General features: G+C 40.1%; 1 protein-coding gene across 1 annotated transcript; it reads left to right on the top strand.

Moving 5' to 3' along the window:
- The first annotated feature begins 4,210 nt into the window (after nt 1–4,210).
- Nucleotides 4,211–39,847, top strand: STK31 (serine/threonine kinase 31). The gene is made up of 23 exons (XM_051609539.1): nt 4,211–4,242; nt 4,334–4,386; nt 5,390–5,488; nt 7,197–7,271; nt 8,004–8,162; nt 9,800–10,155; nt 12,022–12,190; nt 14,097–14,212; nt 15,007–15,166; nt 19,071–19,193; nt 21,987–22,166; nt 23,940–24,056; nt 25,074–25,193; nt 25,698–25,829; nt 26,837–26,938; nt 27,862–27,942; nt 28,304–28,429; nt 29,133–29,258; nt 29,526–29,612; nt 30,423–30,572; nt 32,738–32,863; nt 33,876–33,944; nt 38,508–39,847. Exons 1-23 carry the CDS (start codon nt 4,215–4,217, stop codon nt 38,721–38,723), a joined length of 2,970 nt encoding a protein of 989 aa, XP_051465499.1. The 5' UTR covers nt 4,211–4,214; the 3' UTR covers nt 38,724–39,847.
- Nucleotides 39,848–71,751: the final 31,904 nt, after the last annotated feature.

The raw sequence follows: 71,751 nt of genomic DNA on the forward strand, positions 1-71,751 counted from the left end.
GTTATTTTTCCAACAGATAGTCTTTCCTCGTGTCTAACACAACACAGTCTGAATCCTTCAAGAAGGGAGATGTTCTGCCTTTGTCTTCTATGTCCATATTCATAGCCGTGGCAGCATATGTTGTGTTAGAGATAGGTGACAGGAAGATTTAAAATTTGGTAACTTTGTGTGGTGGTTTAAATCTGGGAAGCAGCACAAAAAGAACTTGGTACAGAATAACTGGCAGAGGCTGCAAGTAGGAGACAAAAGCAGAGCCTGAACTTTTTCTTCTTTGAAAACAGAGCAGTATAAGTCAGTTTGTCCTTAAAAATACTTGAAGATGTCTCTTGGACTAAAGCCTTTCCAGGTGGCATGTGCATACTGAGATTTTATAGCAAGAGTTGGGAGAAGCTTGAAATGCTCTGATTATCTCTGGGGAGAATGCCTGTATGTGCCTGATGCCTTTCTGTGCCTGATCAGCAGAGGAAAAGAGGTGACTTTGAATGCATTTGATGCAGGGCAACTTGCTTTTTTGTTCAGGTATCAGCTGTGGGAGGGAAGGAGAGTTCTTGGGAGTGCATGCAGGTCATACAGTGACTGATGGAGGCACCTGGAATCTGAGAAGCAAATGGAATGCTCAGTTGCCTAAATTCAAAGTTAAAAAAGGCCATTTACCTTAACTCTAAGCCATACTGCCATTACTACAGATGCCAGTCAAAGAGGTTAATCTATTACTTTAATTTAAATGCACAGTATATCAAAGTGTCTAATGAATGTTTTTAAAGCAGCTTTACCTTTAAATTCTGCACTGTAACATACTGCTTTAACTTAAACAAAAATATTAATTTGAGCTCCCTCTTCTGGTCCTACCATTCCTACTGATACTCAGTCTTGTAGGTAAGAGGGGATTTCACAGTAGAGTTACAAGAAACAAACAAATGTAAATAACATTGGTAAACAAATGGTATATAAAAACATTGAAGACATTTTTATTTAGTTTTCAGATCAATTATTACAAGTTTAATAGTGGATGTTTATTCTACTTTCGTATTCGTCCCTGTGGCTATATCCATTAGGGAATGCAGTTCCATAAATGTATGTGTATTTCAGAGATGAAGATTTCCACAGCAAAATTTTGCCATAGACAGAGGTTTTAGTAGTTACAAAAGCCTTGCATTTTTTGTTTCGTTTTATATGATAAAATAACATTTTACTTTTAGGAAATAATGTATTGTGCCTTTGTTGACATTTTGAGTTTAGAACACCTGTCAGTTTAAAATATTTGCCAAATTCAGTCTTACTAACCTGTACTTTCATCATCATGAACTGGTTTTATCAAAGTACGTTAAAAAAATAAATTTCTGTGCTTAAACATATTTAAAATTTCCACTTAAATTATACCAAAAGTTACTACATTTATTTCAGGATATTTAATTGGAAAATAGGTAGGATCTTAAAAATATCATTTGTGTTACATATTACGTAGGTGTTTTGACAACTTTTCATCCATGCTGATGACATCCACGTAAAAGAAATTAGCTTTCCTTACTAGAAGGTGTACTTTTGACTTCTTGGTACTCTTGTAGTACTTTTTTGCAGAATTTTTTTCATATCTTTACATGAAAAAACAGGTACAATGTATGTCATAATGTTGCTGGCTGTGAAAACTGGACACCGATGTCATGTCTTAAGTGAAATTTGCACTTAACTGGAATTACTTAAATTTTTATTAGAAAAAAAATAATCATTTTATAGGATCAAAATTGCAACCTCCAATTCTACTGAAAAATCCTTTTTCTTCTATTAAGAAAATCTTTGTAAAGGTAAAAGCTGAGAACAAATGCTTGTGTATTTGCCATTGACAGTGGCTATTAAATAGAACTCAGTTTAACATGTACTGGGTGAGGGTTTCTTTTCCTGAGAGCATGAACTTTGAACATAATCTCACAGGACAGATAAGTTATGGGTTCATCTGTATGTTTTATTTGTGGGTGTGTATCTTTCAGTCAGATAGATACATTTACGATTTCTGACTAATCTTGCATGAGAGAAACGGTTTGTTGTCAGCCACTGCATCCTCTCATCTGGTAAAACCTCATTGTGAAGGTCTTACACAATGCTTAAGTATGTCTCATTTTTTAAATAGCTGGCTTTGAACTCAGTATTTTGCCATTACTATAACACTCCTAGAGTCTAGAATAGCATTTTCCCCTCATTTTAATTATCCTATGAAAAGGCTTAGATGTACCTTGGTTATTTATGATTGCAGAGAGACTGGTCAGTGATCTTAAGTAGAGGTAAAGGGGCTCCTTCCTCTTCTGTGCTTCTCTGATACTCCATAGAAAACATCTCAGGTTTAGGAGGAAGTGGAATGTGATGTGTGAATTCACAGCCAGTAACTGCATTTGTGCGGAATTACTTTGCCAAGCTGTTAGAGCCTTATAGCATGTCGTGCATATTAAATGGTTTGCTGGTCTTGTGTCAGTATGGCCCCGGAGTCTCTTAGCAGTACTTTTGTTCTAGCCATGTGGCCTAAGAGACAGCTTTGCAGGTAGTGATAGTATTTTTTCTTAGCACAAATATAATTGCAAGCAACAATACATTTTTGCAGGCTAAAAGACCTTGAACAGGTGTCCATATTTGGGATTTTTTCCCCCCTACTTTTGTCTAGAAGCCTGCTCTGAGAGCTTGTCTTCTGGCAGAGTAAATAGCTATTTGCTTTACACTGGTTTTATCTCTAACTTTACATTCACTGTACCTTTGCTGTCAGCCCTGTCTGGGCACTTAAGCCCCTGCACTCCTGTTGCCTCCCTAAGTTAAGTCCCAGGCTCAACCATAACATGTCACCTGTGCAACACTGCTACCCCTGCCTTTCTAATGGTTTCATCCGTTTTCATTCTCAAATAAGACAGGAAAATTGCAAATCACTGTACGAGACACCAGAAGATGAGCACTGACACATGACACACAAGGAAACATGAGCAGGTTTTAAGGGTATGTTGAGGCTGCCTATCAACACAGGAGCCTCCCTGCTGCTGCCTCCTTTGTGATTCAAAACCCTGTCACATCATCATATGGAATGGTCTGGGTTGGAAGGCACCTTAAAGATCATCTAGTTCCGACCCCCCTGCCATGAGCAGGAACAACTCCCACTAGACCAGGTTGCTCAAAGCTCCATCCCACCCGGCCTTTAATACTTCCAGGGATGGGGCATCCACATCTTCCCTGGGCAACCTGTTCCAGCGTCTCACCACCTTCACAGTGCAGGGTTTCTTCCTAATGTCTATCCTAAAACTACCCTCTTCCAGTTTAAAACCATTATCCCTTGTCTTACGCACTTATAAAATGTCCCTCCCTAGCTTTCTTGTAGGCTCCCTCCAGCTCCTTGGAATGCTGCTGTAGCGTGTCCCCGCTGCAAGATCAGGATGCACTGACTGCCCCCCTTCTGTGCAGGTGCCGGCCGCACCTGCGCCCACACTTCCAGCCTGGCAGGAAAATCCTGGTGCCCACAAGCCTTCCAGAGCACGCGTTGCCCCTGCACCGGCTGTGGCTGCTGCGGGAGGTGAGGCGGGGCAGGGCCCTGTCACTGGGCAAGCACAGGGAGGGCGCAGAGCCCGGCACTGCCACCCCACATCCCCCGTGCAGTGAGGGGAGGGCAGGGCAGGCAGGGCAGGGGCAGGGGCAGGCAGGGCAGGGCAGGGGCAGGGGCAGGGGCAGGGGCAGGGGCAGGGGCAGGGGCAGGGCAGGGGCAGGGGCAGGGGCAGGGCAGGGCAGGGCAGGGCAGGGCAGGGCAGGGCAGGGCAGGCGGCGGCGCTGGGCGCGCAGCGGCGGGAGCACGTGCAGCCGGTGCGGAGCCCGCCGGCCCAGCCCGGCCCGGCCCGTCCGGCTCAGGTAGGGCCGGGGCTGCCCCGTCGGCGGGAGGTGGGTGCGCGGCCCTCGCTCCCGGGGCTTGGCACGGGTTCCCAGGGGCTGTGCGCTGAGGAGGGGCTCAGCGCTGCGGGCGGGAAGACGCTGCCGTGCCAGGCTTGTGGCGTTTCTCGCTCGGGAAGGGAGGGGAGGAGGGCTGGGGAGGAGCGCGGGTGAGGCCGCGGGAGCGGGATCCCGCTGAGCTGCGAACCCCTGAAGTGTCGCGGCAGGAGAAGTTGCCCGGGCCTGCGAGGCGGGCGCATGTCCCTCCGGAAGAATACCCTGATTGCTCGTCTAACGATAAGTGTCTTGTTTCAGAATCTGTTGTCATGGACGGAGACATGGTCTATGGTAAAGGTAATAACGTGCGCTAGTTTTTGAAACAATTGCCTAATCTTGCACTTGAGAGTACTTACCTTTTTTTTTTTTTTTTTTCTCCTCCCTCAAGTTGAAGATGTTGTGGGTTGCCACGTTGAAGATGCTGTAACATTTTGGGCACAGGTGAATTCACAGAACTGTTTGATTTTAACTGAGCTGTTTAATTTTATCTCCTCCCCCTCCCTGCAAGTTTCTGTAGAAGTGAGAGTAAAGGATAGTGGTGGAATCATCATAGAACGGTTGGGGTTGGAAGGAACCCTAAAGATCATCTAGTTCCCTCCAACCTGGCCTTGAACACTTTCAGGTATTTGGCATCCACAGCTTCTTTGGGCAGCCTGTTTGAGAGTTTCACCACTCTCACAGTGAAGAGGGTGTTGTACAAGGGGAGTGAGGAAAAGTAAAAACCCAAAACAATGCGTAGTTTTTATTAATGGGGCAGGGTTGCAGCAGCGGGAGGGAAAAGTCCAGAAGGATTACAAAGCTAGCAGTTTCTGTTTGGTCTGCTGGTGAGTTAGTGTGTGCTTATTAGTCAACACCTCTGTAGCTTTGAGCCAGTTGAAGGAGGTCATGCTGCTTATCATGTCCCTAATAGAAATTTGAGGAGGGGGACCAAACTTTACTCATTCTCTTTATGGAAAAGATTATTCTAATAAAGGGGTTTTTAGATAAAGTAATTCTCCTTCAGGTTCTTAATCTGGCATTCTGTGACTCAGACACTGTTTTATTTAAAGTTAGGAGTGTTATTCTAAGGTTAACAAAATGTTAACCTTTCTTAGAAAGAAAGAAAGAAAAAAGAACACCAAACATGCTAAAATTTGGGAGGCAGGATTGATAAGCAAGGTCTGCATACTGCTCGGAGAAGCTGGTTACTATTACATGTGTTCATTGCAAACCATTTCTGTGGGGTACATTACCTGCCTCTGGACTGTTTCAGTTATTTTTGGAAGTAGATGGGAGCAGGCTTACAAATGCAACTAAAATAATGAAGATTGAAACCTTAAGGTGGAGTATTACTTGTCTCAACAGCAGTACAACTGTTATGATTTAATTTTGGGCTGCTAGAAGCCATCAAGCATCTACCAAAAGTGACGGTTAATAATCCATACCCTCTCTCCACCCTTCGTAGAATGTCAGTAGATGTGATGACCTCTTGAAATTAACGCATGAACTGTCAGAAGCTTGTCCTCGGGCTAATGCAGTTTTTGGCACGCTTGATTTTCATAAGGTAAGTAGGTTGTGTATATGTGGAGTTTGTTTTTCACCAGGATCTAAAAGCCTTAATTCTATGCAGTCATACTCTTAGGTGTTTTCTTGAGCTTTGGTTATGCTGTGGGCTGTATTCTGTGAAGATCTCTAAGAACTACTGGCTATCCTAAAGAAAATGCTTAGTTTGTGTGAGCAAGTTTGAATCTTTCTGCACTTAAATTATGCAGCTATGGGAGTTTTTTTAATGCTAGGGGTACGCTACAAGAAAGAAACATATAGAACACTGAATTCCCTTTTGTTGTGTGGGTTAACAAGAGAGCAGTGTGTTTTCAGATTAAGCGATTCTTTACTCCATCTCAGGAGGTGCAGAAGATCTTAAAAAAACTACAATGTTAAATGTGCCAGACAAGTACTCTATAAGACGGTAACAAGTATGTATTTAACAGCACTTCTGTGACAAGCATGCAGAGTGATCAGACTTTTGTTTTTGTGTGTGGACTGCTGATAGCTTATTGCAAACTAAGGTTTAAAGAAAACCTTAATAATAATAAAAATAATAATGCATAATAATAATAAATGGTATTGAAACTGGAATATTATGGATTTGATAGATGGACCACTCATTGGGTAAGGAACTGGCTTTATGGTTGCACTCAGAGTGGTGATCAATGGCTCGATGTCCAGATGGAGACCTTTGATGAGTGGTGTTCCCCAAGGGCTGGTGCTTGGATCAGTGCTGTTGAACATCTTTGTTGGTGACAGGGACAGTGGCACTGAGTGTACCCTCAGAAAGTCTGCTGATGACACCAAAGTGTATGGTGAGGTCAACACTCTGGAGGGGAGGGATGCCATCCAGAGGGGCCCTGACAGGCTTGACAAGTGGGCTCATGCAAATAACGTGAAGTTCAACAAGGCCAAGTGCAAGGTCCTGTGCCTGGGTAAGGGCAATCCCAAGCACAAATACAGGGCCTGTGGAGAATGGATCAAAAACAGTCCAGAGGAGAAGGACTTAGGGGTGGTGGTGGACAAGAAGCTCAACGTGAGCTGGTAATGTGTACTTGCAGCCCAGAAAGCCAACCTTTCTGTTGTCCTGAGCTGCATCAAAAGAAGTGTAGTCAGCAGGTCAAGGGAGATGATTTCCCCTGTGTGGAAATGTTCAATGCCAGGTTGGATGGGGTTCTGAGCAACCTGATCTAGTGAGACATGTCCTTGCCTATCGCAGGGGGTTGGAAATAGATGATCTTTGAGGTCCCTTCCAACTCAAACCATTCTGTGATGAAAACGATTTGTCTGAACTGTTTGTGTGTGCAAGTAAATGACCTTCTACATTCTTATTGAAAAGGAAGAAAACACAACAGCAAAACCAGTGTGTTTGTGGTGTGACTTGCCTGTTCCTTTGTCAGGCTTACTAAGCTCTCTGTGTCAATATAATCTGTAACAACACATTAGCAGAAGAGCCACAGGAGTCTAGTGTGTAAAATTTTGGTGTTCTGTTTATAAAATTTTCTCTTGAGCTACTGTTTTGGAGCAGAAGATTGTTTTTGAAGCATTAGCATGTATTGAATTGTGAGATAGGATATCAAATACGTGACTGTTTTCATGCTGCAGTTGGGATAATTGTATGAGAATATGAAAATAAGATTTATAATGTATTACAAATACTGTTTTGAGGTATGCTTGTATTTTCAGAATGCTATTCTTGATTTTTTTTTTTTCCTATTTTTCAGATTTATGGTGGCTGTTTTTCTGAAGATAAGTGTTGGTACAGATGTGTGGTGCAGCAAGTGATCAGCAATGAAAAGGCAGGAACTGTTTTTATTTTTTACGTCTTTAATTGTATATCAGTTCTACATGCAGGATGATAGAAATAGATGCAGCTCCCTTTTGAAACTTGCTGTGTGTATGCTTTTAAGCACTGTGAATGTGTATGTGGGACATAAATTCATATTAGTTGTAATTTTGAAAAATACTGATGAAAAGACTGGCGAAACATAACCTACGTGCAAGGTGCTGGTTATATCTCTTGATAAAGAAATTCTGGCGTGGTAGTTAATGTTGTTAAGGAATGTAATTTAATTTCAAAACTTCCAAGTGGTGAAAATGGTAGCCTTTGTGTGGCATCTTAGCAATGATGTGAATGACCTGAAAGAGTTGCTAATCGGCATTAGGTGATGACACAGAGGCTAATGGTAATTTCTGGACAGGCTGGCTGGCATTGAAACATTAGATTGCATACCTGTGAAGAAAGTCTTCTATATTGCTTCCTCATTGTATCCCTTAGAGAAAAAATAAATCCATCAAAGATCTGTTTTGTTACTTAAAAGTTTTGTCACTAGGCTTTTAAACCAGTACCAACGTAAGAGATTTCTCTAACTTGGTTCTTTCCTCTGAAGGATGTCTAGACTTAGTACAGAAGATTCTGATCTCTGCAACGTGCATGTGTGTTAAAATGCTTATATTCTGGTAGCTGTCGTCACATGTTTCTGTAGGAGGCTTGTGTAACCTCTGCTCATTTATATTTATTATTGTTGCAGTGTCAGGTGTTGTACATTGACTTCGGAAATTCTGAGGTTCTGAATAGATCAGACATAGTTGAAATTCCACCAAACTTGCAATGTCCAAGTGTTGCCAAGAGGTACAGGCTTTGGGGACTGCAGCTAGCAACTGATGAGAACTTATATATGTTTGACCAGGTGAGTAACAGATTTTTAAGCATTTAGATGATGTGATCTGTAACAGATGCTGCCAAATATCAGAACAGTGTCACCGGGTGGAGTCTTGTAAGAGCTGGATGTTTAACTGTGAAGGTGGGGCATGCTGGGAAGGACTGTCTGATCTGTCGCCCTGAGCATATTCTAGAAACTAAAATGGTTTTCTAAAAAATGGTTCAGGTTGTGCCAGGAGGTGAGTCTTAGAGTATGCTTTTCCCTTCTTCAGAGCCCCAGGTCTATTTCTCACTGACCCAGGTTCTTTCTGGTGCTGAGGAAACCAAGCACCTCTGTTTCTTTCCCTTCGGAGGGAAAAATGCCTCCCTTGATCACAGAACTTGTTGTTAATTAACTTCGGTCAGTGAGCTTTTGAGTGCTGCGTGCCTGGGTACTGTACAGACTTGGTCAGGAGAGAGACTAGCAGGTGAATATGAATGGCAGCAGGAACCCTGTTGTCCTTTGCCAGCATTGAACGTGAAAGGCTCAGGAGGTGATGCCAACAGGGATAGTGAAAGCTTTGAGTCCTCTTGATTGGTGCCAGTGAGTGTTGGTCAGGTTTTACTAGTGGCAGTCTCCCTTTCTGGGACACTGTTTACAGTCTTAATGGCATGCTTCTTCAAGGCCACAAGCCAGTGCTTGGGAGCAGCAGCTGCTGGACAAGGAGGAGGCAGGAAGAGGCTCTCTTGCTTGCCTTGTACTATCCCTCGATTATTCAGAGGAGATCCTGAGACCCCTTCTGTGTAGTCTTGTCCTTGATGGTGTTGCTTAATGTGATTACTTTAGACAGGTGATAATCTCTGTTCTCAATTTCCTGGGGTTTTGTTTTGTGTGTGTGGTTTTTGTTTGGTTTTATTTCCAGCAGTTCTTGTTGCTTGAGGTAAAGCTTTATTTGCTTGCTCTGTGTAGCTTTCCTGCTCTCAGCCCTTCCATTCTTAATTTTCAGCAAAACCAGCTTGTTTTCTGAAGTGGTGGGACAAAAAGAAAAAAAACCTCCCTGCTAATAAAAGATAACTTTATCCCAGATGACTTATAAAGGTCTTGAGTACAAGTCCTGGTCTTTCAGAGTTGTTTTTCTTTAGTATTACCGATAAAACTGATAGCTGCCAATTCTGCCATTTCCAGATTTCTAAATGAGTAGTTTCAGGAAGTAGCTTTCCATAAGGTAGATACATATAATAATTCATTTGTTGCTATGTTCTGTTTCAACTTCTGAACCTCTTATTGAAAAGCTGTTAATATAATAATAGGAATATTTATTTCATACTATTTTGTATTGTACTGTTAAATAGTTGGTCTAATATCCTTTGAAAGACTTGGATAAGCTGGTTGCAAGCTTCTCTTCATAGTTAATTGGACTCTGGACTTCTGTCACTTACAAATGATACTGAGTTCTTCAAAGCTGAACAGGGAGGGAGAACTATTGGTGATGAAAACCAGGTGCAGTTGTAGTCATACAGACACAGCATTGTTTCACAATAAATGTTAAACATAAGCTTTACTTGTGCAGCTCTTTGGGTTTTGTTCTTAAACATGTCCTTTTATTTCTTCTAAGAAATACAGCTGATTTCAGCTAAAAGTATTCATTGTCCAGTACACAACTTAAGTGTATTTTTATTTTACAGGGGAAGAAGTTCTTGAGCAGCCTAGTTTTTGAAAAAGAAATAAAAATACGTCACAAAGCCAAGCATGAAGATGGTGCCATTATTGTCCAGGCAGAATACGAACAAACAGATATTGGAGAAGAGGTGGCCAAGGCAGGGTTTGCTGCAAAATGCACATCTCCAGGAAACACTATCGATGCAGAAGACAGAAAAGCAGATGTAATGCAAAACCAACATCAGAGTTTAAAAGTTTCAGTTCCACTGTGGGTAAACAGGTCTGATCGTGTGCTGTACAGCATTTCAAAAGGGTGCATTGACCACGTAGCTGCCAGTCCAAGGAGTCAGAATTTTACTGGAAACCGTATGTTTGCCCCAAAGTAAGACAGTGGGACACCCTATAAAACTTAGTATGTGTGCTATGATTAGCTTAGTTGCTAGGATGTGGGTATACGAGAAGATGGAGGGGGAAGTGCCTATGTAAAATGCAGTTTCTGTCTTCCCAGCATCAAGCAAGGCTGGTACTTACTGGAAGAGAGGATTATGTGAGCCTGTGCGTGTGCGTGTTTGTGCCTGCTGTGGTGATGGCAATTAGAACCTTAAACTGTAGAAGACTGCATTAATGTTGTTGCTTATTGGATAGCTTGTTCTTTTGTCATTTGATTTCCTGAGACAGACTGTTCTTATGTATCCTAATGCAAAATTTTGAAGAAGATGGAAGGGGTAGCAGATAATATGGAGAGAAGATACAGGAAAGCTGAGTGGAAAGTGAAGGTTGCAGGCCATTGGACATGTAGCTGATTTTTCATTGATAGGCAATACAATTATACTCTTTAGCACCTGTGTAGTTTCCATAGACTTGTCCTTAAGCCTCTTTGTAACTATCCTTTATTTATCTACATCTATTGACACACATGTGAAATGTGAAAGTACACTTTACCTAGCAGGACAAACATTTTGTGCTGTATTTGTGTAGGAATGTAACAGTGTGCTTGTAAGAAATAAAGCTAGCCATCACAGTTTGAAGTAAGCATTAGGGGATAATGTCTCTGCAACTTGTAATTACATTGACAAGAGGTGTTGGTAAGTTGGCAGTTACAGTTGTCAGAAATCTTTTTAAAGAGACTTGTCTTACAGTTGCTAGGATTGCCATGGCAACAGGCTACTGAGAAAAATGTTTGTGGGTGTGAAAGATGGCATTCAGAAATTTGAGATGGTGTACGAAGTAATATTCTCCAAAAACCTTGTTTAGAATTTGCTAATGTTCCATAATTTGAGCTTCTTGAACATTTTAATAAATCTCCTTAGGACATGCCCTTCCATATACCTGCATGGTATCCAGATCTGTTTTACAATGAGAACATTTAGGCAAGTCTGTGCTGTTAAATACTAATACGAAATGAGATGCTCTTCGGAAAGCCCTACATTTAAGTGACGTGCCTCATCCAGAATTATTTTGAGCTACTCTCATCTGCCCTATTTTTTGGGTTATAGATATGCACTACATAATTTAAAAATAAATTACCTTTTTTGTTTGTTTTTTGTGGTACTCAGTATTGAGGTATGTTCATGTACAAAGGTATCCTGACTGGTCTGAGCAGCCATCAGCCATCAGATTCTCTGTTCCATTTCTGTATGTTCTGGTGGTTTTTAACTTTTTGCCTGTTGCTGGCATTTTTTTGGGTGGTATACCTGTGGAGGAGATTGGGAAAAAAAGAAGGTAGGATGTAACCAGAGCCATGGGGGTGAGGATGAAGTTGATGTGAGGTTTTAGTGAGCAGTCTGTCACAGCAGTCTGAGACAGATGGTTTCACATCACTCTTTGTTATAAACACAACTTTTAGGGTATAGATCCAAAACACTAACGTTAATATGCTTTGGTTTATTTAGTAGAATATTTGAGTTACAGTGGACCTTGACTTTTTGGTGTCTTCATTGTGGGATCCTAAGATGTTTTTTGAATGGGAAAGACTTGAGTTAGTGACTGAAGACTAAAAAAAAAAAGGTTGTCTTCAAGTTATTTAATTTTTTCCTCACTGTTGTGTAACAGGCTTTGTTAAGACTCAGGTGAAGAGGGGTAGAAATTCTGAAGTGTGATTATGTAAGTTCTTCTATAGTCTTTTTGGTGTGGTGTTCTGTAGTCATAACCAAAATTATAAAAGAGTATGAAAGAGTGCACATTGATGTTTTTTTGGGGGTGGGCTTGTTTGTTTGTTTGTTTTAAATTCTTTTTAATTAATTTTAAGGGAAAAATTGCTAGCTTCTAACTCAGTGCCAGACACCAGCTTGGCACAAGTAAGATCAGGTCAGAAGCTGTCCGAAGGGAAAGGAGTTCGCAGAAGGGAGAATTTAAATGCCTTGCAGAGCCTGAAAGAACTAGAACTGCAGGTTCAGCAGCTGAAACATGAACTTCAGGTACGTGGAAATGCGAAGAGGAGGCTTCTCTCCTTGTGAGTGTTTCTGATAATGTTGCCGTCTTATGTACTTATGTGCTTTCATCGTACTGCAGTTCAGCTGTGCGCTGTTGTTTGGAGTGCAGAGGTTTAAAGTGGTTGAGTGAAGACTTGTCTTGACCTGGAGCAGAGAGGTGCAGTTGGTGTGTGTCAGCAGGCATTCTGCAGTCCAGGTTGGACCTTAGCTCCCCTTGGTGTACGTGCTGGCCTTCCACCACACTTGGTGCAACTCCTGTTTTGGCTCTTGGTGTTCAGCTGGAACGTGAAGTTTGCACTTTAGGGTGATAAATGTACTTTGTATATATGGATGTAGTCCTTTTTTCACTTGCTTGGAAGGAAAAACAACTTTGTGTTGAGCTGAAAATTTCTAAGCATCACAGAATCATAGCACTTGTGGAATTTTAGAATGGGATAAAAATTATTATTTCCTTAATTGCTTCTTAATGGAAAAGATGCCTATGAGTCTTTCCAGCGGAAGTTCCTAACACTATCTGAGAAGCACAGTACTTAGTTATTGATAGGCTTAAAAATGCTGTGAATGTTTTTAAGTGTGATAAACAGCAGTTGTAAGAAGAGATTGTGTGAAAGGATGTTATGTTTGCATGAATTCAGAGGAACGGTGTGTAAGCTCTTATCTCTACAGATACTCAAGTAAAATCTGCCATTATGTAAATTCCTTTGACACCCCAAAGCCTGAACTTGCACACAGCTGTTTCCTTTTTCTTTCTTGTGGAATAAAACTATTCATAACCAGCTTTCCTGCTCAGTTACCTCTACCTCTAAATCCTGTGTTTCTACACAGTCACCTGTCATTGCATAGATTCTCCATCAACTGAAGATAATGATGTTTGTGCACTTCTATTCAGTCTAAATTTGCAAGCGACAGAATAAATGTCTGTAGCTAAGAACAAATACTTGAATGCAGTAAATTCACAGAAGCATTTCTGATGATTTAACTTTTCTATAAACGTTAATTATTTTTTTTTGTGTTGAATGTAAGTAAACTGCTTTCAAAGAAAAGGTTCTGGATATTCTTTTAGAAAGTGATAACAGGGAACAAATATTTTCTGTGGTAGGTAATGATTTGTTCTAGAAGGGTGATGTGTGGTGGTGGCTTTGAGGGATACTTCAAAAAACACTGTATTTGCTCATCTGCAAATATAAAACAATTTAAATCCTTGTGGTTTTGTTTTTTTTTTTTTTTTATATACAGCAAGTCTGGAAGGCTAAAAACTTCTAAAGACTGTGTTTCATTACCCATTGGAGTTTATAAAAGCATCTCTGTGGTATGAGAGCAAGAGCTTTTAAATTTAGGTTGTCCGTGGAGGAATGTAGCCTGCTGTGGTGCTTGGGCTTTTGTTGGATCAAGAGTATTCCTTGTAGATATGTCAGGATGATTGGACATACAGCGAGAGTTCTGTTTTTGCTCCATCATTTTGAGATGTGGTAGTGATGGAAGTAAGTTTAATGAGTTAATTTCCCTGAACTAATGGGTAGGAATTCTTCAGCAAGGAAATAAAAAATTCCGTGTTGCCTAATTGCTTGCTAGCGAATGGGGAATAGTTGTACACATACACTTGAACACATCACTACTGAAATGAGAGGAAGGAAGTGAACCACTGACCTTTAAGAAGGTACTAAAGATAATAAAATGATTCTCATTGGTTTGTATGTCTTTCTAGATATTTTGTTAGTTTTTTGAGGGCCACCTCTGTGTCTGTGTGTGTGTGTGCCTGCCTGCATGTGTTTCTCTTTAGTGTTCAAAATTATGGTCTGCATGTTAGTAAACCTGGCTGACTGTTGTGACAGTTGATTTATCTTTACCTCTCTTTGTTGAAACACTACTCCAAAAATTATTATTTATTCAGAGAGAGAAGGAAGCATCCAGGAAAACTGCTGAAAGTTTTGAGGAAACCCTACGTACTTTCATTGGAATGAAAATGAAAAGTCTGGCTGCTAAAGTGAAGGCATTGAAAGAAGTTAGGTATGTATTTTTTTTTTAATAGTAGTATTTATCATTGCTCTGTTTATCTCTTGAAGGCATGCATGCTTTTTTGTTCTCCAAAAGTTTTTTTTGGGTTAATTTTTGATGAAAAATGCGGTGTCATTCCCAAAAGCAAGGCTGAAACATGTTTTTGGAAGCTCCCATTGGAATTTGCATTTCCTGCTTCTCAATGGTAATCAGGTGACTGGTTCACTTCTCCTTTACCATAGCTATTGCAAGAAGAGCTTTCAATTACATCTTCAAGGAAGATGCTAATTAGTAAGTGCAGGTAGCTGTTAAAAGTAACTGGGTGGGCAGAGTTCCTTGGTTATCTATTGCTGAGAGATGTATTTCTGAGTAGCTTAATTTACTCTTCTAGTTTTAAAAGAAGGGACAGAATTGTAGCGGGAAGACTTGAAATAGAAATGACCACCAGCTACTTTAAGAAGGAGTATATATGTATTGGTGTATGTGTTTGTGGAAGAAGAGTTAAAAAAATAAATCAAGGGACGTTATATAGAACAAAAGGGGAATTAAAAGCAGGAGAGGATTTCCAGGTACAGCCTTGTCAATACTGAGGTACAGTGAATATGTTCTTGGTCCTTCCTTCCTCAAAAAAAGATTTAACAGCTGAATGAGACAATTTGCTGCTGCTACCTTTTGAAAGAAACAAATTTATTAACATGGCAGGTGATACCTCAAAAAGGGGGTCTGAATAGCATTGATTTTTAAGTTGCTGGGATTCTCTAAAAAGAAAAATCCTGGTAAAATGTTGTTTCCTCCTTGCAACTTAGGCACGCAAGTAAGAGCAGTCATTTTGAGGCACAGCTCTTAGAAGCTATAGAAGTGGTTACTAAAGAATGTCTCACTGTTCCGTGTTCCTTGGGAAGACTGCAGAAGGTTTGGACAGAGTATGACTTGGCTCAAGAGAGGATTAAGTTATGCAAAAATGTGGTAGGTTGGAATTACTTTTTTTCTCTTGGGAGCTGTTAATTTAACATCTATTGACAGAGTATTTCAGTCTTACAAGTGTAGCTGGAAAGCATGGAAACACCTGTCCTTTGCTAGATGATGTCAGAGGCTTTGCTACTGTTGCCACAACTGATGCATTTATGGGGGGCTATTTTTTCTGTTAAACCTAGACTTTCTGACACTGTTGATTTTGTAAAGAAATATAAGGAAATCAGAACATGATTACTGAAAGATTTCTGTTCTGTAATAATTAGAAACCGCTTCAGCTGTGCAGCTGCAGTGTCTAAAACCTTTTGTTAAAGCAGCTTGCCACTGCTTAGGATTTGCTTCCCTCGTATGGGGAGGCATGGGGAGAGCGGCAGGCAAACGCCGCTGTGTAAGATGGACTTGTATAGGGGAAAGCTGCCATCTAGTGCAACCTTTCTGAAAAAGCCTGCCTGGATATGCAGGCATGGCTGTCTTGGGAGCTGTGTGCTGCGTCTCGGGTGTGTGGAGAGGCTGCTGTTGGGAACTGGAAGGTTCCCGGGTCAGTGGCAGGCATCGTGGTAGTGCAAGGAGGGGCTGATAGTTGTGCATCTGGGAGAATGACAGCAAATGTGTTGTGACTATTTCCAAATATAACCCCAAACATTTTAAACGTTAGACTGTATTACACTGAATTCAGTGGCTCATGAAATGGACTAGAAAATAATGAGCCATGAGGAGAACCCAAGTAAGTTCTGGTTTTGTTGCTTGTGCAGGGAAGAGTATTGAAACATCCATAGCATGGCAAACATTTGCTGTAGGTAAAAAGAAATAATTTTGTTTTCTAAAAACTAAGATGTTTAAACTTGACAACATGAAGATAAGTGTTAATAAGCAGATGTTATTTTAGTGTTGCATCTTGTATAAGGGGGTGATGTATAGAAGAATAGCTAGACTGTGAGGTATCCAGGAACCAAGGATGCTTAGGGATTCTCTGGTACAAACTTTGCTTGGGGAATTCCTGATCCCACATGAATAGTATCAGTTGCAATTTTCTGGAGAATATATGTTATGATTAAGATCCAGCAGGTCTATAAGCCTTGTTGAACAACTGCAGATAAGTAAAGCGAAGTCATCATAGAACTGTGTTTTGACCCCCTCATCCAGTTTTACTTTGACTCAGCTGGACTGGGGATAAAGGGGAAAGAAAGCTTTTAATGCAGACAGGAGTTAGGACAGATGCAGATACAGTGGTGTGACTGAGGATTCCCAAAGTGTTTATTCAGTAGAGGGAGATGATTACTCTGCTGTCTTTGAGATGGGTCTGGGTGCATTTTGCGTTTTTTTTTTTTTGAGTTGCCAACCCCAGTAAGAAGCATCCTTCCCCAAGATATGTCGTGTGAAGAGGTTTCATTCTCAAAGAGCACATGAGGTGTTTCTGATGGACTTAATTTTTTTGGAAAATGTTAATCTGGACATTGTCACCTGTTTCAGTTGTGAATGGCTAATAGTGAAGTTGTGTCTGCATGATGTGTTGTAGTGTGTTATGCTGCTAGAATATTATAAATGAACTTGCAGCACTCAGCTCCACATGTTTGTGTAGTCCTCTGTTTTGTGTTAACAAGGTGTGGCCTCCCACATGACATGAAAACTCATTTTGTTCAGAAGTTAGCAATGCTTCTGGTGTTCCCTCTGCCCATTCTGACATTGTTTGTGGTTGCCTAAGTTAAGGTGTAAATGAACAATGGCAGCGAATCTTGTGACTTGCAAGAGCAGCAGTTGTATAAAAAAATTCCTACTATCTGAAGAGAGCAAGTTGTCAGTGGTAGTGTCACAGGTAATTTAAATGGGGAAAAATGAGGAAGACAAGAATTCTGCTAGATGTCATGTATTCCCTAGAGTGCCTGGGTGCTGCACAGGGTGCACAAGGGGGAATGTGTTTGGAAGTGTAGAGCTCCCTGAGGAATTAGTTTAGTTTTCAAGATGAATTTGTAGCAGCTGGAAACAGGGCAACACGAGGCTCTTGTAGAATTTTTCTTAGGTATTTTGAAGACTTTGGTAGGTGAAGGGTACAGACCAAGAGTTTTGGTGTCATCATACTAGAGTTACAGTACCAGGGATGTCCTGTTTTATTGTGCAGTGTAGTGACTTTGACAGGGTTCTGAGCTGTCTCATATAAACTATAGTATTATCTAGAAAGGTTGGACCAGATGATCCTTGAGGTCCCTTCCAACCTGGCATTCTATGATTCTTTTTGTTTTCCCTGAGAATCATTTTGATATTAAAATACCATTTTCAGGTGCTGTAACATGCCACAGAATCTTGGCTACTGTGTTTTCAAATACAAGAAATGTCCAGGATACACACAGTGAAAGGATGTGCTTGTTATTCTGCCTGTCACCTCTATTTAAATTACACTGACTGTAGATAGGCTAAGAAAAAATTTTGATAGTGCAGCTGATGTTGATGTCACTGACTTTGTTTCCTGCTCAGTTAAAATGTAAATCCAGCATACAAGAACCCCAGTGACCCCAGACAGGTGGGTGAAATAGCTGGTATTAAACACCCCTGGAGTGCTGATGCCCTCTCATTTGTTTGTAAGCTCTTGAGAGTAAACACCTTGTCTTGCTCTGAGGAAAACCTAATGCCTCTTAAACAAGTATCACAGGCCTGAGTGAAGCCAATACAGTTTGAATGCAAAGTGAATGGCATCATTTCAGTTTTTGTTGTCTATGCTTTCTTACCTGGCTTATGATGGTATAACTGTGTCTCTCCTGGATACTGTCCCAAAAATGAAGATGGGCAAGTGGAGCGTTTGTTCTTAATAGGGTATTTATGTCTTAGAAAAATAAGAAGATACTTGGTGAACTGAGGTAGTCCTGGAGCATGGTGTGTATGAAAGTAAAAACAATGTTTCTTCTGGAATAGAAATACTTAAAAATATATTCACAACTAATCATGGAATTTTATGTAAATTCTGTATCCATATAGGAAGGTAATGGTGTGATCACTTAACCAACTCTCCTATGAAATGTTACTGAGACGATAGTGGCTTTACAGATGGAAAAACAGGCATTGTTAGAAGCTCCACTAATAGCAGTGTAGGCAGATACTCAATAGGATGTAATAACAATTCTGACTTTTCAGACATTGTAAATAGCGTTTTATGGATGTGTAACTTAATTTAGAAACTTACTGGAAACTTTATCGTATGTATTCAGCATTTTCTGTGGGAAGGATGAAAAAGTAACAATGCCAACATTTCTAAAAGGGATTCATTTGCTTGTTTAACAAAAAAAGTGGGTGAGAGTGGAATAAATAGAGCTGTTTAATGAGGATGCTGATGCCAGAGCTAGTTTTAGCTATTCTATATACTGCAAAGTAGTGACTGGAACTAAAGGAAGCCAAAAACTGGGGCCAAAAGTAGAAATAAACTCTAAAAATGGATTAGAACTTATCCATAGAGGGGGGGATTAATTTTCTTCTCTTGCTTATGAGGCCATTAAATCACACTTAACGAAAGAAAGCATTGATGAGATGATTGCACTATGCAGATACTGTTTTTAATGGACTTTTGTAAGTGTTGCTACCGTTACCAGAAATAAGATGGTAAACTAGCTTAGCAGTTCGTATGACGGAGTCTGGTGGGTGGTTGTTTGGGGTTGTTCTACACACAGTCATGTAGAAACCTCTTCAGTTGTCTGATATCGTAGGCATTTTTTTTTTACACTGTGAAGGTGACTTGGTTAGGTCATAGGAGTATGAGATTAAAAACAAAGTTTGCCTTTTCACTCATTCCTATTCAGTCATGTATTGTATTACTCATACTTTTTAGGGATTAATGTATTTTTTGGTATCACTTTCCACATTGTGTATGTGGCATTTGTGTGAGAGTTGCTGACTTGCTTTTCCTTCTGCATAGAATGAAAGAGATGAACTGATTACCAAGAGAGATGAGGTGCAGCAGAACTTGTATTCAGTTGTGGAAAAATTAATTATAGAAGTGGATCAGCTGCCCCTTTCTGAACGTTCAAGGACATTACAGGTAAGGAGCTTGCTTTTATCAGTAGTGATTCCAAAACACTGAGAACCTGTGGAGTATGTTTCATACATGTTAAACATTTTATAGTTAGAAACCTCTACAGCAGCAGATGAAGCTTTAAGTAACACTTCTGAGTTAAGTTGTACATCTGACACCTGTAGTTCTCAGTGTTACTTGTGATCCTGGTCTCGTAGATGTTTTGTTTCTAGAGGGAAATTATTAATCTAGCTCCTGGATTTGAGCAACAGCTTTTCTGGTTCTGTGTTTGGTTGACTAACAGGACTTCACAAAGCACAAGAATATTTAGTAGAAGACAGGTGTTAACCAGAAAGCCTACAAGTAAAAAGCCTACCTTGCAAATTGTGACACGGGATTTTGTGGTTGGATTATACACTTTCCTAGCCCTTTCTGTTAAGAAGACTTTGTAGTTTGAACTAGTGTAGCAAAGTATAAAGTGTTCAATTTTTTTTTTTAAGATGTGAATTAAACAGTAGAGAAGCACATAATTATACCAAGAGTCTCTGTCCTTCCCAGTCAAACCAACAATAGAAGTGGGGAAGTAGACAGGAACTTATGCTCTGTAGGGGCAGTAAGAACTTCTGAAGAGGACTTCACCAATAGAAGTATTACCAAGTTGCTGTCTCTGGCCTTTGCTAATAGAATTATTATTTTTTTTCTTTGCATCAGAAATATTATTTGTTTTTATTTTAACTGTGCAAGTGTGTGTGGAGAGGAGAAAAAACGTTGTCAGTAGTTTGGCAGCTTGTCTATACAAATTCCAGGTGTGTATTTGTCCACACACATACGACATTAGGTTATTCTGAAAAACCACAAAGATTATAGGCTGAACCTTTGTATAGGGTTAGAACATTTAGTAAGTTGAAGCATTGATATTTTCATGGAATTACTTGCTGAGTTTCTAAAGGAATTATTTTACAATGCCATTCAAAAAAATATTTTGATATGCTTATCTTTTGGTTCTAGTCTGATATGCAGGTTGACGTCTAATTAAAAAAGATGCTGGATGGGTAGCATTTCATGGCTTTCTATCAGTGGAGGTCCCATGTGGAACCTGATCTTTCAGACAGAGGGAAATTTTGGTTTGTCAGTGTGGGGATTTTCTCTCTTGTGGTTGTTTTTTCTTGGTGTGTGTTTAAAGATTATGCTGTGCTAATCCACTAGATGGTAGGCATTAAGCATCTTCTAGGTAATCATGCATGCTGCAGTGAAATTTTAATAGTTTTTTAAAAAATACTCAAAGGGGTACTGAAATGCAGCTAGGTTTGCCAAGTGAATTTTGGGCTTGAACATAATTGTTTTGGTGGTACTCTCTTGTATTCAAAGCTAGAAGATAAAAATAATTTTTCCAAGTAGGGAAGCAGAACTAAGTTTTTACTGAATATCAGTAAGAACCATGGTTGTAATTTTATAGAGCTGGAGAGGTCATGCTGTGCTTTCCTGGAGAAATCAGTATTTTTCCGATGCGTCTCAGAAGAACAGGAGCGTAGAAGTCAGTGCCCCTCTCATTGAGCTTGTGTATGGCAAACCTCTTCTGCATCACACATCTCTTCTGACTTAAGTTTCATACCTTCTAGTGAGAGCTATTCTTGGCCTGAACCACAAATTCAAACAGCTTCAGCCTCAGCCACAGCTGGGTCCAACTAGCTAGTACTGAAATAAACAGTTGGTGAGCTCCATGTTTTCCAAGCAGTAATACTGTATTGGTTAAAAGGAAGGCTAGGAATGGGGGCATATACGTAAATTACTCTAAAGCAAGCTAGGGCATTAAAAGACCAGTTGTTATATGTCAGCTGTTCTGTGTTGGCTGTCTACAAGCACGTTTCCTTTGCCCCACGTGTAGTACCTTGTTCTGTGCTCCCTTTGAGTTACCAGGATAAGAGATAGGAACAGGGTCAGATGCATGTAGGCCACTGAGCCATTTTCATCTGGTAATATGTTATCCTTCTGGAGCCTGTTTCTGTATCCATATGCTGGTGAAGTTGCTATAGTTCTAGGGAATTTTGTATAGTATGAAAAATAAATGATGAGAAATAGGATGTAACTTACCTGATTTTTTTACTTGAGGACAGTCTGGAATGTATGCAGATATTCCTCTGGAGTAAGTAGTGTTGCTATTTTTGGAAATAGGATGTGATACATTCTTAAGCTTTTTGTGGTGTCTTTTCTTTCCATGTTTCAAAGGGAAAAATCAGACTGTGATTTCTGTGTGAGATTCTTCTCTGCAGTGTATTTTCTGGTAGATATACTGCCCCTAGATCTGAGAGAAAAGTTGAATCATCATAGAATGGTTTGGATTGGAAGGGACCTTAAAGATCATCTAGTTCAAACCCCTTGTTTTGGGCAGGGACATCTCCCACTAGACCAGGTTTCTCCAAGCCCCATCCAACCTGGCCTTGAACACTTCCAGGGAGGGGGTATCCACCTTTTCCCTGGGCAACCTGTTGCAGTGTCTCACCATACTCACAGTGAAGAATTTCTTTCTAATGTCTAACCTAAATCTGTCCTCTTCCAGTTTAAAGCCATTACCTTCTGTCCTATCACTACATGCCCTTATAAAAAGTCTCTCCCCAGCTTTCCTGTAGGCCCCCTTCAGATACTGAATATCCTTCACAGGATACAGAAAGAGGCTTTTATAGTAGAAATAATTTATGCCAGCAGGCAGTGCTAACTACTTCTGTTTTAAGTGTTTTGATTATTATAGAAAGTATGCTGTCACAACATTTTTCTAGTTTGCAAACCTGTTTTTGTTTTTTTTTATTCACTTATAATGCACAGGAATTGTCTGCTTCTCTGCAAATGGTGTATGGTCAAGGTTCTGAAGCAGATGACTCTGAGGAGGTGTTTCAACAGCTCTTTCAATGGAAGAGTCTTAAAATGGAGAAATTAATTTGTGTCAGAATTAATACAGACAAAGCTCTGCAAATTCTTGCTGACTGGTTCAGTGACACCTCAAAGGTAAGGCGAACAGTCAGTCTTTCTTGTTGGTGGAAAAGATGAAGTATGACACTTTCTGTTTAGCTTGGGAAGAGTAGGCATGAGTAGGGACAGCTACCCATGGCAAGGAGATAGTGCATGTGAGCAGTGGCCCTCGGTGACAGTGATACAGAGGGAAGGGTAATGTGTTGGGGAAAAGTGTTAATTTATCTCTATTCTTAGTGTACCTTTGTGTTTAGCGTACAGAGCTTATGCTTTCTTACGAAAGGACTTCTTTTGTATAAAGATCAGTGCTTTTATGCAATGTAACTTTTGTGTGGATGTGCTCTATCTGTCAATTGCATGACCAAAATGCTGTAAATAATCCTTTCAAGTGGCCTTTGGTTAGAAAGACTTCAGATTTTAAAAGGTTCTATTTCATAAAGTCTACTGAAAGAGTTGACAAAAGATCCGTGCAAAGAACGGAGGGGGCAAACAAACCTGCAGGTGGGTGTCTGTGATTGCTGAATGCAATTCAGAGTGCTGTTCTGCGTGTATGAAAGTGACTGAAGTTTGTTAGTGTAGTGGTGTTTCTAATTGGAACTTTTGTGTAAACAGTTCAGAGACATAGGAAATGTACACACTTTTGGCATGGGTTGGTAAAGCACTGCAACGTAGCCCAAGGAAGAAATCTTCTTTTATCCATCTTAATAATTTCAGCTTTTGATAGGCAATTATTCTGTTGCAATTTAACCTCTAGCTCCTTTTTTGAAAAAAGTATGGGCAATCATGTAAAGGAAATGCTTCTTTGAAGCGTTTCCCCTCATCTTATTTTCAAAATACCTCTCTTCCTCTGTTTCTGAATCCAAATGAAACTCATTCAGCATTGATCAAAATCTACAAGAGGAAATGAGTCAATGATAGACAATGAAATTTTCAGAGACTGGATGGCTTCTGTCCAGTATGCAGCTCCAGGCTTTGGGAAGAAACATACTGTTTGAACTTGCACTGTTAGAGTTTTTAGTTTGAGTTCCTTTAAGGTTAAAGCAATAAAATATTTCCCAATCTCTGGTGGAGTACACATGCTTGACAGGTAAATTAACGGGGTTTGCAGGTTTCTATTACGACTGTGTATCTTGCATGTTAAATACAGGACCATATTTTCATTTTAGTTTTGATTGCCAGTGTAATATCTCTTTTTCTGCAGATGCTACTAACAAAATTTTGCTGGCAATATTCAATATAATTATAAGCTGATCTTACTGATTTTTCTCTGACACATGCTGTATCTCATATCTTGAAGCTATGTTATTTCTGAGTTCTGTGAAAACACTTAAGGTTTCCTGGTGAAACCTTTAACCTTATTTCACCCTTGATAAATTGTGCAGTAGATCTCAGGATGTGTCTTTATCTCAGGTAGTACTGTATAGGAAGAAGTCCACTTGATAGTGAAACTGCCAAATTGAGCCTCTTGTTTATCACTGTGTTAATTTTTGAGATGAAACTCAATAGGAGATGGATTGGGATTTCTCTACTGTTTGATGTTGGGTAAAAATAAAAATAAGATTTGGAAAATAAACCCCGATTAAGGCAAGAATCAACTTTCTTCTTGCCTGTTGAATCTTAACTCTGTTAGTGTTCTAGTAATTGTCTTATCACTCAAGTTGGAGGCGTGTAAAGGTGAGATCTAACTCAAATCCTGATTACGTTTCCTATAGTGCTAACTCTTTGTGTTTCTTGCCTGTTTTTGCTATTTGCTTGCTGACTTCTTACTTTCAGTTTCAAGGCTGATTTTTATTTTTTTCCTCTTTGAAGTGTTTTGACCTGATGTCAGAAGCATCTTCAGATTTAGAGGAAGTGGTTGGCAATGCAGATGAAGTTCTCAAAAAGGCTGAGTTGGCTATTTCTGAGGAGCTAGATACTGACTTAAAAGTAAGTTCTAACTATGCCTACTGTGTCACGACTTTTATATATTATATACATCTTTTATTTCAGTTTAAAGCTTTTATTAATGTGTCAGATGAGTTTATTTGCTACAAGGCAACATCTTTTTTGTGGAAGTGTGATAGAAAGTCACTCAGGTTGCTCCCCAGAGACGAGACAATGTGTTTTCCAAGCAGTAGGTCAGAGGACAGCTTTGGATTACAGGAATTTAGCTGTGTGTATGACTGACTGGCTTAACTAAGAAATACTAGGAAAACTGCTTCTTCCTGCTCTATGTGCAGAGAAGCTTTCTTTGAGTGGTACTGAGTTTTGGTGCTTTTGTTGAAAACCCAGGTGATGGAAAGTAAGTTTCTGTTGAAAATAATGGTATTACCTCTCTGAGTGAATGTGTATGGATAAATTTACTTTTTTCTGTCTTAAGAGGTGAGTAGTTTTTCATCACGTTCATTCTGCATGGGACAGGTGTTCTTGCCTTACTGGTAATCTTTTCCTATGCTTGTGATAGCCTTTTTCCCAGTTACCTTTTCTGATAAGGATGTCCTCAGTTCTGTTTTCTAACTCTTTGAGGTACTTTCATTGTCTCTGCAGTAAGAGACCCTACTGTGCCAGAGAATGGTCATGTCATCAAAAGCTGAAGCTGTTCTCTAATTAATTATACTAAAAACAACCAGTAGTTTAGTCTGCTTCTCACTGTTCTTTGTGATTGAACCAGTGACTCTCTTTTAGAGCAGTGCTTCATAGCTATTTAACCATGCTGTCCTTAAAAAATTATTTCATAGCTTGTGTAATATGAAATTGCCAATTCTATTGAAATTATTGGATGAATGCTTAGATGAGCCAACTTGCCTTTTAGAATCTCTTTAAGATCAGAGAGAAAAATCTGATAAGTTATATTTTCCATTAACAGTGGAATTTCTCGGTAAAGGTTTTGCATCTTAAACATTGGTGTGTATAAATGAATAACAATTCTCAGTCTTTAATCTCCCTCTGTCTGATTGAATACAGGAGCATGATGAAGCAGAGAGGGGAATAATTATGAATGCTTACAACAAAGTTCTCCATAAAATTTCTCAGGAGCAAAGTATGATCACTGTAATACAGAACAGATACTTGGCCAGCATTGAGGTGCGTTCTTGCTTTATTTGTTTCTTTTGTGCTGATCTATACTAGTAATGCTTTCTACATAATTTATTTTTGAAAAATGTCCTCTTCTTTTAATAAGGAAATTTTAGGAGTATCTTATTGATGAGAAGTTGTTTGGGTTAAAGTTTTAGAACTGCAGCTGTACGTTACCCCAGCCAGTGCTTCATTTCAGTGAAATACGAAGATACTTTTTTAAAAAAAGTAAAGCAGTGGAAGCTAGAATCTCTGGATTCATTACGAATCTGTAGTATGTAACTTCAGGGGACTGAGCTTTAATTAGAATGTTAGTTTTCCAGAAGGTTGTTGAGGTAATTAAAATGAAACACAATAAAACCCTTTCTCTATGGGGAAGGACCCTGAAAAGCTGAATTCAGATAGGTTTCAGGCAATTTCTCTAATGCATTGGATTGAACATATTAAAATAGAATGCTTGAACACTTCCTGATTTTTTGTTTATTTGTTTTTTAAACTCTATTTTCCTCCTAGTTCAAAAAACAGGCTGAGGAATGGCTGAATAGAAGACCTGATATTAACAACTTATTATCAATTAAGAAAACGGTGAAAAGCTTAAAGGCCCAGTTAAGGTGGAAGTTGGTTGAAAAGAACAACTTTGAGGAAGTATGAAAATGTTACAGTGTTGGTGGTTTTGTCTGTTGTTTATTAATTGGTTTAGAGATATGAATTTTGTCTGTTCCAAGTAAGTTGTAACTATTTGAAACAGTTAGTGGTTTCTCACCTCAGTTTTGCCTTTAGCTGTGGAAGTTTTACAAGGCCCTGAGACCTAGCCTAAAAAGTTTAAAAAAGAGTCAGTACATAGCCACTCATATTCCAGTTCCCAGCTGTGGCACTGTGTTTTTAACTAAGTCCCTCTGATGCTGATTGCTGTTCATAGCACAGTTTTATCCAGCTTTTTTAACTTAGCTATTTGTGTGGTTATCTTAGGTTTTTACTTTGTTAATAATGCATGTACCTCCCCATTGGTGACAGAAGTCAATGTCTGTTCTGGTTTTTAGGGATCCCCATTACCCCTCAGAGAAGTACAAAGAATGTAAACCTTAGCCCAGCTTCAGTGCTGTTTGTTTTATAGCACAGTAATTGTTCTGATCATGTTTAAGGAAAAAAAACCTGCACATGTCCCTCTTTACGAATTGTAAAGGGGCAGTAAGCTTCCAAGTGAGATTTAAAAAATGAGACACAGTGATGAAATCCATTAGCAAGGATTCTTGAATAATGAGGTGACATGGGGAAAATGCCTGCTTATTGGAGAAAAAAGTGAATGAGCCTGACGTTGCTGGTAGATAAATAATGTTGCTGTTATGATTATTTGTGATAAGCTAATGAAAAAAACAAATTGCTCTTTGATTTAGGAAGCAAGTAGGTAAAGGACTAGAATACTTAGTCTATTACATAAATAAAGGGAACACCTCTTTCAGTTATTAGTTCTTAAGACCTAATCCCTTCTCTTGGGATTCCAGGAAGGAGACTGAGTAAAATATGCATTTGAGAATATGTTCAACTCCAGGACTGTGTTATGTAAGCTGGTTTTTTAATCCTCATACAGTAGGTTATCATTGGTATAACAGCAGAATAAGAATTATACACTAACTTTGTTACTCCTAATACAGTCTGATGATTACAGTGAGTATGAAATGACAGGAATAAAAGAGGAAATTGCTGACTTGAGAAATAGGATTCTTCAGGAAATATCCAAGGAACAAGAAGAATATGTAAGTATTAAACTACTTAAGCAACTAAAACAGACCTGTATGAGGCACATCTGCATTTTATTTCCTTTAATATGTGCTCTGGGTAAAATAAAAAAAGTTATTTTTATAGTGCTGGGTGTTAAGATGGCCCTTTTTTGATGAAAGCTATGGCAGAAAGCATGGAGGTTGATCAGTTTTGCGTGTTTGAACCCAATTTCTTCAGACCTTCCCCCCCTTCCTGTCTGCATAATGATCTGAGCTGAGAATCAAAATGTGAGCTGTAGTTCTCAATCCAGTAGAGTGACAGGTGAAAGTGTAAGCTCAGTTGCTGAAGAAAGACCATATTTCTTGCAAGGGGAGGAACCGTTTCCTTATGAGGACGTTAAAACAGTCCTGTAGGTCCTCTACATGGAGGGGAGAATTGGAAACCATTGCCTTTTGAGCAGGTAGAAGAGCACCAAGATTGGTGGTGGTGATACACCTCCCTCTGCAGACCTGGTGTCTGTATGTGACAGTTACCTCGCAGCATTACAGCTGTGCAGGGCCTGAAGATGCATGTGACTTGATTTCTGTCTTCTGCTAACTGTCTTCTGCAAACTAAAAAGACTCCTTAAGAAAATATGAAATGTTTTCTGTGATAGTGCACGAGCTGTTTGGAGCCTTAACACTACCCACCCACAGAACTTTCAAAAATCTGCCCGTATTGAACTGGTGTATTCATGTTGTGTCTGGTTGTGTGTACTGGGTTTTCTTTTTTTCTTTAAAAAACACCAACACGACAAACCACAAAACAAATGGCAGCATTACTTTGAATGATGTTGCTGAAGGAGGTACAGTCATGGTCACCATACATTTGAACATCCTTGGGTGTACATTGCAAGTGTTGGTGTGTATCTATGTCAAACTAGTGACTTGAAGCTGTGGGTCTTGTTTCCTTCATTTAGGAGAAGCTTACTTACTTGGTTCAGAAATGGTTCCCTGAATTACCACTTCTTTATCCAGAAGCAGGAATTTTGAACTATATGGTAAGCAGAGATTGCATTTGAATGCACTGTCAGTTATTATTTTGGGCATTATCAAGGCGCTGCGCCAACAATCCTCTGCAGTCTCTATTCATTTAGGGGACAGTATACCCTGAGTGTTTTTTGCTGGGGTCTTCCTCCTTTGCTCTGTCTTCTGGGAGATATTCAAGGAGTGCATTTCATTAGTTGTCCTGTCATGGCCAGCCTTTTAGTAGCAGATGCTGTAAATTTTTAACATGTCCCAACAGGCTTTGTGCTTTGCTAAGTTAATTGAGGAAGAAGAGAGGTAGTCAAAGACTCTTGAGTCTTACCAGCTGTTAAATGCCATGTGCTTACCCTGGATATTTGTGTGCATGTGCTTCAGAACTCTGGTGGACTTCTGACGTGCAGCCTGGACCGAGACCTTCTGGATGCTGAGCCCATGAAGGAACTGAGCACGAAGCGACCTTTGGTGTGTTCAGAAATTCAGGGCCAGAAGGTTCTTTTAAAGGTAATGTTGGCACTGGCTTTCGGTTAGGGCTGCAGGTGAGGCCTTGGCTTATTAACCTGCAGATTCTGAATGAACTCTGCTGTTCCTTTCATATCCCTGTGTTTAACAGAGCTTTTCTGAGGGCAGATTATTTTTCTTAGGATCTGTAGAATATGAAACATTACTTTCTCTTTGGATTGCTTCCATGTTGCTTACTGAGTTTTTTCACTTTTTCTGAGGACTGCTGTAGTGAAGAGTGCTTCCCTTCTGTTTATTCTTTCTGGTGTCTGGTGGACCTTTATTCCTCTTCATTATTCCTGTCTCTTCTTACAGTTGCCGATTTGCCTGATGATTTCACTGAGAAATTTCAGGAACTGCTGGTTTTCCCTTATTCTGCTTCTCTACCCATCTGCTAGCAGTTAAGAAACCAGGGGCTGTGGTATTATGAGAGGCATGGTTGTAAATGCTCTTCTTGCTTTTGACTTGGCTTATTTAACTATCACATTAGAGACACACTTGCTCTTTGTTGGTACAGACTTTCTAAGAGTTAATAAGAAAATACAGGAATCGTCTGTGACAGTTGGAATTGAGTTTTATGTTAAGTAGAAGAGGAAGGTGTTTGATGGCATCTAACAATATGCATTTCTTTATTATTATAATTTTTTAAAATTAATAATGTTACAGGCATTAGCAGTAATAATTGAGTATCTGCTTTGTTTTTCAGGGATACTCTGTAGATGTAAACTCAGAGGCTCAAGTGATAGAACGAGTTGCCAAGTATCACAGAGTTTGGCACCAGCAGAAGGAGAAATCTGGATTATTACAACTGTTGTTCCTTCTTTTCTGCAAGGCAAGATTTAAATTGATGATCTTGATTCCTGGTTTCAGCTGAAAGACTTGCAGTTGGCCCAACCCTGAAGCTTTAAATGCTTTAATTTGGGGTATTGAATCAGAAAAATCCTTCCTTTCTGAGTTTAGATAAACTGTCTACTTAGTAGACAATAAGTAATTAATTGATTTATCACACATCTAGCACATGATAAACGTCCCAATATTAATTATATTTGAAACAATCTATTTTTCCTTTTTTAATTTGTCATTGTTGCTGCTGTTGAAGTCTGATCCTTTGGTGTATTTAATGGTCCCGTACTACCCAGGAGCAAGTCTGGAAGCTTTACAGGCTGATACACCTTTAACTTCAGAAGTAAGTGTAACTGCTTAGGCTATCAGCATTTTATTTTGTATGTTTTGAAATAAAATTGTTTTGCTGTATCTTATGAGGCTGATGGTGTTTCATGGCCTTTGGTGGCTGATAGTGACTGTAATAAGTTGCCAGGTTAGCTTGACTGACATTCTTAGCATCTGGTCAGGCAGTAGTTACTAGTTTTTGAAAAGAGATTTTGCGTGCATATACTTCTTTTTATTTTATTGAAATTGATGCCTTAGCTGTATTACTAGTACATTTTAAAAGTCCTGGAGTTGAACATGTTGGATGTTCAGAGGCAGGCATTTCTGTATTGAAGTTTTAGAGGATTCCCATGTGTGTAATTTTTTTTCCTCTCTTCTCTCTCACTTCATTCCCCTCCTTTTCCTTGCCTGGCTTCCCACACAGCATATAGGCAGTTTGGACATCATCCCTTCTCAAAGAAGCAGTAGCTAGAAGCCAGCACAATCTCTAGTTCTGTTTGGTGACTTGAAGCTTGCATTTCTGGACTTCAACCTACTTGTCACACAGATTTTTTTTGTGATTTCTCTTCCCTCCTCCTCCAATATTTTTTTCATGTAGGTGATTTATTAATCAGTCACTGCATTTTTTTAATCCCCTGCCTGGTTGTGCAAGTCATAATAGTCTTAATGGGAAATATTCCATACTTCATAAAATGGAATTGGCATGAACTTTGAATGTGAACAAATCTTTAAAAAAAGTCTTAGTTCTGGATAGAAACTTACTTGATACTGTGCTTTGTTTTTTCCATATCTATCTTTGTAATAAATATGCAAATTAAATCATTAGGAGGCATTAAAAGTGATGAAAGGAGTGGCCCAAGGTTTACAAACATTGCATGGAGCTAACATAGTACATGGATCTCTGCATGGAAGGAATGTTTTTGCTGTGAATCGAAGCCATGGATTTGTGGGAGACTTTGAATTCACAAAATCAGAGGTAAAAAAAAAAAAAAATCTTTTAAGCAACTTTTAATCAGATTTATGTATCAAAAAAGACAATTGTATGCAATGTAAAAGATAAACATTGTGCTTATCAGCAAGATTCCTTTTTCATATTCTGAATAATTGAGCAGTTTGAGTCTTGTTGAAATGTGAATAATCTTACCTTGGACAGGAAAAGAAAGAATTACTGAATGTGGGCTCTGGTTACCAAACAAAATAGTGGAACAAAGAAGAGAAGATGCAGTAGTGGTTTTCTGTCTGTCTTGTATATTTAATGGTCATCAGCACCATCAGAGGTGAGAGTAAGAACTCATGTTTGAAGAAGGGCTGAGCAAGCTCTTACAAAGTCTTTGGCTTTCTGTTTTGGTAGGTGACAGTGTTCTAATGTGTGTTTTAATCTGTTGCAGTATTTGGAACATTAACGGGATTTTTGTATGTTGCCTACATATACCTGTAATTATATGTACTTCTCATGTAGTCCTCTGTTTCTGTAGTAAAGGTTTTAATAGTTGTTTTTGGGGAAAACCTAATATTCTTTAAGAACACAAGCTGTTTTTTTACTATTTGTTGTGTTTATGTAGTAAAGTCTCCAATGATGTTATCTCTTCTGTAGTGACCTTTTGGCTTTCTAAACTCAAATTGTTTGAGCTCAAACATTTTTGTGGTAGAGGTTTGCTTAATGCTTATTTAAATTTTTAAATAGTGTTATATATTGCTAGAGTATATAATTATATTAATATAGAAAACATGAAGTTTCATTGAGAACCCTTATTTCTGTTTTGGAAATGCATTATCTGTCAGTCTCATGAAGAATGTCAAATGTTTGGACAACAAGATATGCTTCCCTTGAAATAAATTTGATTTTTCAACATGCTAAAGAGAGATGCTTTAAAAAGTTTTGACAGCAGAATTTTCTTAATGGTCATACTCAGTACAGATGGTGTACTTGTGAAAATTGCAAGAGCTGATGTAGAGTATCTCTCTCTTTACTCCTCCCTGCGTGTGTGGGCTGTGCTGAAATAAGCAGCTCGTGTTATATGCAGGAAGGTTCATCCGTGGTTCACGGCCTGGGTCCATTTTGTACCTTCTCTGTAGGGGAGTCAGTGCAGCTCAGTGCTTGTACTTTCTGCATGATCACAAATGCATGAGTGAAGCTGGTAACTGATGTGTTACCAAAGACTCTTAGCAATCTGGAGACTAGTCTTCTTCACAGAATCATAGATTTTGGTTGGAAGGGACCTTAAAGACCATCTAGTTCCAACCCCTCTACCAGTGGCAGGGAGACCTGGCACTAGACCAGATTGCTCAAAGCCCCATCCCACCTGGCCTTGAACATTTCCAGGGATGAGGCATCCACAGCTTCCCTGGGCAGCCTGTTCCAGTGTCTCACCACCCTCACAGTAAATAATTTCTTCCTAATATCTGTTCTAAATCAACTCTCAGCTTAAAACAGTTAGCCTTCATCCTATCACTATATGCCCTTGCAAGAAGTCCCCCTCTGACTTCCTTGTAGGCCCCCTTCAGGTGCTGGAATGCTTCTATAAGGTCTGAAAGGTTACTTCCTGGAGTCTTCTCCAGGTTGAACAACAGTAGCTCTCTCAGCCTGATTCCAGTCTGGCTATAGCTTGCACCAGCCACTGTCACAGAGAGTGTTAGAAACTCCGTCTATAATTTATTTTGTTAGTAGACAGCCCTAAAATATGCTGGAAAAAAGGAGGGAGGAGGCAGCTAGTTTCAGGTAAAAACCATAAAGGCAGAGAAGAAGAAACAGGAAAGCTGTCAGAACTGAGCTTGAGAACTAAAGTTCTTCAAAATAGTGCCAAAGTTCTTTTAATATGTGATTTTTTTTTTTCCTAATTTGAGAAGTTTTGTAATATATATTCTTTACCAACTTACGAGTTTTGATAGTTCTAGTACTGAGTAAAATCTGCCATCCCTGTTCTTTTATTACAGTTACAGGTTACAGATGTGTGATATTATCTTTTTTCCTTTACATACCTCTTTTTTTTGATCAGTAAAGGAGTATTTTACATTTTGATCTAGGTCAGCACAGAACTGTATGGTAAAATTTTCTGACATTAGAAGGGAGAGGGAGGTACATCTGCTTCAGTGTGCTGTTGGTCTTGATTGAAATCACAGGAACCATTTTCTTCCCCGTAGGAACAACGTGCTGTGGCAAACACAATGGTTGTCGGTACCCTGAGCTTAGTTGCTCCTGAACTAAAAATGGGACAGCCAGCTTCTCCAGCCTCCGATATGTATGCTTATGGCTGCCTTCTCTTCTGGGTATGTTGTGGCTTCTGAGAGAGTTTCTAGTAACATTGTGGAACTGTAACAGGCGTATAATGAGCAGTAAATGTCATCTCCAACTTCTGCTTTAATCATTTTGGTGAACTAAGTGTTGATATTTTCAGTTGACTGCTAAGTGTGGAATGAATAGGAGTTACAATTATGGGCAAAAGACAGTGCTTTTTTCTTTAAAATATATAGTGTAATTTGTAGAGTAACATGAATAAAAATTATAGTTTTATTCCTTGTGCTGGGTATTGTTAGTTTTTACTGCACTTCCTATTCATTCCTTGTGAAAGTTTTTTTTCTTTTTTTGTGACCTTGCCCCTGAAGAATCACCCAAATCAAAAGAGAGGGAAGATGAAGGCAAGGCGGGGACATGTATTGCTGGCAGCGTTGCTTAGATAAGTGTTTTGGTTTTTAGTGCATGTTATGCCTGGGAGGAGAAAGCAGTCTACTTTCCTGTGTTAAGTTGTATGTTTCACAGCACTGACTAAACACATGCTTCCTTTTGCTGTCTATGTAATTGTTCAGAATAGAGGCATTTTCAGCTTAACCTGCAGGCAGGGTTTTGAAAAAATGCTGTAGTTGGACATGGTTGTAGGCAATAGTAAACACTGGGAAAGAATTACTTTATGAGCTCAGGCTTTACATTTGTCTGTTAGAGTGCACTTACCCCTCAGCATTTCTCAAAGAGGATTATATAACTACACATACAGCTTGTGCATGGGCTTTGAGTCATATATTTTAAGGACCATTTCTTTTGACCTCTAAAAGCTTGTTCTGGTACAGATTTTTTTCCCCCCCCTTGTTTCTGTGTAAGGGCACCTTGAGTCCCTTGTATGTTTTACCCTACTGTGAAATTATGAGGAAGCCTTTCCCCTTCCATTTTCCCATAACAATTAATTTTCACTTGAAATCTGGACTTTCCTTGACTGATACGTAATTTTGTTAAAGTAAAGGGAAAAAACCCAACAGAGTTATGCATTATGTATCTTTTCATTTACAGCTCTGTGTTCAAAACCAGGAGTTTGTCATAAAAGAAGATGGAACACCTGAGGTGGATATGGTTGTTATGGTACGTTAATTGTCAGAGCAAGATTAGACTTCTCTTATTTATTGGGGGTTAATAGATATTTCTTTTTAAGTCAAGCATTTCATTTTAAGTGCTGGGTTGAGAAAATAGTCTTAATTTACTCTCTGGATAGTTATAAATACCACACACACACACATAGAATGCTGTTTGAGAAGGCAGAAAACCCCATAGTTTTCTCAATATTGAACTCTGACTTCACAAGGAACAATTTCTTCATGGATAACTATAAATTGAATGGCACCAAGTTACAAACTTGGAGAATAAGTCATTGAGATTCAGCCTCAAAAATGAGGAATCTGTCTTTTCTGAAGTCAGTGAAGTTGACTTTGTTCATCAGCCTTTCTACATTGTGAATGCAAATTGCTTGAGCTTTAATAAAACAGCCAAATTCCATTTTAATCACTTAACAAGTGTAACAAATGCATAGATGTAAGTGTACCCTGGAAGACACAAATTTGTGTTGCTGCTTTCATTCTGGTCTCAACTGTTGTTCTCTGTCTACTGTATGCCAGCGACTTGTCACCTTTAATTCTGTTTTCAGTCCATTTTTTGAAGCTGGTCCTTGCCTAGTATCTCAGTGTTTGAGAATAAGAAGTAGACCTGGGTGCCTTCATGTTTCTCAACTTAGGCCCCCAACTTTGAAGTCAATCCTTTGCTAACTTACACATCTTTTGAATATTAATCAAATGCTGGTATTGTTCTGGCATCTCTCTGTGTGTCTTAGTTGCCTGAACACTTCTCTTTCCTTGGTTTTATTTTCTTGTATAACTCTTTCCTGTAACCTTTCAGCATTCTGGCCAGACCTTCTTACTAGCCTTCTTTTAACCTCTTCTACCTTTGCTACAGGCAATTCCTTTTCGTCTGTATACGTTGGAATAACAAAATTCATACCACCATATGTTGTGTAGAGAAATGCACTGGGAGATTTATGGACATTTTTCACATCGTTTGCTTTTCCAGATTAGTTTCTGCTTTGTTCTTTTTGCTGTACTTCTGGCTGTCTAGTTATTGACTGCTTTGTTCTCGTCCTGTGTCCGTCCCATCTCCTTTGAGTGCATTTCCCTTGGCTTTTTTTAACCTGTATGGACTACTTCTCATATTGTGCTTCTTCTGTTGATCTTACCTTAAGACTCAACTTACCCTCACACATACGCTCTGGGATGAGGAGGACAAAGCTCCTGGGTCGAGACAAAGGACAAGGAATGTTCTTCACCAATTAAGGTCCCAGGCAAAACAGACTCAATTTGGAGAAAAAAATAATAATCAAACACACACAGGACACAGACAACACAAAGAGCAGGGTTTGCATATGTTACCCATCCCTCCCTTCTTCCCGGGCCCAAATTACTTTGTTCCTGATTTCTCTGCCTCCTTCCCCCAGGGGCGCAGGGGGATGGGTTGGGGTTTAGAGTCAGATCACATCCTCCTCAGGAAGGATTCCTTACAGTCCTTCCCTGCTTCCCCACGGGGTCCCTCCCATGGGAGAGATTACTCCTCGAACCTCTCCTTCATGAGTCCTTCCCACGAGGTCCGGAACTGCTCCAGCCTGGGCTTCCCACAGAGTCACGGGCTCTTTCAGGAACAAACTCCCCTGGCACCAGGGTCTTCCAAAGCTGCATAATCAGAGTCCACTGGCAGCAAATCCACTGGCCACAACATCCAAGTCCAGTGGCCAAGTTCACCCCTCCTGGCGCCTTCAGGGAATGTTCCACCACATTCCTCTATGAATGCAGGGGGACAGTTGCCATCTCACTAATAGTTGCAGGAAAACTTCTGCTTGGGCACCTTCTTTCCCTTCTTACTTAGCAACCACCAGCACCACTCTCCTTCCCCAGCTCAGCTCTTCTTAAGTGCTGGCTCAACTCAGGTCTCAGTTCTTTCGCATGTTAATCACTGAGGCGCATCTATTGTCCCTCTAACGTCTCCTTGGCTGGGTTTGGAGTAGGGGGAGCTTCTCAGCTTCTTTTGGGAGCCACCCATGGCGCCCTTCCCCTGCTATCAAGAAACCCACCAAACCAGAACACACTACAATGGAAAATAAAAGCATAGAACATACAGGATTTGAGCAGGGAAGTTATCTTGTAAATACTGTTTCTTATTGCTCATTATAGCTGTCTGTTTTCTTATTAAAAGATAATCTCATGAAACACGGCAGTCTCGGAAATAGCACTTGGATGATTCACCATTAAGACTAACTAGGCGTTTTAAATGTATTCCACAAAACTTGTCCAGAACCGTTTGCCCAGTGTGTCATTCAGGATTATGCATAATAATCCTTAGACACTGAAAACCGTAATTTTTTCCCTTAAACTTAATTGTTCAAGGAAGTAGAAAAGATTTATTGGGATATAAAAAATAGGATTTGGTTTACTTCTGTTTTCCATAAAATTCCTGCTATGATAATGTTTTACAAATAAGGTCTGAAATACACAAATCCAGTTTCAGGGTGTTACTTTGGTATTCTTCTATAGCAGGTGTTCGTTGAAGTGCAAACAGCTGCCTTTATCTCAAGGACAATTAATGTATTTATCCATTATTGTTCTTAGCAGGGATTAATTTTACAGCTTTTAATAAAAATAAGTTTCTTTAACTTTTTTTTTTTTTCCTGATGAAAAGAGGCAGTGTTTTATTTTGACCTTGTCAGGTGATACAAACCTAATCAGTAAATAATTGTTGGCAGTTTTAAAGGATTCATCCTGGTTGTGTGTGCATGCACGTGGACCCACCGTCAAAGTCTGCTGCAAAGCAATCTGTTCTGCCTGCAATGCACAGGAACACACATGGAACTTTTACTAAGAAATGTATTACTAATAAATATCTTTCAGCTGTTTCTTGGGGAATCTTTTAGACCTCTGGCTGTTAATCCTTGCCCCAGTTCTTGGGGAAAATCTATTTTGCTTTTAAGTGCTTTATCTATAATCAGCTTATTCAGAATTAATCTCCATGCCCATCTGCAGGCCCTTGACAGGCTCATAATTTCCCTTCCTTCTCAGTCTCATGCCAGGAGGAATTACACACTTGCAACTAGTAAAATTTTGGTTGTTTTCAACAAATGTAGAATTGCCACAGGAAGAGAATGTCAAGCATTAAGCTGGGGATATTTATGTTAGGTAACTGTTGAGGAAAACAAAGTTTAGAGATAAGATCTTTTAGCCACTTTACTTAGCCACCCCAGGCTTCAGTGTTCAGTGTGTTTCAGCATGCAGTTTTAGGTATTAAAAAAAAAAAAAGGCAGTAAATAAGAGCAAACACGATGAAATGTAGCAAACATGATTAAGTGTTGTCCTACAGCAGTATTCCGTGTGGAATGAATTTTTGGCTTCCTTGATGGAAGAAGATGGTAAGAAGGGGCTATTTGTTGTTGACAGACGTTTGATAGTACCATGAAATGCAGATATACAAGTGCAAAGCTTTTCAAGGTCTTCAAATGATCAGACTTGAGTCACTTCTCACTTAATTTTGCAGGGGAAATGTGTAGTTACGGTTCACTGCTGTCTTTCATTGCACATATTTGGATCTTATTAACTAGAGATTATACTTTGAGCGTTTAAAATGTTTTCTGAACAGTCCTTTATGCCTGTACGATCTGTTTCCAGATCTCATATTTTCTCCCAGATTTCAGATTATTTGACGAGTGTCTAATTCTCCAGAATCGCTCTGTTAATTATTACGGAAGAATTGGGAATTATCTGCTTGTTTTTGTCTACTTGTGTACATTTCTTTGCATCACAATGATTCTCTGGATGAAGTGGGGATAGATGAGAGGTGTACAGGTGTCTTGTGCTTTGCTGTATTTTTGACCCTGGTCAGAGGTCTTACTGGCTTGGAGACTGAACAAGCCTTATTTTGGAAAGATTCTGTTCCGATTGAGTTTTGGTCATCCAGATGTCTTAGATCAGCATGTGAGATTGTCTTTCTTGCAGTTCCCTTGTCCAAATCCAGTGTGTGCTCTTTCTCCCTCAACAGCTGGTGTTTATGCATATGTGTAGCAGCTGTGTTTTTATGTTTTGTGTGTGGAGTCTGTCTCTGTTAATGTGCTAAGCAGTTAGGCATATAATCCCTTCTGATAACTCTGAAGAGCTTAAGTGTAAGTGATGGGTTAATAGCAAAATATCTGCTGTTGACAGAGCCATTGCTTTGTTTTTCTCTTTTTCCTCTGTGGTCTTGTAGAGAGAAAAAGCAATGTGACAAAAGTTAAGAAGTTGTTGAAGGTGAATGCCACCCATTCTTTTCCTTCTCAGTACAATGACCAGCTTCAGTATTTCTATAATTTATAGTAATTCAGTAAATTGATATTTTAAAATAGAATAACTCACGCTCTTCTGTGAAATCTGCTGGTACCAGATTGCCACACCTGGTGCTGTACACTTGGTTTTAATTTGTTGTCAATGAGCACTGTGAAGTTTACCACTGGGCGTACTATAGTGCAACCTTTTGTGAGGACTTTGGGCCCTAAACACAAGATGTGTTCACCAAATACCCGCTTGTTACTTGTAATTGAGCTGGTTTTGCTTATTGATTAAATCCTTCTCTCTCTGTTTGTAGGATGATAAAGTTAAATCTCTTCTCCTGAATTTGTTCTGCTGTAACAGACTGACAGCTGAGCAGGTGCTGAGGGATGATTGTTTCCAGGCAGTTGATGCAATTCCAGTTTCACCACAATCAGCTGGAGAACACGAGCCATGTGAGGAACATGATTCTGAAAAGACAGATGAAAAAAAAAAGCGAATAACTGAGGAGAACGGAACAAAGCCTACTTAAGAGATGAAGGACTTTTCTATCTGGTGTTTGAGAGAGACTTCTGGTTTTGTTTGATTTTTTTTGAAATAATTGTCTTGTTCCAAAATCTCAAAATATAAAATGTTTGGTAGGTGCAGTCCTGTTTTGTGATTACCCAGTCTTCACTGCTCTTCTAAGTATATTTTATTCTAAATACATGCTAATTGGTGTAAGTGTGGAGTTACAGATTGTGTTCTTAGTTTGTCAGCCTTTTTCTTAGTCTGTTATGTAAGCTTTAAATTTACAGAGAATAATCTTGTTAGATGCCAGAGATCTTGTTTTTGTAACCAGTTTTCCATCCCTTTTCTTGCTGTGTTTCCAGATAAGATCTTAGTCTTAAAGATGCTCTGGGGTATTACCTTTTTGTTGGAGGTTTTTTGTTATTGAATCAACAAGTTATTCCTTCAGTAACTACCTTCAAGATTTAAGGGGGGAAAAAAAAAGTACTGCTTTGACAACTTGTAAAGGAAATGGAGAGCAGCCTGCCTTTTACCTGTCTTTCTGCATTGGAAAAATGCAGTTGGCTTTCCAGAGAGCAGGCATCCTTCTGGTTGCTCCTTGGCAGTGCTGCTGCCAGCCAAAATAATATACACACATTTGCAAAAACTACTTAGTAGCTCTGTATAAGTGTGTATATATCATTTGTTCTTAAATGTTGTTTGCAATAGCTATAAAGATGTGATTTTTCATGGGTGGGTTTGTTTGCCTGCAACACTTGGCTGTTAGCACTACCAGTGAAAGAGTTTTGTCAGCTCTTTAGTTTTCCAGGAAATTGTTGATTATCTTTATGAAGATTTTCCTACCTTCTCATAAAGAAACAGGTTAAAATGTGCAGTTGCTGTAGAAATGTATTCAGCCTCTGGGTGTTGCTCTTGGACAGCACTGATGGCAGACTAGTGTTTTGTAGAGGAGTTACTGAAGCTGCATGTTGTTGGATGAAGAATGTAAAAATGTAGTATGTAATGGGCAAGAAACAGCACCAGAGGAATTGGGGAGCCCTCAGGTACAGTAACACAGTCCATAGTGAACAGAAGATACGAGCTTGGCAGATCCACCTCTGATATTAGACTTGGTTTTCTATCCTTAAATCAATTATTTTTTTAAAATGGAATAGCATGTAAGATACTTTATCCTTTTTAAAATTAAATTATAATTATTTTTTTAGTTTCTCTAATGTCAATATAACCAATTATGGCAAAACCTATGTTGAAATATTTTTTAGGCAGATTTTTGGTTAGTGTAATAAATATTTTCATTACAGAAATGAGAAGAACAATATATTGGTTTATGTCAATGAAAATAAACAGATTAGCAATTTCCTGGGATGCTTTCCAAATACTGATCGCAGTCTTTTGCTATTAATAAAGGCTAAGTTTAATTTTATTTAATGTTAAACAATCAATAGAGGTGAGAAGACTAACCTGATGCTTTTTGTTGTGCTGTGTCATGTACATTAGAATAAATTTTTGCAGTTTTCCTGCTTCAGAGTCCTTGCAACCTAAAGTTTATTTCTTAAATCCCCAAACTGCTAAACTTCTTAGTTTTCTGAAACCAGAAGTTTCTGTGTATGTCTGATTAAAAAAATTGCAGTCCCTTCAAAATCTCTTCACCATCTGTAAGTAAGAGGATTTTTACATGCAGAACGTAGCAGAGGAGATGGATTTTTTTTTTTTTTTAACTGCAGTAAAACTTTAAAAACCTTTTGGTGGCAGGGGAGGAGACAGCTTCCCGTTTGAATGAAATGTTGATTACAGTCTTAGTGTCACCAGTTCTGTTCGTTTCTACTATGACCTTTTCTGTGGTAATTTTGTAGCTGTGGCTTTCTTCTCATTTCTTACTTGCTGAAGGCCTTAAGAAAATAGGTTGGTTCAGGGTCATGTTGCACTGCTTTTCTGCCAAAGCTGAATGGTAATCCATGATAATGGAGTGCCTGCTGTTTAATTTGAGACATGTTTTTTTCCCAAGTTCATCTCGTCTAAATTAGAAGATGGGAGCTGGGAGAACTCAGAAGGGAGGTTGAAATGATCTTGTAGGAACTGTCTGTCTCCTTACTTACTTGGTGCTTCTTCTGAGAAGCCGAAATGATACTTAACTTCATTCTTCCCTGGAATCAGTAGTCTCCAGTTTTGAGCAATGTCCTTGCACAGACCAGGTCAGTGGGGGAACCTTTAGGGGCTGAATATTGCTTTCTTGGGAAGTAAGGAGTTCAGTTGCTGTCACGGGATCATGACATTCATATCTTCTTGTGGCCTGTAATGGTAAGCCTGCAGGTCTTGATGCCAACAACTTCCATTCATGAGGACTGTTACCTTTGTTACCTGCTCAGATTTGTGTTCTGTCTGCACACCTCACCTTGGTGTAGATATCAGTTTTGGCTTTTGCTCAGGACATCATACCTAAGTCAGCTACTACAGTCACCTTGTAGGCTGTAGGTCTGGTAGCAAAGTCATCTAAGAGAAAATGCTTTATTGAGGCACCTGCAAACAAGCCCTTTCTCTGGTGTAACCTAACCTAGCCTGCAGACCTGGAATAGGGCTAGTTTTCTTTGTGAATAGTAGTTCTTTCAGCGGACTGGGAGAACATCAACATTTCTTTTCTTCGTGGTCTGGGTGGAGCAGTGGGAACTACTCTTCTGAATGTCACACCTCTGGTCACTTCTGGAGACTCATGCTGTGGAGACTCAAGCTGTTCTGTTGACTACCTCTTAATTTTCATGTCTATCCTAACATCTATAATAACATTACTACATCTTTCCCCATAGTTTGCTTCTCACTTCATTATTGTTTAACACTTCTTCCTGTATAGTGTGGAGAAGGTGGGAATTTTTTGTACCTCAGAATAGCTTTCTGCAAGTACAGAGGCCTTCTTCCAAGCATTCATTAGTATTTTAACTTTTTTTTTTCCTGATGGTGGCTGCAAGTTTGTACAGCCTGCAGGTTAAATTATATTCCATTAATGGCAGCTGCCTCAAGGACTTCCTCTAGACAGGCAAAGATTTATTTCATCTGCAGTCATGCCATTTCCCCAACTTACAAGGAAATGGGTATTAATTCATCCTGATTTCAAACTGGGAGTCTAGTAGCCTGCAAGTTGGTGGCTTTCTAGAGCGTGGTAGATGTTTGAGAGACAGAACTTCATTCATATAATTTAAAACAGTGGTGAAAACTTGTCTTCAGGTTTCTGGGTGTGTGCTGACAGGCACCCCCTACAGCAGTTGTCTTGAAACATGCATTTTTCACAGCAGATATACTGTGGCTGTATAGACTGAAAACAATTCTCAAATTGTCCTGTCCTTTAGCATTGTGGACAGATCTGCTGCTACGACATGGAATTATGTTCTGTTAGTGCCAGCCTGCATTGTTGGGGGGCGGACATGGGCTCAGTTATTAGAGTTGGGTTTTGGCAGCTTTTTACGGTCTGCAATACACCAAGATCACACAGTGTAGAAGCATCTTTGTAAGTTAAAGCCATTTGAATTGGAATATTTTAAAAATATTTTTTACTTTCCCTTTTGTCTAGCATCTGTGTGTTACAGCTGCAAGATATGTTACCAGTAGGTGAGGAGAAACGAGACCTTCCCTGTTGTGTGGAGATGTGGTGTTGGTTTGTATTTGTTACCCCTCTGCTTTGCCAGTAGTTAGTTAGCTGCCTGAAGGTGGGACCCCCTTCCACTTGCTGCACAGCAGAGCTGGGAAAGCTTGCCAGGGCTCCCTGACACGCATTTCTTCACTTGTGAACTTCCAGCATTCAAATTCCCTGCAATCTTAATGATTGCATGGTCAAGCAGGCTGGATCTGTTCTGTCTCATCTCAAAGGTCGCAGTGTTGGCCACAAGTTACTGGTATCCTAGGAGTTTAATCAATTAAAGTTAGTCAATTTAACAGCCCTCTGGCTTCTTTATGATCTCCTTCATCAACTCCATGGCCTGGTGTCTTAGCAAAGCCAAAAGCTGTACTGCCTGGCATCTGTACTGGATACTGACAGACTTTACAGTTCTGGAGAAAGTCCTTGTTTGAAGTGGAAGAAGATGGTGCATGTGACCTTTGGGGCTTTGAGATGCAAGATATTCTTTGTCTAGGTAACAGCAGGATTTTCCTTTACCAGGTGTTTCTTGGCTTTTCTGTTCTCCCAGATGTAGCCTAGGTTGCCTGTGCTGTTAAAGTGCATGTTATGGCCTTGCAGTCAGTACATGGTTGCATTTAGTTAGTTCCAAGGGCTGAGGGAACATACTGTAATGTCTCCATCACTTGCTGAGTCCTCCATGCATTGCTGCAGCTTCTCTTTCTAATCAACTTATTGAGAACATTTTTTCTGTTCCATCCTCACTCTAGTAATAAGGTTTCTCTGTTGCTCTCAAAGACAGCCTGTTTGTGGCGTTACTAGAACATGAAAATCTGTGAAGTACAAGTTCTTAATAGTGTTGCCTCATGTACCCTGTGCTGCTACCGCCTGCTCCCCCACCTGCCATGAGTAGAGCAGACACGGGGGCAATCCTTGAAGGAGAATAGAAGAGTTAAGTTCCCATAGATGGTCTTTAGAGTGCTTTGATGTTCAACAGAAGGATTTTAAGTGGTAATTAGCACACTTCAAATTTTTATGCTGTATTTGCATGAACTGTGGTAAATTGCAAGCTGTGCAAGTCCCGCCAGCTGAAACCGTGAACAAACACACAAGGAGCCTTGAGCAGTGTAGAAGTCACATGCAACCTAAGTGTGCAAAGCCAGCACAACTCAGGATTTCTTTGTGTGCAAGTATCACAGAACTGATCCAGTTTCCCTCAGGAGTGAAACGAGGAAAATTCCTTTGGGGCAAAGATCGGAGATGCTTTCATCCAGCTACTTTGATGAAAGCTGGATGAGTACTCCAAAGTAAAAGCCTGATGACCTTAGTATCAGAAGATGCAGGTGGAGGCTGCTGGATTTGGAAGTGGTTGTATTTGAAAAACTTTTTTTCCTCATAGGACTTTGCTTAAAGTTTAAGTTTGCTTTTGGGAAATGCAGTTCTGTTCCATAGAAACTAATTTAACTAATTTCCCTCCTAATTTTAGGTAACTGTCAAAAATTATGATTCCACAAGAGCAATGCCAGCTTCTTTTTGAAGGCTGGTTTTTACTGATGCTCATGTTGCAGGTGCACAGTTGTCGTAAGCTTATCAGTCTGCCTGTAATTTTTATCCTCTGTCCTTGCCAGCAAGAAGTGGAGCTGTTGTTTATTCTTCTAGCTGTCACCTTTCCTCCGTTAAGTTCTGCTTTGTTTTCTTAAATCTAGTTGGAACCTTTTGTTTGCCTGTTTCTAACTTCTCCATTGACCCAAGGCTTGCCTACTATGGCTGTTTTGTCTGCAATTTTCTGTAATTTTTTTTGGTGAAATAATAAGTTCTTGCATTTGCATATTCGTTTTTTGTAGCCTCTGGATATGTTTCAAGTTATAGAATGGTTTGCATTGGAAGGGACCTTTAAAGATCATCTAGTCCAACCTCCCTGCAGGGAGCAGTGACATCTTCAACTGGATCAAGTTGCTCAGAGCCCCATCCGGCCTGACCTTGAATTTTTCTGGGGATGAGGCAGCTACCAAAATCTTTGGGTGAACTGGGCCAGTGTTTCACCACCTTCATTGCAAAAAGTGTCCTTTTTTTATCTAGTCTGAATCTACCCTTATTTATAGTCATCTCCTCCCACTGCTGTAGACAGAAATGGTGTGGGAAACTCAGGAAGATACTGGGTACCAATGAGTTGTTTTTTTTTTGAACACCACTTTTTCCTTCCTGTGTATTTCTGTTCGGTGAAAGTCTCTAAAAGGTTTTCATAAGAAGCTGAAGAAATCTATACTGAAACTTTTTCTAAGCAGTACATCTGAAAAGTACTTGGTAGTGTCTGTAGACAAGCACCCATTCCCTGTTCCAAAGCACCTTTGCAAGAGTAGAGTGTCAGAAAGCAACCGGTTAATGCTGTTAGAGGGGCAAGATGCTGCACTTGCTTTGTTGAAAATGTAACAAACTTTCTAGTCAGAGCATACTGACAGAACTGTATATTGTGTTAATATCTTAATGCTGTGCCTCAGGGCATTTATAAAGTTAATCTTTTGTCATTTTTATTTGCTTACTGGCTCAACCTCACGATTCATTTTTTATCTTCTAGAAGTTTCATTTATGACTGTCATTTAATTGATGGTAACTACAAATTACACTAGCTGCAAAGGAATACATAAAAGAAATGCAAGTAGTATAATTTGAAACATGGTAATCTTAGGAGCCTGAGTCATGAGTTTCATCATCTACTGCAGTTAGTATAATTTTATGATTCATGTGTCTATTCGTTTCTTTTTTTAGTGTGTCATCAGATAAATAGCTCAACAGTAATGTGGCAGAATTGTCTTGTCTCACCCAAGTCATAGCAGAGAATGCAGGTTTGATTGTTCATACGTGTACATAGTAAATATGTCCCTCTGACCTCTTAAATCTTTAGTGAAGCAATTGCTGATTAAGCCATTCAGATTATCAATGACTGCTACCTCAACCTAAAATTGATACTTTGTTCAAATTGTTTTGAAATGCTTTTGTTCATTTTCTGAGATGACCTACCACCGTAGGTCAGTGAACAGACACTTACAGAGTGATCCTGGGCTGACTTACGCAGGAAGCAATCAGCATTTGCTTAATTTTAAGTCAGTGCTACTACAGAAGTACTGTCAGGCCCCTGAATGGTTGATGTGTCTAATTAAATTAAGAAAAGCTAATATTTTCATCACTCTCTATGGGTTCACTTTCAGTTTTAAATCCTCAAATGGTGTGATGTCCCCTTCTTTTAGGTGCCATGCCAGCAACAGCACTTGCCACCTACTAACTTAATTTTGAAATCTGAAAAGATCTATGGAGAGATCAGTCTTTAGATAGGTAGGTAGAGATATGTTACTCAATCAGAACTTGCATTATTCAGGAGAATGAATTTGCTCTAGTAATGTTGACTGCTTTTTCAGGAACCAGTGTAGTGAGGAGAAACAAGTTGTGAGCATGTGAATATATGACCAGCATCTTTGTACCCACAGTTGTTAATTATAAAATCAGCAACCTCAGTTCTTGTAAAGCTTCTAAGCTTATGCTGAAGTACATGTCATATAAGCATATAAAGTGCTGAGGTGTTTGCTCTGGCCGCAGGCCTGACAAAGCGATGATATAAGGCTTGAAGCCTCCTTTACTGTAATGAGATAAGGCAGCTGTCTGGCAGGAATGACAGAGGTATGTGTAAGTACTATGGGGTGGAAGATGGGCTGGATAACTCTTCTGGAGTTCTACTTGGCTCTGTCTTTTGTAATTATTTTTTAAAGAGAATTTGCCTTAAGACATCACTATTAGATAGGTTGGTTTCATCAAGAAAAATGTGGGAACTTGGGTTATCTTAAATTGGGCAAATGAAAATGTAGAAACCTGGGTCAGAATCTGTCTTTTGCAGATGTTAGGGAAAGGAGACCTAGGTTAACTGCATGCAATTGATGTGTCTGCAGTTCCAGCCTTAGGAAGCTTAAAAAGTGGCTGGCCTTTTCTCTGCTGGAAGCTGCACACATGACTTGTTCTGTACCAAAGGCAGCTTGACATTTGCAGAGACCTGCAGCACTCAGAGTAATAGGTTCTGCCTGCAGGGATGACTTCAGCAAAGGCTTTAGCAGTTGTAAAGTCTTGTTCAGTACATCTCTAAATCAGTTTTAAGGCATTTTAATTTATTTTATACAGATGCCCGTTGTGCTTAACTAGTTGTCAAATGCAGTGCTGCAAGCAGTAACTGTCTTTTGTGGCCAGAATGTTATGGGTATAGGATTAGTAATATACCAAGCCTTGTTTGGATACAAGGCTGAAAACACCCACGGATGTCTCATCCTGTCGGGAAACATTCTATTTAGAGTATACTGCCTATATGTCTGATCTGCCATAGGGCACAAATTGCCAGGTAACACACTGCCTGCTGGTAAATTGTTGTCAGGCTGGGCAGGAAGCTGTGGTTACATCAGTATTCATATGGCATCCCCCCACCTCCCAAAATATCTGCTTCAAAGTAGGACTGTGTCCCATGAGAGGGGTTACCAAAATCCCATCTGCTAGTTTTATACCTTTTTTTTTTTTTTTTTTTAAATGATACTTGATGATGAAAATAGGATCTCTTTATTTATACAGGTTGTCATCTGCTGTTGATTCCCCATCTGCTGTGCTTGTTTGGCATATCTGCAGCAGGGCTAGTTATGATGATCTAGTCACGTTTGCCTTCAGGTGGGGCAGTAAGCAGCAGAAGGAGGTGAACTTCTGAGAAATCCACCTCCTGCTTTTGTTCAGCTGTCCCCAGTAGCAGTAGCATTACAAAAATAATAATACACACAGTGTGATGCAAGCAGACTTGTTTTTTAAAGAGAGTGATGTGCCAAGTGTTCCAAAAGAGATTAAATTTGTAGAATGTTTTAGACCATTAGCTCATACTGAATTTTTGCTATTAGCTTCTTGCTCAGGAATGTGTTTTCTTTTAGACTACGGCATTAACATGCAACTCCTGTAGTAATTCCCATATTACATATGCAAGAGAAAGACTTTGTAATTTCCTGAAAAATATCAAAATCAATTTATCCTGAATTTACAGGAAAGATGTAAGTCTGGTGTAGACATACGTGGCCAATGTGTCATGTAAATTTGGTAGCTTTTTGATAGCCAACCAGTGTTTCTTGGTGGGAACTAAAGCTGAAATGGTATTTTTATCAAGTTTATTGTAGTTTTTAAAAAAGGTTTACCAGAAATGGTGATGGAAATTTATATTGGTCAGTTCACATCAACTGTGTGGTTTCTTTCATGCCAAAGAACATTCTGCCTCATGCAGGAGCTGGGTGGAAAGGGAGATGTTCCACTCTCGTTAACGTGTGGTTCATCTCAATCTGATTTTCAGTTTGCAATTTGTGCATCTTGCCTTGCTTTGTCTTATCCTCCTCCGCACTGAATCCCTTGGGCTTACTGCATGTCTTCTGGGTGTTTTTTCCTGCAGGCGCCTTGCATGAGTGCCCCTTTACAAGGCTGCATCACTTTACAATACTGGGTAGCAGAAAAAAAGGCTTCTCTGTTCATGTTTAGGTGTCTACTCAAACCTTACTGTCTTTAACAGGTCACCTAAAGGACGCGGAGGATCCTCTTTACAGCATTATGCTTTAAGCTTGCCACCCGAATCCATGGTTCACCTGCACTGTTCAGTAGAGATTAAGCCATAGTTAGCAATTAAATTTATCCAGATGTTGACACCTTTAATTCTTTTTTCCATAACAAGTGTGTAAAAAACTTCTTGGAAACTATATCTGTAGTTTGTAGAAGTTGTAGTTGTTGGTTTTCATGCAGGAAGACGGGTTTGCATCCTCATAATTTCTCAATGTGTTGCTGTATGAGAGAAATGCAGCCTCTTCAGGATGATGATTAAGAAACGTGTGTAAAGCACTTGCATTCACTTCTTTTTTGTGTGTGTGCTGTGACTCAACTCGATTACTCTGCTCTAGGAGTCAGTAAACGTTACAGCAAAGCCTGTTTGCACCCAAGATCTTTGTCTCCTAACTTTGCTGCTGACAAAGATACAGAAAGGCATTCAAACGTATCTCATCTGAAAGCTGACATTTTAATTTAATATTCCACAAGATGATGTGAACAACTCGGGGCGTGCCAAAGGAGAACTTGCAACTGTCACAAGTGTGTGGGTAGACAGTTATATGATGTACCCATGCTATGAAGAGAGGAAAAAAACACCCAACCTTCCCCCCCTCCCCCTGAAAAGTTTGTGGTAAATTGATTTAGCCACGTAGCTGTTTATGTGGTTACCCTTCCTGATTTAGGCTCTGATTTCTTGTTTGAATATTAGGCACACTTAGGACTAAAATGCCACAGAATCACAGAATAGATAAGGTTGAAAGGGGCCTCTGGAGATTGTCTAGTCCAACGTCCTGCTCAAAGCAAGTTGCTCATGACTGTCCCCAATCAGGTGTTGAGTATCTCTAATAATGGAAACAGCAAACGTCTCTGATATTTTAGTTTTTGACCATCTTTACAATAAAAAAAGCTTTTTCGTATGTTTGATGGAATATTCTGTATTTCAGTTTGTGCCCTTTGTTTCTTGTCCTTTCATTGGACACCACTGCCAAGAGTGTTTCAATCTTCTTTACACACTCTCATCAGGTATTTATTGTTTTCACCTCTGAGCCTTCTTGTCTTCGGGCTGAGCTCTCAGCCTCTCCTCATGTGGCAAATGCTCCAGTCCATGTAGCCATTTTCATGACTCTTTGCTGCACTCATTCCAGTACGTCCGTGTCCCTTTTGTACTGGGCAGCCCAGAACAGGACCCAGTACTCCAGAGGAACTAGTGATGTTGAGGGGAAGGATCAAGTCAAGAAGGATCAAGTGGAGCGTCTCTCGTATGAGGAAAGGCTGAGAGAGCTGGGACTCTTTAGCCTGGAGAAGAGATGGCTGAGGGGAGACCTTAATGCCTACAAGTATCTAAAGGGTGAGTGCAAGGAGGATGGAGCCAAACTCTTCTCAGTAGTGCCCAGTAACAGGATGAGGGGCAATGGGCACAAGCTGGAACATAGGAAACTCCATTCAAATATGAGGAAGAAATTCTTCACTATGAGGGTGACGGAGCACTGGAACAGGCTGCCCAAGGAAGTTGTGGAGTCCCCTTCTCTGGAGATATTCCAAACCCAGCTGGATGCAGCCCTGAGTAATGTGCCCCAGGGAATCCTGCTTTAGCAGGGGAGTTGGACTAGATGCTCTCTAGAGGTCCCTTCCAACTCTGACAATGCTGTGATTCTGTGATCATCTCCCTCAACCTGCTGGCAATGGTCTTTCAGCTGGCACAAGCATATCCCTCTCCCCTCTGCCCCAGTAAAGGAGAGATCCTTTGGATGTACTGCTGTGTACCAGGAGAGCTGTGTGGATGTGCAAGTGCTTTGAATGTGTGATTCTGGGAACTGCAGGCCGTGGCAGTGGCAAGTAAAGGTCTGAAAATACTTGATGTGGTTAAACTGAAAGGAAAATGCTTTGTCACTCAAATGACAAAGGATGATGTATGGGCGTTGATGTGGGCATTTCAATAGGAGATTTGGATGTTTGTAATGACTCGAAATACAGACATTTGGAGTATTTTTTTTTCTGTGATATCCATGAGAGATTAGGCTAATTTAGGCCAGGCTGAGCAGCAGCTACAGATAATGGGCTTAATGTGTGCATTTTAAGTCCAATCTGAAGCTACCTTATACACAGACGCTACAATCACCTGTCTCCTCCCTTTGCTTGTTGTTTGTTAACTGTTTATTTCAGCTGGTTTAGAAAAACCAATGCACAAGGTTTTTGTGTATGAACTACTTCTGTGGCATAACAGAACCCTGAGCCTGAGAGGAGCCTCTTGATGCTGCCTTAGTCCTACTAGGTAAGGTAGTACCTTATTTTGCTGCACAAGTACTGAAAACCTCTGTGCAGTTGAACAAGTAACTGTACATTTCCCTTGCCTGCTTGCTGGAGGAGGCTATTTATTCTCAGTGCAATTCAGTTTGTCACCTGTTTGCTTCAAGAACAATGTTTACTTTCATGCTGGATCCTGCCACGTGTGAGAGAAGTGCAGATGAATTTTTCAGGCTATATCACTAATATGGAACAAAGATTTCTGATAAACCAAGTCTCTCCAAAGTGTGTTAATTCTCTTCAGCAATTTGTTTATGGAACCAGCATGACATGGTCCTTTTGTTGGACTTTTCTTTGATTTTTTGGGTATGTTTCAGCACAAAGGTTTGCAGACTACCTTTTCTGTTTCTCACAGCACACTCTCAATGCAGTATTTTATCGCTTCTTAAGGTGGATGCCAATATCTTAAACTTTTAAACAGTAACACTTCTTATGTAAAGAGTAGAAATGTTTGTCCAGATGTTCCCCTAGAATACCGTGTTTATGACTCATGCATCTGTATCTTCAGGCTAACATGCTGGAGGCTGCCATGAATTTGTTAATTGTCTTTAGTCATGACACTGTCAGGCATGCAAAACTAATCTCTGCAGAAAGGCACCAGCACTGCTGACCCTGGAGATTACTTATTTTGTCAATTTATTGCCACAAAAACTGCTGACTTAAAAGCCAGATGCTTTTCACCTCATAGAGCAGATGATCATTTCTGAAATATTTTGAGAGCCAGATGCTTTTGCCAAAGGGACCACTGTGAAGGCGTTTCTTACTTCTGTACCAAACCAATGTAAACTGGGTTCCAGTCACGACATTTAGGTCTCGGATGACAGGTCATGCATCTAGAGCCCTGCTATTAAAGGAAAGCAAAAAATCGCCAAAGTCATAACTGCTTATGGAATGGAAATCTCATGGCATCCTAATTAAACTTACTCAGGAGTTGTGGTAACAGCAAGCACTTAATTCCTGGTTTTCAGCTCATTGGGAGTTGTGTTTAATTCTGTATCTGTCTTCAGCTATCTTTGGTAAATGCTGAGATTGGATGGAAAGAAGTGTGTGATTTTTACAACTGCTGAGGTTCTAGCCATGGATCCATTGAGTATTCCCTGTGCTGTGCACTGAGACAGGTCCTTCCCTCTTCAGCTTTCTGTAGGATGTTTTTTACAGGCATCAGTTGGTTGTCTCAGGGGAAGGGCCCCAGCCTTTCTGCTCCTCCAGCCTGTGCGTATCCCTAATGCTTTCCTCTCCAGAAGGCAAGGACTGTGTGCTAGGGAGGATCTGAAAGTGAGATTGAGGTACAAAACTGCCACTTAGTATTTGAGGGATGTGTACATGTTGGTGTTGGGTCTCATGTTCTTACTTCTGGATGGCAGTATTCCATCCTGGCCAGTGCACTGTGAGACTTAGTGTCATATAGAGGTTTTTGGAGAAGAGTGTAGGAACTAGAAAATGTGTCTGGGAATTGCTTAGAAAGATATGTAATTGGAAGCTAAAACCAAGCAATTGGGGAGGAAAAATGAGAGATTAAAGTTGGTTAGAGAGTGTAAGCAAGTAGCTGTGCTGTTGAAACTGAGAGCAGATTCGCTTTTACTTTAAAGTTAAAATCTCAGCACAGATTTACTGAGAAGGAGCCACTGTTTTCATTGTAACTAGGAAACTGGTGTAGAGTCTGCACAGAAGAGTGAGTGAAGGACACCTGACACAGGTGTGCTGCAAGGGAAATATCAGTCATCAATTGGCAGGAGTTTTTAGGTCATGCCTGGATGAACCTCTAGGTAGTGTAACTGTTTCAGGACAAAGCCTATGTATAGTGAGCTACGTGAAAGAAAACTTTTCCATCTCTCAGTGGTACAGTGCACTGTAGGAATGCATTGGATGTGCTGTTCTAAGTGACGAGTGTAGAGTTAGCCATGATGAAATGTAGATCCAAACTCAAATGAAAGTGGAAATTTTTCTTAGAAATCTCTTACCTGTAGCCTGTCTAGGCTGTTGGTCACATTGCTCACCATGGTCTGTGCAAAGCATCAGTCTGTTACCATGTTACACTTACTGCCTTCCCTTCTGTGATTGATGCTTTCTCATAAAGTACAGAACAAAGTGCCTTGTGTGCTTTCTGACTAAGTCCATAGGATTTAATTCTATGTATTTATTCTGCAGACAGAACACCCTGTCCACCATTGTGTGCACGTCCTGCTTGAATGGTGTTGCCAGGTCAGTATGTTATGGTGGTGGATGATTTCCTTCCGGTGAGGGATCAGTTCCCCTTGCAGAAGAGGGTCCTGTGAATGTAATACCAGGAAGATACAATTTTTTTTTTTTTTAAAAAGGTCGCTTTTTCTGACACCTTTCACAAAAGAAGCGTGAAGGAAGTGCATTTAAGGACAGAATTTAATAATCTGAGTTGTTTTAAACAGAATGAAGAGGGTGTTTTAAGTTCTTTACAGTGTTTTGTTCTTATATAACCACCTATCTCAGTGCTCTTCACAAATGCAGCACCTGCTCTGCAGGTGGAGTTAGACTTCACAGTCTTTTTTTTAAGGTAAAATTATGTTCTCAGCAACTTACCTAGGTCAAAGCAGTCCAAAACCCATCCAAGATGGGGTTACAAACTTGTCTTTTGTGCACTGAGTAACACACATTTAGAATGTAGTCTTCCTCATTTTTCCTAGCTTCCCAGATCTTTGTGTTGTCACACTTCGCTGCACAGGGCCAGGCATGCTAATATAATTACTGAGATTTGACATGTAAAAACAAACAAATCCTCTGATAACAATGAAAAGGTGGTGTTCATGGGCTCCACTCTTCTGCTGAGTGGTGAACAGTAGGAACATTGGGGAAGAATCTTGCTCAAAGTGAACCATCTCCAGCACTGCTGTGATGAACACCCTTCTTCAGTGCTTAGTCCAGGATTTTGTATTCTGAAGAATTCAAAGTCCTCAGAGGACTGGCTGGAAAGTAGGGGGAAGGTGGAATGACACAGGAGACTTGGTACCGGGCAAGAGTCCTTTCTGCCTGTTTTTACTTCCAGTTCAGTCTCTCTGAGTACCAAGTCTGTGTTCAGATATGATTTTGCTGAGATCTAAGTGTTTCTTGTGTTCTCCAGCAGATAGGAATGGTGCAGACTTTGAGTGCTCCTATCCAACTTGAATTCTACATAGGAGTTACTGGAAAGGGGTAAGTGTGCTCTCCTGTCATGATCACTGAGCGATAAAGCTGAGTGCTCTTTACTTTCCAGAGTATTGGGCTTTGTGGCTAGTGTGCGAGGTGATGAACCAAAGCCTTGGAGGTTCTCATTCTGGTCCACATGGCATCACTGCTGCAGATGTTATTCCTGGTGATCCTTTGCTGGGACTTACCAGTGTTGTTTGGAAGACCAGCTTCAGAAGCACTTCAGATGTTGATACTCAGACTTCTATACTGAAATTGCTTTGAAAACATGAAAGAAATGAGAGGTGACTCTTGTTAATGCAGCTGTCCTTGAAAAGGAGTAATCTGAATTTTTATATAGGTCTTTTGGCTAAGAGCATGCTTGAAGTACCTGATGCTTATTAACCTTCCTACTATGGAGAAGCAGGTAGGTATTTTGAGTCCAAGATCTTACTATTATATTTTTTTAAAAAATGCATTTTTTTGGTAATACATGGGTCAATCAAACTCACTGACAGACCAGTCATCTCATGACACTTTAATTATTGCTGTTTCATTCTGAAAATGAAGAACTCTGTGCAAAACCTCCTTCTATAAGGAAAGGCACATACATGTAATTATAGGATGCTTTTGGTGTTAAAAAAAAAATAATAAATTAATGACTAATACATTTTGCTGGTGGAACTGACAGCTGTAACAAACCTGCTTCTCTCATCAGCTGTAAGTTTTTCATCCTTGTGTTATACTAATGAATAAATCATCTTATTACAGAAAATTGCATTCTAATTGCTCCTGTGTCAGCCTGTTTCAAGTTAGGTTTAAGCAACAAGGTTCCCTTGGTGCCTGGATTTTCCCTTTCTGCTTGGCTGCTGAGCAGTCACATCTAAACATGCCTGGAAATGGACTTGGAGAGGAAAGAACAGGGAAGGAACTGGAAGAAGGCAGGAGACAAAGGGAGAGAAGGGCAAGAAAGGATTTGAAAGGGATAAGGAGTAAATATAGGGGACAGAAGAAAAACCTGAAGGAACTGTTGAATGGAAGAACCAAATGAAAGACACTTAGAAAAGCTAGTGGGATGTGAGTGGGAAGAAAGGGAAAATGAGTCAAAACTACAGCAACCCTTTCTGTTTTAGGCCTTGTATGGAGTGGCTTGTGGGAGCTATAGTGTTGTCTATTTTGGGTGACAGAAACTTTTCCTCAAGGTCTGGAAAGTTGTTATGGTCTAAGTTCTCCATTTCCTCACTTAAAGTGTTGCCTGGAAGACATTAATTAGTCATTTAATATGGTAGAATGAAGGAATGTATCCCCTGACCCGTCCCTGTCATCAAGACAAACGATCACTTCTCGGGTAAGAGCAAATGGCAATTTCAGCTTTGTGTAGTAGAGAAAGTTTTTCCAAATTAACTGTAACTAAATGACTTGGAATTCATCCTTCAACTACCAACTGTTGAGGCTGTATCAACTCTCATATATTGATTTTGTTTAGGTTGATTAGAAAGAGGAGTGAGAGCAACTAAGACTCCCTTGAAAAAAACTAAATGCATCTGTATAGAAATTTTAAGTCTTAATTAATTTGGCTTAATGACTAATTTAATTGAAATGTCCTGTTGTAGAAAAGGCATTTGGAAATGATGGTGCAGCTCCTAAGTGACTGATGTAATCATTTGCAAAAGGGAAACAGAGTTGGACTTTGTTTTACTCTTCTAAGGAATTGGACAAAATGGGAGAAAAACTTCAATGGCAGATGGTTATGGTCACTGAGAAGGGTCACTCTCCAGGTTCTGCAAGACGGAGCAGGAGGCACTGGTCATACATGGGTAGAATCCGTGGAGAGAGAGGATGCTGAGGGTTCGCAGGATCCTGAACATCACATGAAGCACCAGAACAATTAGAGTGGAGGCATGCACTGTGGGCAAAGACTGAGTTTTAGGAAGCAGTGTTACAAAGGCTGAAAAGTTAGTCTTTGGAAGAGGCAGAGATCAAGCTTATCTCTATACAGTATCTAGTGAGAACTGTGGCTGGACACTAAGTGTGCAACCACAAGACCACTGGTGTGTCTAAACTGTTGTGGTCACTTTTGCCATGCAAAGTGAAACTGAACTGAACGCAGAACAGAAAGAGGAGGAGAAATCTCAGACTAGAAGGCATGTGTTTGGAGACAACCCTTGTCAGTGCCATTTTTCTGGTTCTTGTCAGTAAAACCCCAGCCATGACTTTAGGAGGACAGGATTTGTTCCCAGGTGCTGAAGAAGCAACTAAGTTCAGGCAGAATCAAACAAAATTTGAAAAACACATGGGTCTCTTTTCTTTCATCTCAAGCTTGAAGCTTCAGTGAGTTCTTTGAAGTGAGTGAAGCTTAAATGGCAAAAGGAGCTGACTTACATAATGTCATCTGCAAATGAGAAAGTTGGCTCTGCTGAGCTTGTGGCACAGTGTTATGGTGATGCCACTTAGGTTAGGTCAATCCTTCACATTTTCTTTTGTTTTCTGAAGAGTGTCTCTTAGGCTTTTGTGTTTACTAGCACTGCTTGTTAGTATTCTTAGGACTTAGGTTTTTTTGTTGTTGTCCTGTGTTGCTTGATTAAAGATCAGATCTGAGATCTCTCATTGATTTCAAAATTGATAAGTAGACATTGTAGGATTTTTACCCTCTATACTAAATCTTTTCCCATTATAAGTTGATGGCAACACAAGTCCAGGCTGTAGTGTGAGTAAACCCAATCCTGGACTGTCTCAGCAGGACTGAGTCAATACGAAGCTGCTAGCAGTGTTGAGACTTTGGTGATTATTGAACCCGAGCTGGCTTGAGGTGTATGAAAACTGCTGCTGTGACAACATAAATGGGAGGAAAAAAACAGACCTTAGCGGTTAATGAAATGGAAAAAAAAATAGCAATGGGAACAGAGGTGAATTGGTAGAACTTGGTTTAAGCACTTCTAAGAAACAAGCTGCTAGGTCCAGTGTCAGTGGGGCATACATTAATTGGACTGAGTGGGGAGTTAATAACAGAGGAGACTGGTGTTGCTGAGAAGAGCTCAGTCTGCTCTTTGTCTTGCGATTCATTGTAAGGGCCATGGGGTCACTGCTTTCTGGAGATATTTTTACTTAGAAAAGAAACTGTAAAGCTCTATGAATGTCAGATCAGGTACACCACCAGTTACTGCCATTGAACATAGGGTAATGTGTCATCTGATCACCATAGGGAGTTCTGATAACGTAATCAACCAAAAAAGCAGCTTAACTAATGGTCTGTGCATTCCAGTTGCTTATATTGAGAGCTCTAATAAATGTAAAATTTGTAAATCTACTTCTGTTAAGAGATCCCAGCTCATTAAATGTGGAACACCCCAGGAGATGCTTTTTGTTCAGTTCACCTGTGTAAGAGGCTGGCATACAGAGCAGCTGCTGTTAGAGACCTGTAACTGGGGGAGTGAGTGAAGTGTGCTCTGAAGGACTCCTGGGAGAGAATAGTCTACTGTTGTAAATCTGAATTTCGGGTGAGAAAAAAATACGTTTATTAAAAGGGTTTTGGTTGGTATGGGTATAGTTACAGAGCTGGTGGATTGTTTACCTTTCACTGAGTGCTGTGATAGTCATGTTTTGTTTTCCAAAGCTGGAGTTACTCAGTCTGTGTGTCAAAGTTAAGCATATAATGATTTTACAGTACTTCACTGTTTTACAATCTCATGTTTTCCGATTGCTCCCTGCTCTCTGCTTTATTGATTTTCATATTCTCTCTTGTTGGCTTGTGAAGGTAATTGCATACAAGGGCAGGAGCCTACAGTAGCAGCAGTGCTTTTGTACATTATTTCCTAACCCCAGGTGGCATCCTGGTCTTCCCACTTAAAAGGCTTTCCATGTGCAATGGGTCTTGTGTGTCACTAGAGCCAGAGTGAACCAGCCTGTCATGCTGCACAAACAGAACTGCTCTGGAGAAGATGAGTCTTCAAGAGCAGTGAGTAATGCAGATAGATGGTCAGGGCCTGTCTCCTAACAAGCAGCAATAATATCCTACGGATGTGTTCTCTGGCCTGGCTAGCCTGCATCCTGGTGCTAGAGTGGATAGTGGCAGCAAGTGTGATTCCTGACTGAAGGTTCCTGCATGCATGAAGGTTCCCTCTGCATGTTGTTGTTTCTGCAGTGTTTGCATATTGCATTAAAGTAGCCTCTGTCCTGAAGGTGTTATCTAAACTCATCATTTGCAGATCCCTTTTGCATTGCAATGGTTCAAAAGTGTTACAGTGACATAAATCAGAGCAGCAGGAATGAATACCTGGGGGACACTGTAGTCGGTAGACTGCTCACCCTTTGGAGCTGGGAAGGTGCAGGGAAGTGGCCAGCCATGGTATGAAGAACTGTTTTGTTTAGGACTGTGAGCAGCCTCATCAGTTCAGTGAAAATAATGCTTGCCTGGGTGGGCCCTAGGGCTTATCTTAATTTACAGGTGTAGTATTTTGAGGTCTGCCTTCCAGAGCATTTAGCCAGGCTACCCTGAAGGCTGAACTTTAAAAGACACTCTCTGCAAGGCTTTGGCCCATCTCCAAGGTTTTGCTTCCTGCTGGCAGTGGCTACAGGTAGTGATTTTTGTCCTGTTTCTTTTCTTCTGGTGGATGCATTTCATTATACTTTCTGGTGCACTTTTATGGTCTCTGCTGCTTAAGGATGCTGGAAAGTGAAGAATAAATGGGATGGATGCTCAAGGCAATGGGTGAAGATGGGAGTCAATTGGACACCAGAGAGCTGAGAGAACAGTAGACAGGAAATAGGATGGCAGGTAAACATCCTACCTTACTTTTGTTTCAGGTTTTCCTGGTTCCCTTTTACTGAGTCTGAGAGGGGCAGTGTAGTTTTGAGTCAGGGTTGTAGCTGAACCATAATTTGTAATGCTTCCCTGGGCTTAACTTGTTTCACAGACTTAAAAAAAGGAAATAATTAGGACTGAGGCAAGTCACCTGGAGAAGTCCCTGGGATGGGATTGATGTGCTGGCTCATCCCAAAATAACATATAGATGGGCGTTTTGGTTTGGAGAGCCCAGCTGAAATCAAGGCTCTTCTTGCCCCCTCCCCACCTGTCTGAGGATGGGCATGCTTGTCCTATCTGCTTTGTAACTACAGTCCCTGCATGTGCCCTGGCAGCTATTTCAGGGCTTTGGTTTTTTAGTAACTCAAGCTCAGCTAGTCGTGCTTCATCTCATTTTGCCATTTTTGAGAGAATTGACACTCTTACAGGGCTTGCTGTGTCCTCTCTCGGTTTTGTTTTGCTTTTGGACTTTTTTTTTTTTTTTTGTACCTTGTAAAACCATACTCATATGTTGACACAGCATCCGAGCAAATGTGCCTTACCATTCCCTGGTAAGAGGCAGTGCAATGAATTCCAAAGACCTTCTGCTGGAAGAAACCTTTGTTTTCCTCTGAACAGGGAGAGCTGTTCAATTATACTGGAAAGCTGCATGTGAGCCAGGTGAAGAGACCCTCCCCCCACCGCCCTCCCAGCACTTTCTGAGGGACTGCTGTATTTTCATCTGACAGAGTCACTCATTTTCTGATAATTGGCTTTTTAAAGGGCATCTAAAGGACCCAAATAACTCCTGACATACTGTTTGTACCATTGACCTGCCAGGTTAGCAAAAGTTAGACTTAATTGCCTCATTTATGGCTAATGCATTCCAGTTTTGCTGTTGCTTTTTCTACAGGGATAATTGCTCAGACCTGTATTTTTGTTTCTGAAATCTTGGTGAATAAAAACAAGGGTCCTGCTTTGTGGATAGAGGTGTTGCTCTCAGGAGATGGAGGTCACATAAAATCCTTACGTTAAGGAAGTGGCCATGTACGTGGATGAGAGTTTGTGTGGGTGAGCCTTGCTTGGTCCTTTGACAGATTTCCCACTGCTCTCCATCAGCAAATCTCTTTGGTGCAGCTTATTGCGATGGAAAGCAATTTTCAGGCAAATTGTGTCTGATGCCACTCTTCTCAGTCCTGTCAGTGTACAGCATATGCTCTGTGGATACAGGGCTGGTCCGAGGTATAAACCCAGCACCCCTCTTGTGCTCTTTGTGGATTTAATCTTGATGTTTCTGCAAATGCGGTTTATATATATCCTGTGTACGTCCACAAATTTGGGTAGTGAGGATGGAACAAACCTGTGACAGCATATGTTTCAGTCTCCTGGGAATGTCCATGCACATGTACTCTGCCCTTTCTAGCACCAGGTGATGATCCTCTTTTACTAGGAGTAAAATGGAAGCTGCAGCCTTCAGTGCTTCCGCTGCAGATTTGAAAAGCCAGCACTTATGCACACAATTGGTTTTCTTGTTTATTTTATGGTTAAGATGGTTCTTGCAGGTGGTTTTGAACGAAAAGCTTTTGGTTACTATGTCATGGCTTTTGCAACCTACATCCCAGGTTTCCTTAACCATGTCTTTGAGGTCTCTGAATGCTAAACCATAATAGCCAGAAGAACAGTCTTCTGTCTGTGGCATCCTAGGGCACCCTGAAGGTGCCAGCAGTGGGTATGGGTTGTAGGTTAGGTTTCCATCCATTATGGGCTTCTGCATTGAACTTAACACCAGAGATGGAGGTGCCAAGTTGTCAGCTTTGGCCTCCTCCATAGCTCAGTTCATAAGGTTTCCCTGGATTAATTCCCATTTGATTAAATCACATCCTTTAGATGAAGAGCTTGTCCTGACTGAGAATATTCCTGTGATAAAAATGCCTCTGATGGTCTTGTGCACACGGTGAGGGAGGTTAATAATTTTGCTTTAAAGTGGGGAAGGTCAAGCTGAGTGTCAGCATTAGTGTCTGATGTGCTCAGGGGCGTCTCACTCCTCATGCTGTTTCCCCTGTGGGAATGGTCACACCAGTGGCACCTCCAGTAGTAAGATAGCTACTTTATTCTGTCTCTTATTTATGGAGCAGAGCAGGAGCATCTATGAGCCAGATTTGATCCACTGGGGTTTTCCATCTGATCTGTTGACTTCATATGGGAGTGCAGGAATAGCTGTTTGGCTAGCTTCTTACCATGCTGGTGCTCATTTTATTGCCAATTCTGAGCACAAGGAGGAGAGCACTGGGTCTGAAGATTAGCATTCAGCCTGAAGCAGTGAGGGAGCTGTTTCAGGGAATAGCTTCATGCTGAGGTGTCATCTATTGCAATAGATTTTTTGGGAGTGTGTATGGTGTGCAAGAATAACAGTGAAGGTAATTAAGGAAACAACTTCCTGTTGGATGTGATGCATCTGCCATAATTAAAAAAAATGGGCTGAATGTCTTTATAAAAACTGTGTTGTACTTCTGATGGAAGCAATAGGGTTAGTGCTGGAACTTCTGTTGTGACTGTCTTCAGGGAATTGTACTTCTGCTGGTCTTGGGAATAAATCCCTGAGGAAGGCACTCAGAAGTTCATTTGTGGTCACTGACTGCATTCATAGGAAGGAAGGAGAGATGAGCAAATAAAGAATGGTCACAGATGCTAGTGAACACTGGATTTCATCTACAGAAATGTTTAAGAATATTTCTTACTCCATTGGCCCAAATCTGAGCTTTGTTTCTTTCAAATCACCTGCCTTCCTGAGGAGAGAGTATGAAACCACATAAAAAATTGGTTATTTTTGCTGTGGAAGTGAAGGTGGTTGTGCCAGTCTTCCACCAGTTAGTTGTCTGTCTCAGCATGAAGATTATTTTGTTCACAACATTTAAACAGGAATTTTGTGCTTCCTGCCAAGAAATGTGAAGCTGACTACAAACGGTTGTTTAAGAAGAGGCTCCAAGCTTTTTAAAGACACTTAAGACACTGTCTAAAGCAGTAAAAGAAAGGATTATATATCTAAGCTTGTTTTATGGGAACTAGCAGAGATATTTTTTGGTATAGCTTGTCCTTCTAGAGATTTCGATTGAATGTGAAATTAACCCCAGATCTTCAAAACAGCTTTGGCACATGATTTAGGTGCTGTTCTGACCGAGGGAAAATTGCATTCCGCATTTTGGTTAAAGGTGATTTGTGCCCTGGGAGATAGGAGTTACTGGGGATCCCCTCTCCCTCAGGACATGTCTCAGTGAGTAACCTTGTTCAGCACAGTCTGTTGGCTCTCACCAGGATGCTCAGCCCCCGGGCCATGTACACACCTGCCACTGCTTGTGTTTCTCTCCACTTGCTTTGGGTGCCTGAAATGAAGACTGAAGATCAAAAGTATGCTCTCTCAAGGGTACCATCCCCATCAAGTCTGAAGACACACCAGTGAAAAGCCACAAAAGGAGACAGCCAATCTAAGAAAGCATGTAGCTAGTGGGATCTCGATAATTAAACACCTGCATGCAGCAGCTGTAGGGATAAATAGTGTAGTCTGAGCAGCTGTTCAGACACAGTTGTGTTCCATCAGTGCCCTCAGTCTCAGCAGATGTTTAGAGGAAAATAGCACACTGCTCAAAACCCCACCTTCACCCACTGCTGGCCTTGTGCTGATGAAACATTAAGCTTGTTTAATCTTGCTCTTTGGGTCCTCCTTTCCAGGGCCTAATCTCAGAAATGTTGTTTGACATTGCCAAAACCTACATATCAAGGATTAAATGTATGCCACAGAGATCCTGAAATTGTAACCAACGCCCACCCTGTTATTGCTGAGCCCAAAGCTATGAAGCTACTTGTTTATACTACTGTTGATTTAAAAATGAAGAAGAAAGAAAATACACTGTAACTTCCAACCCGGTAGTAAAGGAAATTTATTTATAAGCAAATGCATGTTTATTCTTGAAATTACATTTCAAGATTCAGTGCTGATACAAGTCAGTGGTCCAAGTGTTGGATTTCTTTGGTTCATATCAGGCTGTACAGCACTGGAAGAAGACATGTGTGTTCCTGTGAACACTGATTACTATGGAGGTGCACTGAGGAGGACTGGAAAGGTTATATTCTCTGTGATCAGTTATGAGTGCTCTCCAGAACATCCCTGACACAGTTTATTCACATTATTTTTCTTGAGCTTAAAGTAATTGCATATTTTCTCAGTTTTGACTGAGAAACAGGAGCACTATTTAGTTTTGCTGTAGCAAGGGCAATGCTAAACAAAACCCTGGTGATAATAAAAAATAAATTCCTGGGGGTGTTGCTTGAGGGGAAAAAAAAAAAGTAGGGCAGAACAAGGAGTAATGCCTTTGGGCAGCTTGTGCAATAATCCTTCTTTTGAATTTTCTTTAGCAAAAGTTCTTACAGCTGGAAAATTGACAAGGGCTTTTTTTGGTAGGTTTTTTGGGTAGTTTTGTTTCTTTGCTTTAAAATTACCAAATCTAAACTCTTGTTTTCCTGTGGACAACCAGATTATTTTTCCCGGAGCATTTTCGTACTTCTGAAAATTGCCCAATCTTCAGAAGTGCAGAATTTTGAGGGCAGACTTTTGCCCAAGTCCTATAATGGTGCTTAAGGTGAACAGAATAATAATTTGGATTCCAGCTGCAACATTTTAGTGATTCAAACTGTTAGAAATGAAATGTAGTGTTGATTTTGCATTCTAGTGTTAGAAACGTAGTGTTGGTTTGGTTTACATATGTATATATTCTACCGTTAGGAACATATAGTTTGTTTGAACACATAAATATATATACTTTAGTGTTAGGAATATAATAGTTTGTTTAAGTGAGATATCTGCACATTCCAATTATACCAAGAGTGATTTACGGCCCAAGAAACTGAGGGACTTAATTGGGCTCCATCTGGGGGATCTGAACATGGAGAAGGATTTATGGCCCAAGATAAGGCTGAACAAAGCTACTTCTATGCTGCTCTTCAGGGCAGGATGACACCAGTAGATTGTTAATTGGGAAGACAGCCAAGGGGGCAAGAAAGGTCAAAATTTTACCTTAAAAGGTAAAAAGTAAACTGCTAGAATGGAATGTGTAAACAGGGGCGGGAAATTTATAGGATAATTTGAAGCGTCGGATAGGCTGTAAACCCTGAAGTACTCAGCCAGTGGGGAAACAGGGGAGGGAACTTTGTGTCGGGAATAGGGAATATAAACCGTTATTCACCTTGCTATAGGTGTGCCTACTTGCTTAGGTCACCCATTCTTGCAAGGATGTAAATAAACTGTGCTTCGCTGAAGGATCTGTGTGGGCCTGTTCATTGGTGCGACAAACGTTTCTCACAAATTCTAGACCAATTATTATTCCTTTTTCTTTCATTCCACAAGTTTGTGGCCTGAAATGTCTCCAAATGTTGCAGAACACTGAAAGACAGGGCAAACTTAAGCTTCTTCCGTGATATTTTCATGTGACTAAGAAAATTCTGTATTAAACATGTCATCTGATTCTTTAGGATATAGAGCAGTCCTTCCATCAGTCTCCCATCTTGAACTTGTTCCTCAATTTTGGAGATTTTTCTTTTGCTCTGATGCAGAATACATGATCCTCTCAAGATGGAAGGGTTTCTCATGAAGTAGATGCTGTATATATCTGTAACACTTACCAGAGCTGACCTGGTGAATTACTGATGCCTTCAAAAGCCTCAGTGGAGCTCAGAGTTCTTTATGACAGTTGAGACTGAACGGGAATTTATTCCAGGCATTGATGATAAATGTAATTTGCTCAGTTAGGCATCTATTTTCTGTGTGGAGACAGGCATTCTTGGTGGCTCCACCCAGGATCAGTTCAAAACCTTTAAACTGCATTAAAATGGAATCAGAAAGGTCAGAGAATGCGGGACAAGCAGAAGAAGTGGGAAGAAAGAGAGTGAGAAATAGAGGAAGCACCAGGATTGAAGGAGGAGGTGCTTGAGGTGTCAGAGCAGATATTCACCACAGCTCATGCAGGAGCAGACTTTCTTCACAGGACCTGCAACCCATGATGACCCGCCCTAATGGAGACATATTTATGCAGGACTTGGGCTGGGCCCATGTTCTGAAGGTGTGATCCAGCTCTTATGAAGAAGTTGAAGCCAGAATGTTGGCCCAGATGATAAGAGCCTTGCAATCTCATAACAAAAAATTTGAGTTTGCTTTGTTCATTTGCAGGAGGAGGGGTGGGAGAGGGGGTGGCCAGGGATAAGAAGAGGAGCCTTTCGGCATAAGCTCAGCTGATTCTCCTCAAGGATCATATTTTGGTTTGGGTTGGAAGGGACCTTAAAGATCATCTAGTTCCAAACCCACTGAATCCTTGTATCTGTATGAACAGACTCACCATTTATGCACAGAGGGTACATATTTAACAGAAGGGACAATTAGCCATTGTGTCTCACAAGATTGTAGCAGCATGATATAAAAACTATAAATCAAGACATGCCTCTGAAAGTGAGGAAGTGTCTAAACAGGAGTTTATGGGCTTTGATGCAGAAATTGTTTTGTCTGTCATTGGTGCTTCATAGCAGCCCAGACTACATACTCATAATCTTCCTGTCTGGAAATAAAAATCTATGGCTGCCTTTGGTAAATGTTATACTTGCTTCTGGAGCAGCATCTTTGTATTGCCATCCTCAAAAATAAATCTTGCTACCTTTATTAGCATGGTGTTTCTTTATGGCCATTTCTAAGGAAAAGAAAGAACGTTTTATGGAGTCAAGATGAAATTTATACTCTTCATTACTGGTGACAAACTTAGGGTTTGATACATTGGGGAGATTGTAATCTGCTTGCATTTAGGTGAATTTTAAATGTAGAGTTTATAAATTGCAAAATATGCCACTATTTAACATCCAGTACTCTAGCTACCTCTTTTTAATAGGTTTACCTGTTTCAGCTGACAAATTTGAACAGTGACATGAAGAAATTTTTTTTTTTCCTCCCAAAGGCATGACAAATCCTGTTCAATTTTTTAAACTTTTGGCCCACAAGTGGCACTTACAGTCTTGTGTGTTTTATCTTCCCTCATGATTTATCTCTGCAGAATCCCAAAGAGAGTGAGCTAATAAACTCAGGTATTATGTAATTAATGTTCTCCTGTGTTACTGTTGCTTTTTAAATAATACTCTGTTCTCATTCTTGTCTTTTGTAATTTATGTAGTATCCTGTGGCCAAGTCTGTGGAGCTGGTTGGTGGTTATGACATCTATTTATGTGAATGAGAGGCCTGACATGAACCTGACATCCATTTCCTTCTCAGCACCACCACCCACTGATGCTGCAGTGGGAAAGGCTCTTCCTGTCTATCCAAAAACACTGCTGGTTTCTTTCACCCAGGAGAACAAACACGACTCTGGTCCAACAACATGGCTTCTGACAGGCTAAAAGTCTTCCTCCCACTAAACAACTGGTGAAGTCCCAGTAGCTTTAGGAACAGAAGTGTGTGGATTTGGATCCTTTCTGTCTGACAGGTGCACGAGGTCTTGTCTGCAGTGCAGCCGAGATGCTCAGACAGTGATGTTACTGTGCAAAGATTGGAGGCTGTTGCTCCTTGCAGGTGAGAGCTGAAATGGTTCCTGTTCTGCTTTGGAAATAATCTGGTATGATCTAGAAAACTGGTGACTCTCAAACAGATAGAAGTATTTATGGGAAGGACTGGGGCTGAATACAGATTTTTTCCTTGCTGTATACCATAGATAGGTCCCTAAAAAGTTATAACTGCTGTTGTGAAGTTAACTCTGCACTAGGAACCTTTCTATGTAACTCAGAACTACAGATCCCTCTCCAGATGCCTGAGGGGACTTTGCATGTCACAGAATCACAGAATGGTTGAGGTTGGAAGGGACCTCTGGAGGTCACCTGGTCCAACCCTTCTGCTCAAGCAGGGCCACCTGGAGCCAGTTGCCCAGGACCCAGTCCAGATGGCTCTTGAATATCTCCAAAGACGGGGACTCTGCAACCTCCATCACTTGTAGCTCTTCTGAGAGTAGCCCTTTCTTTCCAAGAACATTGGTAGAATAGAATAATGCAAAAATGGTAATATGCTGCAAAGAGCTCATCATCTGTCAGAAAGGACATGTTTCTGACCAAGGTTCAGTTCTGACAAATTACCCACAGAGTAAATTGGACAAAAAGAGAAATGGAAGAGAGGAGCACTTCTCATCTGACTGCAGACCCTCCCAATCCTGAAGGGTGCCAGGCACACCTGGCTCCCATCAACATGTGTCTTGCCTGAAGATGAAGGTGAGGATGCACCTTCAAGAACTGAATTCCAAATCAATCGCATACTTCTCATATCAAATTATACCTTCTAGTAAAATCTGATAAAAATGGTCTTGGTGTACTCAGTGTTATGAGAATCAAAAAGCCTAGTTTTTCACTTTTCCTACTTAAGTCTAGCAGTGATTAACAGGGTGTTAACGGCACACTGTTTTATTCCCTGTATGAGATGTTTATGCTCTCTTTGCCTTGATTCACTCTGAAGGACCTGCTTTCCTTTTAAACTGTGAAAGGCCAGAGAGCAGAAACTGTCACTTGTGACAGCTGTTTTTGTTGCATGGGAATGTGCTTTGAAAAGCTGTGGTCATCATTAGCCTTGAGGTGCTCTTTGTTTGTTGGTGTTTTTTGTGTGTGTTTTTATTTTTTGTTGTTGTTTTGTGCTTGATTTTTTTCCGCCAAACTGACATTTTCTGTGACAAAAATATATATTTTTCTTGTATTTTAGGTTTGCATGGCAGCTGGTTTAATGTATGTTTAGTAGCTATCTCTCCCTCCAAGCAAGGGCCTAGTGAGACCTTCTGTCTGGGATTTAGTTGTTTGGCAATGCTATTGCTGTGTAAGATATTGACAGCTATAAAAAATCCCCCACAGAGCTAGATCTGTATAGATGCAATTGGTCCACTATGTACAGCTATGGATGGCATAGACAAGCAAGTGGAGATTGCAAGCTGTAGTGCTAAATGGCTGTAAATCATATCATCAAGGAATGGATCCCTTCAGATGTGTTGATGACTCGATGTTTTCCTGGAAGCTGTGAGAATGAGGTACTTGAAAAGGATTTTGGCTTATTGTTTTTGTTTGTTTTTTGTTTGTTTGTTTTTTTGTGTGTGTGTTTTTGGTTTTGTTTTTTTTTTACCACAAGCAGACACATTGTATGATCTCTTAAATTTTCCCCTTTCCATTGTTAGAACAAGTTAGATTTCTTGTCTACCTTACCAAAAGCAAAGTAAGTGGTTTGACTTAAGTGACAGTGACTCTTTCTTAATGCTTTTCAGCAAATGAGAATAAATCTAATGCTGATAGCTGACTACTTGATGACTCAAGAAAAAATCTTGTGTATTGGACCATAATACATAACTTTGAAGAAACAAAAAAATATAGAGTGATGGCTTCTGTTAACCCACTCTCAGTGATTCATCAGGAGAGTTGGGATTTAGTGACTTTCATGCCAGTAATCAAATAAGAGGCAAAACCTCCCTTATTCATTGCTGGCAACTTCATGGCTTTTTTTTACAAAACTGTTTTAAATTCAGGTTTACCTCCTCTGAGACATGTTATAGCCTGAATCATTCATTTTTACAATTCACTCATCAACACTTGCTTTGCTCTATTTTCAAAGGGGAAAAAGCAGCTCAGAGTCTGATAATTGTTCTCTGATTATTTTTATTTTCAGAAATTGGAAAGTAGAATGTTTCTCTGGCTTTTTGTTTTAATTGTCTGCTATGCATATCCTGTGGACCTCATTATGTGGAAATCTTACAGTGTGATAAAAATATAATCTTCAACTTAATTTTTATCCATTCTATTAATTGCATTCACATAAGGACCAACACAGTGCTTGTTCTCATCACACCTCTGAAGTGATGCTTATATGGCACTCTCTGTAGAGCAGGGATGATGGTTGGACTTGGTGATCCCAAGGGTCTTTTCCAACCTGGATAGTTCTGTGATTCTATGATTCTATAAATGGCTTACAAAGTGCCTATATTCCTATAGTGCCTAGTTCTTGGACCTTTCCTTCCTTGGAGTCAACTTCATCCCAACTTTCAGGGTTGTTCTCTGAGCACTGAAGTCAACCTTTGAAGGAAACAGTTTTGTAGAAGATCTGTGGTTTAGATGTCCCACAGTGGCTGTACCTCATTTTGTATAGGTTGTAATTGCATCTCTGGTGTGAGATTCTGTGAGAGTTTGCTGTAATCAACCTGCTCCATACTGTGATGAAGCCAAGTGGTTGAAGTGTCTGTGATTCAAACTGCAGTTTTCTTCCAACTTCTGCTATTTGTCTTCTGTCTGTACCTTTAAGTTTTTAAAAAGTTGTCTGTTAACCAGAAGGGACCCTTGGTCTTGGAACCTCTAGAGATTTTAGGGTGGAAGACAGTAATCATTAGTTAATTTGTTGATGACTGACCAATGGTATTCTGATAATAAATGCAACTCAGATATTAATTTTTAATGATTTCATTTAGTGTCTCCTGACATTAATCTTATATCCTTGTGTTTGTGTAACTTGTGCCAAATGTCCCCGTTACATCAGATCAGGTAATTCAGAGAAGGTAGAGTGTGACTCACAGAGTCACAGAATCACCAAGGCGGGAAAAGACCTTTTAAGATCATCAAGTCTAGCCTATGACCAAGAGCAAGGAAAACTTATTCTTCTCACTAAATATGATCCTAACAGAAATGTCCTCAAGAGAAACAGCAGCAACAACAAAAAAAAAAGAAGAGGGTTTGTGCTTTTGTGTAGTCTGAGAAGTTTTACAACAGTGATCTATTTCATGTGCTTATCTCTAGGCATACAGGTAGTTTTAAATATCTTTGCAATGTGTGGATGGGGCATAGAGATTGAACAGGGCTTCTTGAGGGGTAGCCAGGTGGAAGATGGATCTCTGTACCCCACTTCACTGAGTAGGTGCCCCCCTGGCTGCTCCAAAACCACAGGTATTGATGCAAAATAGGTCACGAACTGACACGCCTGGGAGACAGGACCTCATGAGCAATGCAGGCCTTGATTTCAGGGAGTAGTTTGGTGACAGGTTAAGTTCATTTCAGTCTGTGCTGCCTCTGAAACGGCCATGTCTACCCTTTGCCTGCCTACCTGTTTCTGATCCTTGTCCTGTGCCAGCACTGACCTGTGGACAGCTGTGCAGTGAGTTTAACCTGTTTGCAGTTAACCAGCAACCTTGTTTTTCAGGGTTAAATTTCAACCGTGTGTCAGCTCGTGGATCTGGCTGGCCAGATGGTGTGTAAGCAGGACTGGCTGCCACAGGGCAGGACTCTGTGGCTGGAGGCAACTCTAACCCTTCTGGTGAAACATGGGTTTAGGCCATCTTCATCCAACCATGAAAGTGCATCAGAAGGGGACAGAGTGCTCTGCTGAACTGAGGGGCTCGTCAGGCAGTGAACAACAAGTTTGGATCTGCCTTGTTAACTTTGACAGCACCTGAGAACAACTGCTTTGTGTGGGAGAAATAGGGAACATAGTGCCACTCAGAATAGCCCCTTACATATTGAATCTGTAAGCAGTAATTTTCCCCTCTGAACACCCCTGCTAAACCACTGGAAAACTTTTTTTTTCTCTTTCAGTTAGCTTTGCTGTGGAGTGTTTTCTAACCATTTCTGCTCGTACTGTCATCAGGAGGGAAATCCCAGACCTGGGGCCCCTCTAGTAACAAGCTTTACAATATTAACTACAATGAGTGATTTTAACCAAGTCATTATTAAGTTTTGATCAGTTTCATTATATGATATTTTTAACAAGGTTTTGCACTTTGTGTTTTAGCTTTCTTTTTAACTTGCTAATTTAAAGGGAGAAAATTGCATCTGTAAATTTTGGAATGTTTCCAGTTTTTTTTCCCATGCTTCACTACCTAAGCTTACTGCAGTTAACACTGCTAATTTTCCTTCTCTGTTTTATAGTTCAAATGCCATTTTCTGGGAAGCATCTTGTCATCAGGCCCTTGAATTAGGAGTATTTTCTTAAAATCCTTTTTGTGTCTCTTCATGTCTGCTCACATGACTAAATGGAGCACTTGGCATGGTGCTGCTTACTTCCCTACAAAGTGAACAAGTGATGCTGTATTTGAAGCATTTTGCAGTGTGTATATTCACAAATGGGCTACATGCATTATTAACCTTGCTGTAGTGAGAGTTGCTTGGAGCCAGTAGCAGCCATATGAAGTGTGCTAGGGAGGAAGGAGGTTGGACTCCAGAGCACTGCAATGTGTGTCCAGTGTGGGAAGTAAGGGAAGAATGACTCTGGCTCTGCCTTTGCTGGGACTTTGCCCTAAGGCAAAAAGCAAATCCCAAGTGTAGATGAGTAAATCTGCATGTGAAATTTGCTCTGTGTCTTTGTGGCTTACTTCATCTGCAGTTGGCATTTGCTGTATTCCTGGGTTCACAAAGTTTCTCTTCATTATTATTACTGCTGTAATAATTGTAGTTTAACAAATATTTTAGGATACTTTACTGGAATCTTCAGGTGTTGGACTAGGGCAGTGATAGCAAAGACAATCTGCTGGAATATTTAATGTTGAGTGAAGAAGGCTGTCGTGCCTTGAATATTCAGGTGTTTTTCAGTTAATTAAACCTAACCAACACCTTTTTGTTTTCTCTCCAGGCAAAGAGCAACAGATTATAAAGGAAAGTCCTTAGATTGTAACCTTTTAGGCATTTCAGACTGTTGGCTTGATCTGTTTGCATCTTCTTACTTCAGTCTACATCCCTGGATAGCCTGGAGCCTTCTTTCTGACTGTGTGTACTGTAATGTTTTTTGGGTTTTACATAATATGCTAGTGTCCTAAACAAACTTCTTGGTTTTCTTAAATGTCTAACATGCATCTTTGGCTACTTTACAGCATTTTCCTCTATGTTCTTATTTTCTCTTAATTTTAATATGTGTGACTGTGCTTGGAGCAGGCCCAATACTGCAGTCGGAGGTTCTCTAGAAGAGATGATGTGTGGAAAATCTAATGGGACACATGAGGATCTGCCTTGTTTAATCAAGAATAGCCAGAATGCTTTTGCGTGGTGGTCTTTGCACCTGAGCAGATCTGCATAAAAGTAGGTGGCCAGCCACCACTGCTAAAATACTTGTATTTAGGTCCTTCTGGAATGCCTGACTCCTCAGCTGGAATTCTGATATTTCTTTAGTAAAAAGATTTTAAAATAAGATTTTTTTTCAGTAAGTGTTGTAACTTAATCTCCTTCCTCCTATATATTCCCCCCAAAAAAGAAAATGTAAGATTTTAATAAAATGAAACTAATAATTAATTTGCTAAATTTGGAAACTGCACATCTTTGTTTGCCATTTTTAGGAAAATCTAGGACCCTTTGAAGTATGTTTGAAAATACTTCAAGAATTAGCAGTCTCAAACTGGTCTGTGAAGGCTGCAAATGAACAGAGAAAGGTCCTTCCTTGCACAGCATCTAGCCAACAGTGAAAATCCCTGTTACAAAAGGCTTTATTTCCAATGGTTAATTTGTGCCCAAAACCACAGAAAAAGTAAAAGAAGAAAAAAATCTTTTGGCTGCCAAGCAGTAGATCGTGTTTTTGTTTGAGGATGTGCCCAAACTTGAGGATATTTGAAGTGC

This window comes from Apus apus, chromosome 2 (assembly GCF_020740795.1).
Source record: "Apus apus isolate bApuApu2 chromosome 2, bApuApu2.pri.cur, whole genome shotgun sequence".
In the NCBI taxonomy this organism is placed as follows: Eukaryota; Metazoa; Chordata; class Aves; order Apodiformes; family Apodidae; genus Apus; species Apus apus.

Excerpts from the sequence above, each read along its gene's own strand:
- STK31 (XM_051609539.1), top strand. The coding sequence starts at position 4,215 with ATGGACGGAGACATGGTCTATGGTAAAG. Across the intron at positions 7,272-8,003 it reads AAGTGATCAGCAATGAAAAG|TGTCAGGTGTTGTACATTGA; the intron begins GCAGGAACTGTT and ends TTATTGTTGCAG. Across the intron at positions 28,430-29,132 it reads GCCAGAAGGTTCTTTTAAAG|GGATACTCTGTAGATGTAAA; the intron begins GTAATGTTGGCA and ends TTTGTTTTTCAG.